This window comes from Quercus robur, chromosome 5 (genome assembly GCF_932294415.1).
Source record: "Quercus robur chromosome 5, dhQueRobu3.1, whole genome shotgun sequence".
Classification (NCBI taxonomy): domain Eukaryota; kingdom Viridiplantae; phylum Streptophyta; class Magnoliopsida; order Fagales; family Fagaceae; genus Quercus; species Quercus robur.
Window position 1 is genome coordinate 72,056,849 of NC_065538.1, and position 71,687 is coordinate 72,128,535.

The following is a 71,687-nucleotide window of genomic DNA, read 5'->3' on the forward strand; positions in this document are numbered from 1 at the left end:
AGCTGCACAATTAGCAGCATATTATAATTATATCTCAAAATAAAAAAATATAAAAAAAACTTTTAAAAAATCCAAGTACATTAACTCAACGGCCAATCCAATTTTAATAACTATGTTTTGGACTTAAAAGGACTCTATATAAAAAGTCACTTGATTACATTATAAAATTTATATTTTGATGAATACACACCAAAAAACAAATCTTATTAGAATTTTTTATTCTTTACTAAAAAGATAAGTATTGATTTGTTTTGTTTGAAAAATCATACACCATATAATACAAGTTGGACTAGTGGCTGCGCCAAATGGATATTTTGTTTAATTTCCAAGTGCTTATACCAAATTGTAGCTATTTTGTAGAGAGCGATGTTGTATATGCAAAAAAATTTCACAACATTTTTCATAACAGTTAAGTTGAAAAGTTTTTATTGGTTTTTATTTTGCGGACATGGTACAAAGGTCAGAGGCAGCTTGTTATATAGGCAGCCATGCACGTTAATAGATCTTCTTCTATGATGGTAGTAGCATTAGTGGGTGAATCGGTTTAATATGGGGTTTTTTTCTTTATTATAAGGATAAGCATAGTTATTTTTGTTTTTCCCAACATTTAGCCAAGGTAGGCTACTAACTTGTTCAATATAAGTAGTTAACAATTGGAAATAAGGCCATTTGATGTCTATAAGCAAAGATTGGATGGATGCTTGCTCCTTGGGCATGCTTTCAAAAGGACTATTTAAAAGAAATCTATATCTAATGAAACTCTTCCTAGTGTCCATTTAGGATAGCTTATTTAGTTTTTTGCTAAAAACTTTTTGATAAAAGTGTACTAAAGTATACTTGTAGCTTGAAAAAATTTGAAAAAGTGAGAAAATGCGGGAAAAAAAAAGAGGTTTCAAAAAGTTATACATAAAAGTTAAAAGCTAAAAGCTGATGCCAAACTCAACCCTAGTTTATATATTCTTTATTTTCCTTAAGGTGTGTTTGTTTTGAGAGATTCTAGGAAAGATGGAAAATTTATGAGAGAAAAGTGGAAAGATAGCATTTTAAGTGGTTATATGGTTAAGAGGGGGGGAAGGAAAATAAGTGGTGGGGGCCCAGGTGTTTTCTCCCCAGGCCTGCCAAAAAATTTTCTCCCCAAAATGAGGAGAAAACTAGAGGGAGAGAAAAGCTCAATTTGAGCCGAACAAAATGCCCACATGCATGATGCACATGGGCATTATTCACTTGTTCTTACCAGTTTTTTTTTTTTTTTGGTGCTGCATTAACATTCTTGCCTTTCTTTTCTTTTTGTTCTTCTTCTTCTGGGCTGGGTGTGTTCTTGCCATTTGCTTCTTTTTCTTCTTTTTTGCCTTCTTCTTCTTTTTCTTTTATTCTACTTTTTCTTTTTCTTTTTTTGTCTTTTCTTGTACTTTTAGTCATGGTTTTAAAAACTGAACCAGCCTGTCCAATTAGGAACCGAGTACCAATCTGATCCAATAAAAATGCCCAAAATTGATCAAAAACTGGGAAAAACCGAGAACCGGAGGCAAATCTAATTTTACCTCTGGTTCAGTTTTTTTGTGCTATTTTTTTTAAAAAAAATTTGAAATGTCCATACACAATTTTTTTTTATATAAAAAAATGTGTTACTTTTTTGTTTTATTTAATGGGGGACACAATTGTAAATTTATACCAACTTCATTTCCATCCTCTCATTTTTCTTCTCAACCAAACAAATAAGTTTTTTATCTCTCTACTTTTCCATCCTCTCAACCAAACACAAATAAGAGAAAACTAAAATCTCTTCTATCCTCCCACTTTTCTATTATCTCCCAATTTTCTATCTTCTCACTTTTCTACTCCTCCATCCAAATGGACCCTCAGTGGAGTCACATTTCCCATCCCTAAACCCCAAAGACAATAACATTGTTTCTACTACCTACCTACTTTTTTTTTATAAGGTGACTCTCTAATGGTTGATCTTTGAGAAGGTTCTCTCAAAATGGCTAAATCCTATGTCATTTCGTTCTTCTCTCCCTTCTCTTTGAACCCCACAATTTTTTTTGGGGGGGGGGGGGGGGGTTTAAGAATAAAAAGAATGTGAGAAGTTCGGTAAGTAGATTAGTTGATAGAGAGAAATCAAAGAGATTTCACAACAACCAACCAATAAACTTCTATAAGAACTTTGATTTAGCTACAGCCACTTTGGCCAATTCAAGAACAAGGGTATTGATCGAAGTTTCCCACCCTTCTCTTGGTACATGTAACCACATCCAATAAATCAAATATCACACATTAAAAAAAAAAAAAAAAAAAAAAAAAAAAGATTGAATGGAGTCTAGAGTTAGATAAGTTAGAACAAAAGAGCTAATGAAAAATGAGAGAGAGTGGCTGTTATAACTGAGAGAGAAGAGATGCATTGATGTCGACACATAAAACCCCTAGTTACTGGTTTTATATATGGGCACGAATGATCTCAGCCGTCCATCTTCATCTACTATGGTACTATTAATATCAAGGTTTTGAAACCCAGACTGGACCGTACGGTCCGACCGAAAAAACCTCGAACCGCTCATTTTTGCAGTTCTTTTAGCCTCAAGAACCACTCTATGGGAAAAAAGTAGGGACCCGTGCAAACCGCAGTCGGACCTCATGGTTCTGAGAACCGTGAATGGTTCTCGCGGTTCTCATAGGTCTCTTTAAAAAAAAATTAAAGCCTTAAACGGCAATTTTTGGTCGGAAAAAAAATATCTATTGGTAAAGAATTTGAATAAAACTAAAAAGAAATCAGAAAACGTCTAATCTAACCCAGAAAAAGTCTGATCTTTGTTTCAGTCTCTTTGCTTCACTCTCAAAAAAAGTCTCACATAATCCAAACACAAAACACAAAACAAAATCCAATTCTTACAATAAAGTTGAATCAGAACAAGCAAATATGAAAAAAAAAAAAAAAAAAAAAAAAAAGAAGAAGAAGAAGCTGATCTGACCCAGTCTGGTGGTGGGGAGGAGGACGAACGTCGGTGGGGCGGCGAATGAGGTAGTGCTACATGGTGAACGCCAATCTCCACCACCTTTGTCCTTTCGGCGACCTTGATCTCCATTGGCCTTCGATCTGTGCACCTCGATCTCCACCGATGCTTCAGATTCTCCTCTCTCTCTCTCTCTCTCTCTCTCTCTCTCTCTCTCTCTCTCTCTCTCTCTCTCTCTCTCTCTCTTATCTTTTCTCTGATGTGAATATGTGAATGTGATAACTGTGAAGTAAATTGGAGGTTGAGAGTTGAGTAATAAATTGGGTCCGTATGAAAATGTGTGGTGGTCTTTATCCCTTAGTTTTATTATTATTTATTTTATGTAATCGTATGGTTTTCTTTTTTCTTTTTTCTTTTTTTGATTCAAACGTGTGGTATTTAATATTAAGAAATGCTACCACAATGTTTTCACAATAAATTTTAAGTAATAGATTGTTATTAGCTAATATTGGTGAGTAAAAAAATAATTTCAATGATGGATTCAAATTAGAACTAGTACAACTTTCTACCACAATGTAATTGTATTGCTTTTTTATCTCTTCCTTTAATTTCATTTACTTTTGTTTCTAGTGCTTTTTTAGGTTTGTGAATATAAGCTAGACAGCTGGTCACGTGGGCATTGGAAAGTGGAAATTGGAAAGACAATCTGATGCTTTTAATTTTCTTTTTATAAAAAAATGGTTATTATTATTGGATAGATATTTCATTATTGGGTTATAGATGTATATATTAGACATAATTAAAATATGGATTTATAGTTTTAATTGGACTATTTTAGTTAATTTTTCTATTTTTTACTAATTTAATATTTTTATATATATTTAAAATAATTATTAAATTAATTATGACGTCATCACGGTTCGACCTCAATTCGACCTCAAAAACCTTGAACCTCTCCCTTTTACGATTCAATAAACGGTTCGGGTCTGAAAACTTTGATTAAGATGTCGACATTTTTTTATGCTAAAATGCAAAATTGACCATCTTTGTTTCACTAAAATTCATTTTAGTCCTTTAACTTTGTTTTCATTCATTTCAGTCCTCTAATTTTTAAATTTATTCAATTAAAGATTTTTCATCAACTTTTGTTATATTTTGTGGTTAATTTTCAAAATTTTAAAATTTTCTTCTAATTTTTTAAAATTTATTCAAAATTTTTAAATTAAAAGAAATTAAATTAACAATTAAAAAATATTTTCCATATTTGTTTTTTTTTTTTTTTTTTAATTTAACAAAAGTTGATCAAAAGGCTTTAATTGGATAAATATGAAATTTAGAGGATTGAAATGAACAAAAACGAAGTTAGAGAACTGAAATGAGGGTGATTTTTTTTTTTTTTTTACACAATGGAGGGTAGTGTTAGGACCACAAATTATACCACATCTCTAACGTGGCAAACTATGAATAGTTAACTATATCTTTTTTTTTAAGAGAGTTTCAACCTATGACGTATGCTCCTGATGATAGCTCTTTATCATCAGACGAAGACACCAATCAGTTTTTGGTGTAGGCGCGGATTAAACCCCAAATCTCACCAAGACACCAATCAATTTTTGGTGTAGGCGGGGATTGAACCCCAGATCTTTTATACAACCATCAGAGATTTTATCAGTTGAGTTAACTGGAACCCACGACTATTGAGATATCTAAAACTCTTTTAATATATTTTTAAGATAAATGGGCAATAAGGTGTTGTGACTATATATATTGTTTACATAGGAAGATGTGGAATGCCATTAAAAATATCATGAATTATGACATGAGGTACAATACTCTTGGGATATCTAAAACTCTTTTTAATACTATGTTTATTTTTTCTAGATAAATCGGCAATAAGGTGTTGTGACAAGGTTTTTTTTTTTTTGGTTAGATTTGAACTCTAAGTGTCTCAATCAATTTACTTTACCATCTGTTAATTTCTTTTTCCCAATTAGTTTAACAATTTGTCAAGATGATAAGTTGCAATTGGTATAACATTATTTTTATATGAACTTATTAGCAAGAAAGTCAATCTCGTACCGGAGGCTGTACCGGTTTAACCAGTGAAACAATATATTTCGATACCGGTCAATACCGGTATACCATTTCAGGTTTACCACTATTTTTTATATTTATAAATATATATATATATATATATATAATAAAAATAAAAGTATACCATAAAACATTACCTCAATTCAAAACAAATTATTCATAGTTTTAGACATTAGCATCAACTAAAAGAAAAAAGAAAAAAAACACAATATAAAAAACAGAAACTTAATTGTTCATTGCATACAAAAATAAGATTAGGAAATGAAATTAGGGGGCTGGGTAGGTTAGGTTAGAATTAGGAAATGAAATTACCATTCCACCCTTACAAAAAATAAAAAATTATAAAACTAAAAAAATAAAAAGGATTTTTTTTTTTTTTGGTTCTAGCCGGTACATCCGGTACTAGCTGAAACGCCTAAAATCGGCTAGTACTACCAGTATTTAAACTAGTACAAAACGTTGATGTTTTGGTACTGGTGCATGTACCGATACGGTACATACCAGCCAATACAATACGATATCCTCTTCCTTGCTCATTAGTGGCACCAACTTTTTATCATTAACCCTTACAACAAGTAAGGAAGGGGATTTAAATATTGGTTATTCTCGTAAAGAAGATTGGTCGGTCAATGCTACTAAATTACAAGGTTTTTGACACTTGAATCATTTTAATTGTACACTAATTACAACATTTACCACTCCAATAATTATGAAAATAAATTGTAGTCAAGAATTTTGTAACTTAATTGGCACATTCTAAATAAGATCTTGTGTTCATAACATATTACTCTTCTTAGGCCATTGAACCCCAACTTATATCCTTCATTTAGGTTGGATGTCTCAATTAGCCCAAAATTCATTGGCAGGTGTGATGGATCATCATGTAATAAGATCAATTAACCATTAACAAATGATTATAATACTCCATTCCTTCATAATAATAATAATCATCATCATCTTTTTCCTCAAATTCATTGGCAATTGTGTATTGGTCAAGTTGACAATTTTTTTTTTTCAATCCAACCCAAACTTGTTAAGTTAATAAATTTTCAACATATCCCAACTCATCACATCTTTAAAATTGAAACCAACCCACGTGAGTTGAGTTAGGTTGATGGGTTTTGCTTTCATGTATCATGTCTTATTAAAATATTGGACTTTTATTAATTATTTAAATACTCTAAAAAAAAAAAAAACTCATTACTTAAAATGACTTTTAAGTGGGTTTTGCTTACAAGTTTCATATCTTATAAAAAAAAAAAATTGGACTTTTATTAATTATTTGATTGCTTAAAACAAAAAAAAAAAAAACTAAACAAAACAAACCAACGTAATACAATTCCAATATATTGTAAATTCGTAAATTTATAAAATACCAAAATAAATCCAACTAATAATTAGAGTAAGGCTGATAAATTAAACTTATATATAATGAATTGGGTTGGGTCAAATGAGTTGAAAAAACTACCAACAAGAACCCAACCCAACACCAACTAAAATATAAATCCAATTCAACCCAACCCATCAACCCACACAAACCAACTCAAGAAGTTAGAGCTAATTGCTAAAAACAATACAGATTTTTGTGTGAGACACTATCATAGGTATGATTTTTACTATTAAAAAAAATTGCCTCTGGAACCAATTAAATGGAGACTTGGTATATGAATGACAATAATACATATATAAACTTCCACAATAATACAAATATATCTTTCTTTTCTTTTTTTCACAGGTTCTCTATCTTTCTTTCTTTTTCTTTTCTTTTTTTTTCCCAGGTTCTCTAAGCCATAAGGCTCTTGGCTTCCATTATACATCCAATTTAAAACCAAATTTATGGGGGAAACCATTCTGTTCATGACAATTTTTGGGGAAAATTTAGACTTTAGAGCAGAAATTTATGCAAGGAGTCCAAGGACATGAGATTGCGAACACCCTAATAATTTCATAATCATCTTCAAAGAGGAAAAACAGTAAATCTTTAATGATTAAGTTTCGAATTTAAACTCAGATGCCTGTAATAAAAGCCGCCTGTTACACTCATACAAAAACAGCCTAACTGCATGACAAAAATCAAGTGCAAGGCGATTCAGCCTTACACAACGGAACAGAAACTATGCCAGTTAAAAATGGCTTCTACACTCTTGTTCTCTCTTTCTTTTTCCTTCATTTCCCCCCATAATTAGCCGGGTAGGAGTGCTGCCTAGTTTTGGGTGGGTAGAAGACTTGGGCAAAACTCAAAAGTGATATTTTGGAGACCTGAGCCATACCAAAAACAGAAATTGCTGATGTTGGTTCTGCTACCTGTACTCACTGGGGTTTTCCTTGCTCTGGATGAGAGGAACACCATCTTCCCTCCAAATTATCCGCTCTTCACACACTGCTGTTGTCACCTCAACATAGAGCCGATGCTCCTAAAAGAAAATATTTTCAACAAAAGGATGTCACAAAGAAAATATTTTCACCAAAAGGATGTCACAGGGATTTTTGTTTTCCTCTTTCATTTTTGATAAGTAACTTTCATTTTTGATAACTGCTAGACAAGAATTCTATAGTTTAATCATTCAACGGCTATACTTCTCCACCTTTCAAAGATAGAGGTCTAGCAGCTAAGGTTCTTTGGATTTAGAGGTTATTGTATCATCTGGTACCAAAATAGACAAATTTAGAGGTTATTCAGAAAGTATATTCCTACTGGACCTTTGTGGTCCTGTTGCCCTACATTAACGTTGTTAACATATCACTAAATGTATGGCATGGTGATTCATGTGTAAATGTAGTGGGGAACATATGACTAAATGTAAGAGTTATTTTTTGAGCTGGTCAGAGAAATATGGGAGGAGGGTTAGTGGCTCCTTTGTGTCTTATGTGGTGCATTTGGCAAGAACGAAATGCAAGATGTTTTGAAGGACAATAACTCAGCATGGTGAAGCTGAAGTTTATGTACTGAAGACCCTAAATAAATGGACGACTTATTCCTTGTCTTTCTTGATCAAGGGATTCCTTGAGTTTATGGATTCCCTATGTACTAGATAATTATTTTTGTTTTTCTTGGCTTGTTTTCTTTTCTTTAGCTCCCTTTTCAGGTATACCTCCTGTGTAATTGATTTGAGTTTAATAAAAATAATAATAAATAATTGTTAACATATGACTCCCACAGTTCCCTTCTCAACTTTACTGCTAAGAATACCTATCTAGTGGTTCAGCCATTCAAAAGAATGCAACAGACCCCTGCCCCCATAAAGAAAAAACCAGTGAAGAGGGAAAAGAGTGATATAAAATACCATTACCTCCTGAAGAACTCTTGCTGCCAGCTCCTCTGCAGTGTCCTTAGCAAGCACAGGGACAACACTTTGAGCAAGGATTCGCCCTGTGTCATAGTGCTCATCCACAAAATGAATAGTAGGACCTGAGTATCTAATCAAGCACAAAGAAACAAAACATAAAATTAGGATTCTCTTCACATATACTATGGTAAAAAAAGAGTCAAAAATAAGAAATTTGGGCTTAAAATGAGCTGAATTACTGTGGTTAATCAGGAAACAGTATTGGTTCAGATACATAGACATCAAATGCTACAAGATACCTTGCTCCAGAAGCAATGACTGCCTTATGGACCTTCATACCATAATAGCCTTTGCCTCCAAAAGCTGGAAGGAGTGATGGATGGATGTTTAGTATGGATCTTGGATAAGCTCGGATCAACTCTACCGGTATAAGCTTCAGATACCCCGCTAGAAGTACAAAGTCAACCTCAAATTTCCTGATTGGGATAAAATATGAAATGTTAATAAATATTTGTACCATTTGAAATCATCAATGTTTTCTTTTGTTTCCTTTTCTTTTTTTTTTCCTTTTTGGAAAAGATATTGTATCACCTTTCAAAAAATTATGAATTAATAAAGTAACTGCAGAAAGAGCTTTTTAGAGATACTGCATATCATTCAAAAGTTCTTCCCAGGTTAAGAACACTGAAACTCTACATTACTGGTCCATTGATATATTTCCATGGCCTCTGAAATGCAAACAAATGACTTAACAAAAGTAGGCATCATCCAGATACAGGTAATGAAGAAGAAGGTAATTCACAGCCAACTTGTACAAATTGTTTTTACATGACAAGATTTCTTATACTTTTTTCTTTTCATTATTTTTGTACTTCCAAAACACCAGTCAAGGATCAAACAGATGCATTCTAAATTATTTGTGCAACACTAAATATCAACTGGAATCTGCATATAATGTGAGTGGATCAGATTAAGTACTTTGGAGTGATTACATTATTCTAATACCAGGCAGAATTTACAAATCTTCTAGGATGAGTCTACAGGAGATCTGCTTGCCCCAAGAAAGCATAATTTCATTTAGACTTTTAGTGTGAATTATTAATAAGCTTGGGACAATAGACATCAAACAAACCAAAGATAATCAAAAAAAGTAACTTAGACATCTAATGGAAAAGCCAACTGTAACAAACAAAAAATTTAAGCTGGCAGAAAATGAGAAAACCAATAGTAAGTAAGCATGCACAAACAACTGCACCTAGAGTACGCAATTTAGACAGAAAAAATCAAGTTACATGGCAACAACACAGAAAATGATGCCCAGATGAACAACTAGGAATTGAGAGCTCAACATAATTAGGGTGCATCTCAATTTTCAATGATTGGCAACAAGGGATGTCATCATTAGTGATTGGTCCAATATACTTCCTTCACACAATGAAAATCAGATGAGATGGCATTTTCCTCTATTGAATAGTTTTTCCACTAATACTAATATTTTGTGATTTAGAAATAATGCCAGAGTTGTTATGACAACAATTAAATCAAGTTGGATGTATGCATCAGAAACTCCTTACTTAGCAAAATTGAAAAACATTCTTACTAGTGGATCTACTAAAAATGGTTCAACATTCAAAAATTCCAAGATAAAAAATAATAATAATAATAAAAAGAGAGAATTGCAAATAAACGTGCCTTTTTTTTGGGAAGAAAAGCCTAACCTAAGCTCAGCTACAAGGTCATTTGGAGCTAATCCATCAGGTTCATCTTTTGTTTTGGGGAACAAAACAACTGGGATGCCATTGTCTCTTGCATATAGTGAACCTCCACAGCCTGCCACTCAGGAAAAGAACACATATCAATGGATATGAAAAAGACACAAGCAAATGTTTGTGCATGATGGTTTTCCAGTGCCTGAGCTATTTTCTGCTCTCATCAAACATAACAAGCACGATAAATTAGCAGGCAACGCACATCTTCCCTTTACAAGCAAAAGTTATAATGGTCCAAAATCCCTAGCCAGTGGAAATCAATTTGATGGAAGTACATCTAAAAGAACTTGCCCAAGTACCTATAGAGGCAATTAAACATCAACCATTCATAGCAAATCTCAGATTTCAATGTCAGAGATGCTTGCTTTCAAAAAGAAAAATAGAATCAAAAAAATTCACTCCTTGAGGAGCCAAGAGATCCATGTACAAGATAGAAAACTTTCTGAAAAAGCCACAAGCAACTGTTGCATTATAGCTCCCCAGTGCCTAAGCTACTTTCTGCTCTCATCAAACATAACAAGCACCATAAATTACCAGGCAATGCACATCTTCCCTCTAAAAGCATAAGTTTTAATGGTATAAAATCCATAACCAGTGCCAATCAAGTTGATGGAAGCATATTTAAAAGAACTTGCCCAAGTACCTGTTGAGGGAATTATACAAAAACCATGGGTAGGAAGTCTCAGATTTCAATGACATAGCTGCTTGCTTTCTAAAACAAAATTCACTCCTTGAGTAGCCAATAGATCCATGTTAAATGATAGAAAACTTTCTCATTTGGTTAACAAGTATGTAGGACAATCTAATCCGCAAGGCTCAGTTGCACATTTGATACTATCTGACAATGATACCACATTGAAAATTATAAGGTAGCACAAGAAATCATCTGCTAACCAAAGGCCTACCCCATGTCTACCATAATTAAAAAGGGGCTAAAACAAAATTAACAAACAGACCGTGCTCAAGAGAGAGTGAGAAAACTAAAGAATCTCAACTTAAGGACATTTTAAACTTAGATATATGCATAATGCATGAATAGCATAGAAATATATATATGATACTATGAGATTTCATTCTGATACTTTAGGATTTCAATTGAATGCATAAATCACAGAGATGAAGATAAGTGGTCAACTAATCATGAACAAGTTACTATTAACTCCTAAAACAAAACATGATTTACCAAGTAAATTGCAGACACAACAGTTAAATAAAATAAATAAATAAAAATAGGTACATAAAGATAGAGAGAAAACCTCGTTTATTTGTGACCAAAACAACGATATCTCCATGAACTGATCCTCCAAGAGAAGCTTTATGAATGGACCTGAAGTTCGACCCTCCACCTGAGACGAAAACCGCAAGCTTTTTCCTTCTGACCCCATATTCCAAATCGTTCCCATGAGAAGTACCATCCTTTACTTCTTCTACACCATTCTGCTTATTATACCACACCCTTTGTGGAGCTGAATGTTGGATTTTAAACGATACCCATTTGCGGGGTTGTGAAAAATATGCTGAAAAAGGAGTTGGTGCCTGAAAGAATGATTTTTTAGTGTTTGGAATTGATGGGGTTGTTGGGTTTGAGCAAAACCCAGAAACCAAGCTTTGAGCTTTCATTGAAAATACAAGAGAATCAGAGCTTAAAGTGGATTTAACCAATTGAAAATAAAGAAAACTGAGAAACAGAGCTGCATGTAAATTGAATTGAAGAGACTCAAAAGGCAAACTTTGGAACAAAAAGCGGCAAAGACAGTGAGATGCGAAGCAAAGTTGTGGTTTTTATTGGACTGGGCTCGTTGGTTTTTATTGGACTGGGCTCGTGTTTGCTTGAGATAGAAACAGTGGGGACGGGCTCCTCTCTTGTTTCGCCTCTCTCTCCATCACTTCACCTCTTTTCTCTCTTTCTTTATCTCTCTTTTTCAAACGGACCAAACCTGAGCATCAAACTATCAGAGGCATCAAAACAAAAAGAACAAAGGATGTGAGTGCTGTGCTTGGGATTTTATCATTCTTGGCAGGAGTGGTCAGATTGGGTTCCTCTCAATAGGGAGGTTGGGTATAAGGGTAAGGATGGTAATCTCACACCCACCTTACACAGCAGTATTTTCTTGGCTTCCCCTGAGAGAATAGAGATCTTTAACTCCTTTTTGGTCTCCTCAAGCACCGATTTTCTCTGGCCAGCAAGCTCTGATCTTTGTGCCGACTCAGCTCTATATGAAAAATTATCAAATAAAAAATTTGATTTGTTTCGTGGCTTTTTCTTTTTCCTTTGGTTGCACAGAACTCACATCCTTTGTCCCGCTTTTTTTTTTTTTTTTTTTTGATAAACTCTTCTGTCCCTTTTGTTTTGATGTTTATGATGCTCAGGTTTGGTCAGTTTAGAGAAAGAGGAAAAAGAGGAGAGAGAGAGAGAGAGAGAACAGGTGAAAGTAACAGGAGAGTGGAGAAAGAAGAGAGAGAATTTAATGGCTTTTTTTTTGGCCTTTGGATTGTTCTGTTTCCACGTTGCATTCATCCATATTAAAACGGGATAGAACTGGAGAATATCAAACGGGGAGGAGCCCGTCCCGAAACAGTATCCTAACTCATAAGAGGTGTAACATATATGGACTTAAACAACAGTTCAGTTTTTAAATAACACTACTCGCTAACCCGCACGGGATAATTAAACAAAATTTATACACATTCACTTTTATTGGTACAATCATTTGAAAATAATTCTAACTAATACACTTAAAAAGGTTAGTAATTTATAGTACTTACCCCCCATTATTAGTATACAGACACCAAGTGTGGTCGTCGTAGCCCTTTGAAAGAATCTTCCCCAATTGGACCTTATCAAAAAAAAAAAAAAAAAAAAAAAAAAAAAAAAAAAACACCCAATTAACAAAATTGATCCAAAAGGGTCTAAAAAGCACACAAAATCAATTCAGAAAACAAAAATATGAGACAAAGTAATTACTTTCCGCTGCCAATGAAATCGTCTTTTGTATTGCTTTTCCAAACTACAGCACTTATCTCTCTAAGGCCTTCAATTAACGAAAACACAAACTTCTTTTGGAATACCGGAGTATTATGACCATCTATACACACATACACAAAAAACAAAATCAGCATAACTCACTATAACTCTATAGAAGCCTAAAAAATATAAAGAGAAATTAAAGGGGTTGAATTTGATATTTACGTTTGGAGAGAGAGAGTTTGCAGAAACTATGGCTTTATATTTCTTAACTTGAGAGAGGGGTAAGGTTGCTAGGGTTTTATTTCTTAACTTGAGAGAGGGGTAAGGTTGTTAGGGTTTTGAGGTGTTATAATGTTTTTATTTTTATTTTTATTTTTTATTTTTTATTTTTTAAATATTGTGCTGACGTGGAAAATTGTGGTGCCAGCAGAGGCTTCGGTTTTATATATATATATATATATATATATATAGATTACATGTATTTTTACACTTTTTTTACTCATACATATTTTCAAAAAATACAAACAACATTACTAAAATAATATTACCAAATAGGCCCTAAACCTCTCTAAAACCAAAAATCCTCTCAAATTTTTTTTTTAATATTCACTTTTTAGTTTTTACACAGCATTCACAACCGCTACAATATTTACATTTTTTAAAAAATATACCTATATATATAGGTATATTTTTTACAATTTTATTTTTGTCCCATTCTTTCAAAAATTTTAGGCCCCTTCCCTATAATTTTACATTGATTTTATTGTAATAGTATTTGCATTAGTTGTAAAATAGCATAAGACCCCAAATTTGTCCAATTAACCCTAGAATATACTCACATCAGTTTATGTATTATTGTGCAAAAATACATTTGTACTATAGGAACTATTCAAATTTACACAATTACTTTAGAACAAATGTATTTTTGCAAATTTACACAATTATTTTAGTGCAAATGTATTTTTGTATAATGATACATTGACTAATGTGGGTGTATTTTAGGTTGATTGGGAAAATTTACATAATTATTGTTGCTATGCAAATGAATGTTTTAGAAATTATTTAGATTGAGGACAATGATTTTTGGTTGAGGAAAAGAGAGATGATTTGAGATAATAATAAAAAAAAATTGATAAGAAAATATTATTATGATGAAATGTAGTGTAAAATAAATAATAGTGAGTATATAAAACAAAAAAGTAAGTTATTATGCTAAAATAGATAGAAATTTTTGCATGAGCTAATGCAAATGCTCTAATGTAGTAAGAAACAATGAAGCTTTGTGTTTTTGTCTTTAATTCTAGATGATTGTATTATAATGTATTACGAAACAAAATTTTTTTGTATTTTTCTTTTTTGATAGTTTGCTAATACTAAATAGATGCTTATTTAAAATTTCATGATTTCTTTTCTTATTTATACTCTAGCCCTCTAGCTCGAAATCTTGGGTCCGTCCCTGCTACAAACACAACAAATTCCAAATCCTTTCTCTCTTAAACATCTCTAAACTCAAGCATAATGAAAATACAAACTCAAAAACATAGTCTTAAAAACTAATCAAATCATAACAACAAAAGGGAAAGAAAAATAGACAAAAGCCATCTGACCCATCTGGGCTACATTGGGGAGAAAGACAAGTGGCGGTGGAGGGAGCGGAAGGCGCAGCTTGGCATTGTGAACGCCGATTCTCCGCCGACAACGATGGAGCAAGATATCTCGCTTGTTCTTTCTCTCGTTGCCTCTTTGGCATTTGCTGTTCTCTCCCTCCCTTAAATTAGCCGAGTGTTTTGGGTTTAAATGTAGGTGTGGGTTTAAATTTTTATTTTTATTTATTTTAATTGTAATGGGTAATGATAATTTTTTTTTAATTAGCCAAGTGTTTTTTTTTTTTTTGAGTAAACAATAATACTTATTAGAACATACACGAAAATAATAACAAGTGTTTTAAACCGGGTTTATAATATATTACATGACCAGAGTACAACTACAAAAAGGTCTAACCTTTGTAGTTGTAGACTGGGGTTATAACACACCCAACGAGTTTAATTGTTTGGTGCAATGGGTTTAATTCAATTTTTTTTTTTTAAAGTAACGCGTATGTAATGATAATTTTGTTGATAAATTAATGAATAAATTACCTAAGAAAAAAAATGATAGAGAGATAATATTTAAATGGGATAGAGGGAGATTAAAAATAATAATAAATATTCATCCAAAAATAATAAAAAAGAAAGAATATTTAAATAGAATAGGAAAAAAATAGAGACTCTGTTGGAAAGTATATTTGAAAATAAAAATTTAGGGAGATTTGTGCTTTTTAATTTAAAATTATTTAACTAAAAGATATGGGTATTTTAGAAAGTTTAAGAATTTGTTTGGGAATATTTTAGTACATAGGAAAAATGATGAAATTCAAATAAAAAATCAAGTTATTAGTAGTATAGATATAAATATAGATAAAGAAATAGGCGTTTTTTTGGGTGGTGTAAATGGAATTGATGAAACCTGGTCCAAACCCCGCAAGGCCACAAGATTAGATGGGTGATATGCCAACAGGCCCAAAATATCATTTGCAGCAGCTTCATTTTTTTTTTTTTTTTTTTTTTTTTTTTTTTTTTTTTTGAGAATTAGCAATTGGCCACATTGATAATCACATGATTTTATTATTTTTGTAAAATCATTATACTGCATCAATTACAGGATCCATTATGCATGCAAATATAAAATATTTAAAATAGTCCTTACAAAACACGTGAGCTATGCTTATCATTGCACATTCTTTATCATGCACTAGGATATGAATATATAATAAAAGCAACAACCTCGTTCATGCATAGTATTTTTGACAAATTATCAAAAAGTTTAAGCACTTCATTTGGTATAATCTCATCTTTTAATGAAAGACAGCTACTTTAAGTTTTTGGGCTCTCTATGAATGCATCTACATTAAGCTTCAAAGAGCTCTCTGGGACTTTTAACTATATCAAGTGTTTTTAACTTATTTGCTTGTATATATATCTTTTTAAAAAGTCTCATTTCTGTTGGTTACAACTATACTCCAACCAACTGCTAGCAAAAATACTTTTAGCAAAAAATTACTTCCAAATATACTTCAAATCAAATGATACCTTCATATCAAAGATCTATTTAGTATGTGATTTAGGCGAGTGAACTTTTTTTAATGCATCAAATCAAGAATCACATTAAGAAAAATATAGAGAGTGGAGTGCTATTGGAGTTTTGGCCATTAACCAAAGAGCAATTTTCATGAAATGGATGCCATAAACTTGTAGTTCAATTGGTACTAGGATTTTTCAAAAGGAAGCTTTCAAAGTTTGAATCCCCTTTCTCTAACTATTGATTTAAAAATAAATAAATAAAAAAACTGACTCCACCGATATCAATCTAATGATCCAATCTCCGATTATAGATTAAAATTCACATAATACAATTGTTGGTTTATCATTCTTATGTTAATTTATAACAACTCGGTAACATTAGAGAGGTAATCCCTTCGTTTGCAACAAAATTAGAGAAAACAATAAAATCGTTTATTTAAAAAGTAAATAGATAAATGCTTGATCGATGGTAAAATCTTATTTACTTGTGGTCTTAAGGCTACTTCTTGTTTTTGGCTCGAAGCTATCTTGATTCTTGAGGATTTTGCCTGACTTCGTATTAAAAAGGTTAAGAGTTCGGTAATACCTCAACAAAGTGGACTTAATCAAAACTATGATGATATAGACTCAATTAGAAGTTGGCTAAAAGTTAACCGTGATCTAATAAAAAATGTAGCATATAGCATGTAAGGCTACTAAATAGTAAATAATCCATTTGAAATTTTAAAGCTAACGTGAGGACTTCATTACATAAAATAATTTTAAAGTTAACCGTGTTTAAATATCACTTATTTTGCTGAAAATTGAAAACATTGTAGCAAAATAATTTTTAAATGTGTGAATAATGTCATGAGACTCATTTTTAATAAAAATTTTATTGAAAAAAAGAAGTTTGTGGGTCCCGTGAACAGTGCACGGAACCCATTGGAAACACGTCATAGCCACAAAATGCGCATCTAAAAAGAAAAAAAGAAAAGAAAGAAAGAAGAAAACGAAAACGTAGACGCAAGACGCTGCATTTTCAGAAGTACCCAAACGAGTACTAAGTTTTACTAATAGTCCATTTGGATTGAGGGAGAGTAGAGAAGGTAAAGTAAAGTTTGCCAGAAATAAGTCTAATTTTTGGCCAATTATAGACTCAACTCCCTTTTGCTCCCCCTTCTCCTCCCTCAATTCAAACCAACCATAAATAACATTAATTTTTAGAAATTGTAGTATTGAAAGATACGTTGCTTGCATTAACGTAGCAACATAGGTACATTCAAAACTAAGTCTATACTAAAACTTGAAATTACAAGACTATGTAAGCAGAATTTGGATGAATGTGTGGTGAATCCATTTCATTTGAATGTCAATCTTATTTATACTTGAAGTTCAACTATTTGACATTTTGTCCAAATGTGTTCTCTCCATGTGTTGATGCTATTCCATTAACTTTTCAGATTAGGGATGGCAATGGGGCGGGGCGGGGCGGGGCCGAAGGATGGGGTCTTCGTCCTCACCCCGTATGGTTTTGTCTTGCCCCATCCCTGTCCCATCCCGCATGACAGGGAATACTTTCTCACCCCATCCCCGCCCCTTGAGGCCCCACGAAGCCCCGCCCCATCCCGTAAAACTCTACTTTTTGTTAATTTACCCTACTACTAGTACAATTTTTTTAATGAAACTTATTTTATTAATAAAAATATACTTGAAATTACAACTAAATTTATCTTATAAAATCAAATCAATTTTTAGAAATTTTTTTTTTTTTTTTTTGATACCAAAGAAAAACATCTTCATTAAACAGAAACGTAGATAGTACAAAAAAGACATCAGACCTGGACAAAGTTAGGATTTAGCTTACACCTATGAACAGGGAAACAAGTGGTGATAAAAGCTAAATCAGAAACATGGCCTACAACATATCTAGGAACAAAAAGGAAGTCTATGTGAAGTCCCTGATTCCAAAAATGATTCAAGTCTGCAATTAAAGTCCGCTAGTACCAACTTGGTTGTTTGTAGAGCTTGCAAACTTGTGAGAGGCCTTTACAGTTAGTCAAGACTAGAATTCTACTATAACCCATCTCCAGAGCTTTAATCATTGATTCTCCAATAGCATCTTGTATGGCAAGACAAAAGGGCTTCCTTCCACAGCTAGTGCCGCCTGTAAACACGTTGCTTCCATCCACCTTTGTTGCCTCATAAGCATAGCCACTCCTTTTGGTTTTCCTGTTGTTGGAAGCTGCTACTTTGATGAGAAGCTGCCAGTCTTGGTTAGTGAATTGCTTCTTCGATTGTTGGCTGCTACTGGATTTCTGATTTTTGCTGTTGTTAAAAGTTTGCTGGTACCTCTGTTATCAAGAAAAAATTGAATAATATATCCAAGTGTTTAACAAAACAATCATAAAAAGAAATAAATAAATAAAAATCTCATAGTATAACACATAACAAAATAAAGGCAAAAAATCACATTGGGTAGAATAAAATATGCTAATATTAATATGTTTGTTTAAATAGTAGGGTTTTAGGATATGAAAAATTTACAATTATAATCCTTAGTAACGCGGGGTGGGGCGGGGGCGAGGAGGGGCGGGGCGGGGTGGGTCTAAAAAGTCTAAACCCATCCCCGCCCCACCCCGTGGTGCGGGGCTAAAATCTTGCCCCATCGCCTTTGCGGGGTGGGGAAAACCCGTGTGGGGCAAAGCGGGGAGGGGCGGGTTAAGCGGGGCGGGGAAAAATTGACATCCCTATTTGAGATAGTTACTTGATTAGGCTTAACTCCCTTTCATTTAGATTTTTGATTTCTTATAAATAATTTGATTGCCATGTAATAAACACATGTTTTAAATGCGTTAAATTGGTTCTTTAAGTTATTGTGGCTATCGCACCGTGTAATAGCTTTTTAATGGTTTAAATCAAAAGTTAAAAAGTTACATTGTGATATTAACTATTTATTAAAGAAAGTTTAAAAAGTGAAAGAAGGCTGAGAATTAAAAGAATTTTTAAATTTTTTTAAAAGGTAAAGTGTTGTGTGAGGGATTGCATGATACAATAGGTTCAGATATTAGATACAAGTTATGTCCTTTTACACCATGTGTCATTTAATTTTATTTTATTTATAAATATTAAAATGTCTTATAAATGATAAAAGATACTAATTTACATGATGCAAATTCTGTAATAATTGAAAATAGGCATAGCAACATGTCATAGAGACATAGAGTCTAAATTTGTATTACTAGTTTTGCAAGTGAGAAAAAATAATAATAAAAGGTTTTTTTTTTTTAAATATCATTATTGGAATGGTATTTTTTTTTTTTAGAATTTTATTGGAAAGGTCCTTAAACTCTCAATTTAAACCATTATTCCTTTAACCATGATCAAATAGTACATTTTAGTAATATTTATCACTAAAATCTAATAGGTTAATCATATGCTATGTGACAGAAACCGTACATACATCACATGATTGAATTCGTTAAACTTCTACAACAAAAAATCTTAACTCATTTGAGTTGTCAATTAATTATCAAATCAAAGTGACACTTCCCAAAAAAAAAAAATTTGTTTGTTTTTTTTTTTTTTTGATAGGTTTTTGTTAACATACATATATATACTCTCTGCAGAAAAAAAGAAAAAAAAAAAAGAAAAAAGAAACGACAACTTTAGGAACTTACTTCTTCCAAATCCCAATCATTAGATTCTATAATTTCTTATCAAAAAAAAAAAAAGAGAGGGAAACTCCCGAAGTCTCAATCATTTGAGGATTAGAGGAATCACATCACCCCCAAAATAGCCAATCGGCAATACCCAATCTGGGAATAAAAGAGTTCACGTTTTGCACGGCTCTGATTGGCCACAACATTAGTCACACCGACACGGAAACACCCAATCGCAACCCATCTTTTATTATAAAAAAGGACATCTGTCTCTCTTTCCCTAGAGAGAAAAACAAAGCGCACACTGCGAAAACCAAAACCAAAAAAATTTTTTTTTTTTTTTTTTTTTAGAGAGAGAGAAAAAAAAAAATTATCGTTAAAATTTGTGTATAATTTTTAAAATTAATAGAGGGATCGGAGAGATCAGCGAGTGAGTGAGTGATGGAAGGAGTTGGGGCCCGACTCGGTAGGACCTCGACTCGGTACGGACCGGCTACTGTGTTCACTGGGCCGGTCCGGAAGTGGAAGAAGAAGTGGGTCCATGTAGCTCCTTCTACTAAGGACAACCACAACAACAGCCACAACAACCACAATCATTCTCATCAGATTCACAATCATGGTGGCGCCACCGTGACCGCCACCGCCAACGGTACGGGTAGTAACGGTAATAACGGTTCTCATCTCTTGCTTTACAAGTGGACCCCAATCACTCAAAGCCAGAACACCAATAACAACAACAACAACAATAACAACAACAATAGCAACAGCAACAATACCGTTAATGGGGGGGACAAGAGTGACGTGGCAGCTGCCCTGGAGGAACCACCTCGTCGTAAAATCAGATACATTCCGGTACACCCTTTTTGTCTCTTCTTTTTAATGATTTTTTTTTTAATGTTTTTATGTTTTTTTGAGGGTGTAGTGTGTTGGGATTTTTTGATTTTGGTGAAAATTTTGTAGGTTTTTTTTTTTTTTTTGTGATGTGATCTGGGTTTTTGGGATTTTGTGAGAATAATGGGTTTGAGATGTGATCTGGGTTTTTGGGTTTGTGTTAAATTGATGGGTGTTTATAGGCTGGAGAGGTTTTTTGGAGAACTGGGATTTTTGTCTTTTTGGGGGGTTTTGGAATGTAAAGTTGAAATCTTTTGATTTTGCAATTGGTGTTTGGTGGATGAATTGGGAAAGACATGTGGAGAATAAGCAAGATTGAGGGAAAGGAAACATTAAAAAGCTTAGAATTTTTCGAATTGTTAATTATTAAGTCGTTGTAAGGACTAAGGACGGTTTAGACTGTACTATATGTGAGTTGAAGATTCATGGAGTTGAAAATTTTGGTTTCCATTTGGAGATGTGGATAATGCCATGTGTATCAAGTGTACTTGGGGTGCATCTAGTTGTAAAGTTTTTGAAAAATACTTGTTTGTATATGACTGCACTTAAATGTATATAATTGTGTATAACATGTCATTTATTATACATACTTTCTTGTTTGATGTCGTTGTAAAAGATGTGTCTACTTTATGGGATGCCAACTTGGAGCTTTGTACTTTCAGCTTGATCTAAAAGGCTAAAAGTTAGTACAATTGTGATATTTGTAGAATGTATTGCTTTCTCATTCCTTTTTGTTAATTTTAGTACTTTACTTGAAATAAGAGAGAGAGAGAGAGAGAGAGAGAGAACAATTGAATCATAAAGATATTGCTTCTTATGTGCTTGAGTTGTTTGGTAACCTAACATTTGTAACAGTCATTCTTTTTTCGGGTGGGATGGGGGAGGGGGGCATTTAGTACCATTTAGAACTATGCTTATTAAAAAAAAAGTATCGTTTAGTACTATGCTGAAGTACAGAGACATATTTGGTCATTCTCTATATGGTATGTTTTCTAAGAATTCAAATTTTGGTCATGAAAGACTCAAAAGATGTAGTGATCCTAGATAAGTCTTGCATTTTATGTGCTGTGGCACTAATACTGTAACAACATGTATTTGTAGATTAGTTCACATGATTCTTTTTTATGCAAGGGACCCATTTTCGATATTGCATTGATCAGTTCATAGGATCAATGAGAATGATTTATGATTTATCAAAAAAAAAAAGATCTATGAGAATGATTTATGTTTTTTTTTTTTTTTTTTTTTTTTTCCATTTCATTTATATCTTTAAAGAGAAATAGATATGGTATTGTATGATTATTGAAATTACTGGGGTATGCAGAGGATTGCTTTCATGCTTATTAGGCATCATATAGATTACTATAATGATGTCTGTTTCACTTAAAAGACACAACTGATGACGTGCTTTTCTACTATAGCTTTGTCTTGCTAAGGTCTAGTCTAATAGTTATGAGTATATAAAAAAATGGTAGACTAGGAAAGTTTGTCATATTACTCTGGAGATACCAGAGGAGGTGGTGATGGTGTCAATTGGAAATTTGTTTGGTGCCTGGTAATGAGATGTGTAGGTCAGAGTTTCTCTTAAGAGTTAAGAGTCAATTTCAGGAGAGTCTTATAATGTTTCTGCTTGTTCTCTCTCTCTCTCAAAATTACTTGTTTTTTGAAACCTAGAAGCTAAAATAAGGTAACCATCTTGCTTAGCATTTCTTCTGTTTCTTGATGAGAAAATTTACTATTGGGGGGCCATGAGAATGTCCTCGCTCTGGATTTCCTTATATCTAATAAAGAATCAGTTTTAAATTGGCAATATATTCAGCTAATTGTGGTGGAATTGGTTTGGGAAATGATCATCTGGTGTGTGGAATTTAGCTCAGTTGTGTTTGATGTGGATTTTGTGGAGGGAGAAAAATTCTCTCACTCTTAAAAATGTGGAAGCATTGTAGATGCAGTTGAAGCTATCATTTCTTAGAATTCTCTGTGGGTGGTCCATGGTCAATGACAGTGGTAACCTAACAGAATTTACTAATTCCATTTCTTTTTGCACTTAATTTGTTTGATAGCAATTCTTTAAGCTATCTTATGCTTTGTAGCCTTCATGAGGTAGTTTTAATACAATAAAACTTATTTACTTGAAAAAACAATTGCGCTAATTGTGCATGTGTCTGTCTGTGTGTGGGAATTCAAACCATGCAATGTATGAAGTCTTGTTCTCAGGGGTATCTTCTGTACTTTAAAATTTATATTTTTTTTGTAATGTGTTTGACATAAGAGATTGGTCACACTTTTTGTTTGTGTTTTAAACATCAAACATGAGATATACTTTTTTAAAATTTTGCTAGACATAGTAACATCATAAAAGTTGGGTAGAAGGAATGTAAAGGCTTTTGAAAGGGCATAAATAAAGAAAAGATGTGAAAGGAACTTGCGTTTCATTTCAAGTAAATTATAGAGAGAGTTCCATTTATTTCCTATTGTCTTCCCCTTTTTCATGACCTTGGGCCTTGGCTTGGACTTGAATTTGGTTATGTGAAAGCTGATGTTCCTTGTGTCTTTACCTGCCTGTGCTGGAAACCTTTTTTTTTAATAACGTAAGGATCCTTTCTAAAGAAGAGCCCTTTGGACTCGCCTCTAGCTAGTAAAATCTACGGCCAATTAACCCCACCCGGCAAAACCAGTTGCTGGATAATACAAGGGTATTCACCCCTGACAGGCTAAGCATTTTATGCTCACTATGCTGGAAACTTACCAATCTAAGACAAGTAGTATGGCTGAAGTAGTTTTTAGAGAATTCTTGGAAATAGAGTTTAATCATGCCACATAAAGTAACAGCTGATAATTTTTATGCATCTCAAGTTCTCATCTATATCTGACATAAGAATTTGCAAACCGGATGGGAGGGTTGGGTTTCAAGCCATGCATGTTATTCACTCACATGATGTAGGTCAATAGTGGAGTTAGTCCCCAATAATTATAAATTTAAGTATTAAAGAAGTCACATTCAGTGAAAAAGAAAAAAGTATTAAAGAGATCATATGCAATGGACTAATTTACTGTTGGAGTTTTGATGAATTTGGACAATGAATTAATCAAACTTAACATGCAGATGCAATTCTTGTTAAAAAACAAAGGCAGACACAATGCAAATATTTTTAAGACTGTTTGTATACACCTTGTGTATATGGAGGTGCTCCTTTCGGTTAATAATAAAATTTTACTTATCAAAAAAAGATGAGACTAACTTAGATTTTGAGGATGTCAGATTAGCTAGTTTAAAAGACGAATCTTTAGTCACTAAATGCCTTTGAAGAGCATGGGCATTTCTCACTGACATCACCTGACATTAATGTATTCTTATTAACTGAATCAAGCATCATTAAATTCATTCCGGGTCCATTACCTGAATTTTGATTAGTGGAGGAAACTTTATTCTGATCTTGCTTATTGATTTGGATGAAAGTTTTGGGCAGATTAATTTTTCTGCATTGTAGCTTCCAAGTTTTTACTTTCTATACTCCCTTGTACTGTGAACCTTTTTGCCTTTCCTCTTTTCTTTTCTACTAATAATATCCCATATGGAAAGAAAAAACCTGTTAAAATGCCCTTTAGATATTGTTGCTAGAACAAAAAAATTGTAAGAAAAGAGAAATGTAATATGGTATGCCAGTTTTTATTCATAATGTTGGAAATAAGCATATATGCTGGTGGTTGGGGAGAGTATAGAATTGCAATTAAGCACTTCTTGTGTGTTTGCTAGTGAATGTTTTAAGCGTTTTAATGAATTCTTGTTGGAAAATGCCGACTCTTAACAGTATGTCCGAAATAGCCACCCATAATTGAAGATCCATTTTCTAGATTGATGCTCTTGGAATGAGTTTTAACGAAGACAACCATTTGAAGAATTATATGTTTCATTTGTTGTTATTGGCTTTGTGGATCAATGATCATTTTGGTTGTGTAGATTGCTGTTCTAGAGGAACAGAAGAATGAGGATGCAGAAAACGAGGCTGCAGAACAGGTTGATGATGATGATGATGATGATGATGATAAACAAATTGATATTGATCCTGATGCAACAGAGTCAACAGCAAAGGTTGAGGTTCTGGATGAGAAACCTGACATTAATGACGTGCCAATGGAGGAAAATCAGGTGAAATGGTTACTTATTTCATTCTTGTTTTATATATCATCATTTCTGATTTAGACTATTGGTAATATTATCTATTGTGGAGACAATTCTGTTCACACTGCACTCAAAGTAATCTGGACAGAAATGCTGTATGGACTGAGCGGACAAGGACACTGATGTAATTTTAAGGGGAAAAATAGGATACTTCTGTAATTAGTTAGATAAATGATGGTCATTACTTACCATAAAAAGAATTATGAATGGCAACCTTGCTATTTGTCCCATGTTAGAAATTCAAAAAAGCACAGTAAATTCTATCTAAAAGTTTATGAAGAATAGTTATTTGAAAAAAAATAAAAGGTCTGTCTAAAAGTTTATCTCTCTTTTGATTTCCAACTGCATCCCCAGAGATTGGTGTAGGAAAAATTTTAGTTTCAAAAGTTTGCTTTCCCTTACTGGCTTGAGATTAATCCCACATCACTACTAAACTCTGCTTTGTGTCTTGCTTAATGTTTGCATGTATACTTACCAAAAAGTTTTATTTGTGTCAGGACAATAATCAATTAGTACGCCAAGATCTGAATGAGAGAACTTTGGATTTGAGTTTAGGCTTGAAGGCACATGATGGTGACCATGATCCTGATTCAAAAACTGATTAGACCAGAGATGGCCAGTAGAAAAGAGAGAAGGCAAGTAGTGTTGAGACATGATTCCATCTTTGGGTTTTTGGATTCTGAGACATGAGAAACCTACTTGTTTGTAACAGATTTAGAGACTCAATTTTTTCTTGTTTTTTTATTATTGAGCCACTGGCTGTCTGAGGGCAAAGTGTATTCCAGTGGCATATGCATGTACTTCAGTCCTAATTTGGTGCTCCCTTTCTGAGCTGATTGCAGTTTCTACCGATTTGGCTTTAGGAGAAAATACATTAATTATTTTTTTAATCATTGGATAATAGATTTTTTATTTTGTTCCTCTCCAGCCTTGTCTGAGAACTTCTGAGTCTTGACATGCTGGAATTACAGTGAAATGGAAATTGAATGAATCATCTTCCTATAGTTATATTCGTATTGAAGACCTAGTATTACTTTACATTGTGCTACTTGTACTGACAGTATATATGTGCTTTACCAAGATTGTACCAGGTGAAGTGTTATGTGAAGCAGGTTAAGGTTAAATGATAACAATCTTGTCATAGTTAAAGCATATAAACAACATGATTGTGCAGCTGTTTTAAATCTCTTCTAAACATCAACTCACATGCCTGTTATGTAAATAATTATTTCCAACTTGCGGGCCGCTTTAACTTCTTGATTTAGAGCCTGAAACGAAAACCATTCTTGTATTACATTTGAAGAAGGCAGGATTTTTATGCAAGTTCGAAGAACTTCACAATTAATTGCGCCAGATCATCCCAATCTTTTAGGTATTTCATTGAATAACCAATCTGTTGAATAAAGAGATTTGGGTTGAGTGTTACACTGGTTTAAACCAGTTAGACGCCTAGACTTGACCAATTTGGGACACACTGCCTCTCACAATCCCCACCCCATAAAACGTGTCATGCTCTTTATACAGGGCACAGGGTGAAGATGTCATTGTCCAAAGTCTATATTCAAATAACATGAGACTTAAAGGCACATCATATAAAAATGCCATACACAAACACTTCCATGGGCTCTCCATAGACCTGAGAAATGCTAAGTTCATCCTAGTAATGTTATAGAGTACAGACACAACAATTTTCATAACAAATTTCACACCTACTGAGTTGGTAGGTTATTGTTGATTTTCATACAGGTCTATCATTAACACTATTTTATTATCTATCATTTACAACCTGTCACCTCATATAGGTGTGAAATCTGTTGTCAATTTGGTGTGCCTCTAGACTTATTCAGGTTCAAATACGATGTAGTAAAAATTTTGAAGCCTGAAAAGATATACAATTATGATTATGAAGAAATTATCAATCCATCAATTATCTACCATTTTAAGTCCTGGCTCTACAAAGCCAGTCCCAATTTGATGAGAGGAAGGTCGTATCTATTGGCAGCCAGATAAGAGTTCAAGCTATACATCTTCATGGATGTCCATATGACAAACTGAATAAATTGACTGCAGATAGTTACAATCAAGATATTTCAAATAAAATACAAGTAATTTACAGAAATATCAAAATAAAATCTTATTCATCAAATTGGGAAACTTGGATTTTCAAATGCTCACTTATTTCTAATATGTTTACTAGTACAACGACAATCAACAAAGTTACAAATTCCCACTCCATAGCATAATTTAACCATCTAATTTGAAAGAAGACAAGCATGATTTCCCATGTTGAAGAACTTGTATTAACTGCAAGGTGAGGCAATATGGGGGCCTTCACCCAAGGACACAAAAGGGAGGCTAAGAAATTTTCATCATCATTCTTTGGCAACAGCTGCCTCAGCGTCAGGGAAATAATCTTGCCTGGAAATGTCAAAAAAAGAGTCATCAAGATCCCGTGTTCAATGGCAACTAGAATCATAACATTTGCTAACTTACTTTATTTTGCGTGAAAGTTGGTAGAGCCCTGTCCCTGCCATTGCAACATTTACACTAAAAAGATTCCAGTTCTTCTGCAAGTCAAAATCAAAGATAACCAAGAATTAGAATTATCCACAAGTTTAAGATAAGATACCATAAAGGAAACTAGGAACGGCAAACAAACTCTTTTTTATCTCACTGTACATTTCTTTTCCCCCTCAAAATGTATGCTTCTTTGAGCACCCAAGCACGTGTACGCTATCATCATTGCTTTTTTCTCATTTTTGTTTTATGGGGGTGGTTGTTAAGGACCTTATACACACAAAAAGGTGTTCCAGATACATTATTTAATAAAAGGGGAAAAAAATAATAGAATCTAATTTGCTATTTATAATTGAGGTATTGCAAGTTTGCAACTATCATGGCAGAACATATCAAATATTTCATGGAATAATAAGTAAGGAATAATTAATTAATTAAAAGATCAGATAATTGCATAAACCCAGAGTTCAGTTTCTTATAGCGCTTTAAACTTCATTTTTTCTAGGAATGCACAGTGGAATTACAGCTAAAGATGACTTTAGTGAAGGCTGGAAAGCTAGGGAAAGAGTTGATTAAGATGAAATTCCCTATTTTCCTTTTGAGAGATGAGAAAACTAGAAATAAGGTAGGAAAAGAAATAAGGCACAGTCAATTTGTGAATCAACCCAACTCTTTTTCTTGCAGAAAGCTATTCACTCTATGATATGTTCAGTTTCTCTTCCCCCTTCCTCTCCACCAAAAAAAGAGGAGAAATTTAGGTTGAACTCCTGATATCGCTATTACAATCCAGCATATGACCCATCCAAGGTACACACTCAAACCTTAGCCTGATTAAAAACTCCTGACACATATATATTAATAAGAAAGCATCTATGTTTTATATATATATATATATATATATTGATGAAAATCTTTGTTATATTTAATTTGTGTAATAAGGCTATATACAACACTGTCACATATCACATCATCGTTATCTGAGTCTTCTAAAGTCAGGCAATCTTATATAAACTTACCGGGGTGATTACAGTGCTATAACGTGACCAAATAATTCCAGTGCAAGTAACAGCTGTTCAACAGATGGTAAGAATCAGAAAATATAAGACTTGTGTAACTCATGAATACACAGTAGAGTGTGCAAGCGTGTGTATGCTTCTATTGGAGAGGAACAAAGAGAATTACATATGCAAATGCATGCGTATTCATGTACATACCTAGTTGCTGAGGATATGAAAGTTTTTCAGGTGGTTTGGAGAAGTCAGCAACATTGGCTATGCTGATGCCCCATTTAAAAGTTGGTGCCCAAAAGTGAACTGCAATTACCAAGCAGTTAACTTATGCATACATTAACTATTAACAAATTATTAATATTGGCCATTTTGGCCATTGGTATATTGAAAACCCACATCACAATTAAAATAAAAAAAACTCAGGGGACAATTTAAACAATTCACCTGTCAAACTCACCTTACATAAAGCATGTACAGAAAACTAATAAAATACAGCTAAGACATTCATCTTTTGTAATCACAAAGTAGAAGATTTTAGGATAATAATATAAAGTAACCCTCAAATATTAAGAATGCTTAATCCCAAAAACTATTTCATTTTTCCAGTATAGCTAATGTCATTAACCCATGACCTCACCTTAATTCACCTTTTGATACCAAATCAGCTATTGTCTATGTCACACATGATCATTTCCCACCTTGTTGTCCATTTTACTACATCTAAATTTCCCAAAATACACATAGCTTCCTTTCCCTTTATCAATAAAAAAATTGCTAATATATTATTCCATTTCATCAATCAACTAAGAGCATGAGGTTATTTGGGTAGCTGCATTTTCTTAGAGTCTCATTTTTTGAGGCGAAATTACATGAAAAGGTCTAGAGTTTATATTGTGTTTTCGATTAGGTCTCAAGTTTTAAAGTCCCAAAACTTGTGAAATCATTTCAATTAAAAGTTTCCGTCCATCTCCGCTATTTAGGCAGTAACAGTGCAGAGAAAAGTTCATAGAACTCTACGTTTCACCTAAGCCTTATTCTTAAATCAATTCAACACCCATTAAACAAGGCGGGTAAAAAGAGATAGCCCCATTTAGCAAATGAATAAATCTTCTATGCCCGAAAATCGAAACTGGTTACATAGGTGAAACAGAAACACAAAGTTTTATTAAGCCTTAGGTTAAATTTACCATATCCTAACGGCTTCAACTTTTGGAACACTCGGTAATTTAACATGGTATCAGAGCAAGAGTTCCTAAGTTCGTTAATTGTCTTCTCCACACTATCTCTCATTTAAAATCTCATGCATTACGCCTATAATCGACAAAATTAACAAACTTTTGATCTAAATCTGAGACATAGTAAAACAAAATTCCACCACACCTTTATGAAAGGAAAATAAAAATAAAAATAAAAATCACATTGCATAAGCTTAATGGAAACCCACTTCGTTAATTAAAAAAAATAAAAAAAAAGCATTATTTAATAAAAAATCAGAGTTTTCACCAAAAAGTGAGTCTACTTTTCTGTGTTATAAACAGTTGAATCGGATCTAATCTCAGCAAAAATGGATGGTTAGCCAATAGAATCAAAAAAACGAAGCATCTAAATCACGCAAAAACGAAACAAAGATAGAAAATTAGAAAGTGAATTGAGATAAAGGGATTGAAAATTTGGGTGGACTCACTGGTTTTAGGCCCTGCTGGGTGGTTCCAAAGTGCTTGGAGCTTCGAAGATGCCATGGCCTTTGTTCTCTCTCTCTCTCTCTCCCTGAGACAAAAAAATGGGGAATCGTTCGCTGACGTTTAGGGGTTTGGTTTTCAGATTCTCAAGCACCTACCCAATCACACCATGCCACGTTGGCAACAATTGGTCAATCCTTCAAAGTCCTTCGTTTTTGGGTCAATTTCATTTCTAATTAAAGAGTAAAAATAATAATAATAATAATTTCTTTTTTTAAAAAAAAGAAACTAGTAACTGCTTATCCGGTAGAATTTGTTGATTAAAATAGTAATAACTTATCATTTAAAATTTTTTATGAAAAATATTGTATTGTAAACATAGAGTTTCTCCTATTCAAAATGTGGGGCCCGATAGTTTATAGGCCAGGCCCACTTGCTCGTGGGGAGCCCGCAAGCCCAAGCTGAAAAAAAAGTTATGGCCCAAGCTTAAAAGTATAAGGCTGAGGATGGCCCAGATATGCAGCCGAGGACGGTTTAGTCCTCGGCAAGCCTAAAGCTTCCTTGACAAGAGGGGTAAAAGAGAACTATAAGAACAGATCCGTAAGAAGATCTAAAATATCTCAGGGAAGTTGTCCTTAATACCCTTCACTGATAAGACTTTACACCTAACAGAACCTGATTTTTAGGCTTTATTAATCATCCCCAACAATTCTGGGATTAAATTGACAGGACAAATATCAGTCCTGGAAAAGTTGACCCTACACGTGGACGAGGGACAGCAAACGTAGGCTAATATAAAAGGAAAGGTAAACTAATTAGAAAAGGATCCCCATCTCACTTCTTGGGAAAAACTCCAGGGATGAGAATGTCCGGATAATATATGTACATCACCACGAAAAATCCACCGCCGGATAACCGGAGAAAAACATTAGTGCTCCTCGGACCTGATCCGAGGAGTCCAATCCCTCAAGTTATAAAGCTGTGGGGCTTAGATATCCAGGCTAAAGCCTTTTCTTATCTGAGTTCCTTAAAATCCGGTTTGGACCAATGCCCTGTGACCAAACGCTAGCCTTTCAAGCCCACTTTCTACAAATTTTATTGTGAGGGATCCTTCACGCGCGAGCCCAACGTCATTGTTGGGCCGTTTGAGAAACGTGTCCCTACAATTGGCGCCGTCTGTGGGAAGGCTTGCGCGTTGGCACGGGTGGCGCATGAGTCAACTCTCTAGCAAGCAGAGATTCGCAAGTTTTTCCCATCTCCGGCGACGTGCAGTTGTTGCTCTGATATAAGCTTCTGCTAGGGGCTACGCCCTGCACTGCTAACGGTGCGGGCGGCTCTAGGGGCTTCCGGCCTCAAGCCAACTCTCCCCTCCTTGGCCTAGGGGTTAACCTTCAAAAAATAAATAAGTATAGAGAAAAAATTACTTAAAAAGATATCTTACAAGTTTTGGACAGAACCAAGGCCTTGTATGGTCCTCGAACCCAAGCCTATGGGGAAACCAAGTACAAAAAAGATATCTTACAAGCTTTGGACAGAACCAAGGCCTTGCATGGTTCTCGGACCTGAGCCTATGGGGAAACCAAGTACAAAAAAGAAATCTTACAAGTTTTGGACAGAACCAAGGCCTTGCATGGTCCTCGGACCCGAGCCTATGGGGAAACCAAGTACAAAAAAGAAATCTTACAAGTTTTGGACAGAACCAAGGCCTTGTATGGTCCTCGAACCCAAGCTTATGGGGAAACCAAGTACAAAAAAGATATCTTACAAGCTTTGGATAGAACCAAGGCCTTGTATGGTCCTCGGACCCGAGCCTATGGGGAAACCAAGTACAAAAAAGATATCTTACAAGCTTTGGACAGAACCAAGGCCTTGCATGGTCCTCGGACCCCAGCCTATGGGGAAACCAAGTACAAAAAAGAAATCTTACAAGTTTTGGACAGAACCAAGGCCTTGCATGGTCCTCGGACCCGAGCCTATGGGGAAACCAAGTACAAAAAAGAAATCTTACAAGTTTTGGACAGAACCAAGGCCTTGCATGGTCCTCGGACCCGAGCCTATGGGGAAACCAAGTACAAAAAAGAAATCTTACAAGTTTTGGACAGAACCAAGGCCTTGCATGGTCCTCGGACCCGAGCCTATGGGGAAACCAAGTACAAAAAAGAAATCTTACAAGTTTTGGACAGAACCAAGGCCTTGCATGGTCCTCGGACCCGAGCCTATGGGGAAACCAAGTACAGAAAAGATATCTTACAAGTTTTGGACACAACCAAGGCCTTATATGGTCCTCGGACCCGAGCCTATGGGGAAACCAAGTACAGAAAAAGATATCTTACAAGTTTTGGACAGAACCAAGGCCTTGTATGGTCCTCGGACCCAAGCCTATGGGGAAACCAAGTACAAAAAAGACATCTTACAAGTTTTGGACAGAACCTAGGCCTTGCATGGTCCTCGGAATCAAGTCTATGGGGAAACCAAGTACGTAAAAGAAAAACCATAAGTTTAGGACAGAACCTAGGACTTGCATGGTCCTCGGACTCAAGCCTATGGGGAAACCAAGTATACAAAAACACAATCGAAGTTCCCTACTTCCCAGTCGACTGCTCGCATGGATCATTTAGAGATTATCAATCTTGGACGGTATTCACGCGCTTATCACAGAATATTCAACTGTTATCCCGGTTAGTTTCCTAAGTCTGACTTACTATGAATTATCGGTATAATGCCTGGTAGTATTGGTAGATTAAAGTTAGTTAGATTATGTTTCAAGGTATCTTGCTCTAAATATTCTCGAAGAAACACACACATGGAGCACACCCATTCACAAAGTAGTGTTGCCAAAAGATCAGTACTCAAAACATGTAAATAAATTTCTATTTTCACTAAAACAAAGAAATAGTACAGCGTACAATGAAAAACTGGAATCAGTTTGTGTCAAAGCTCACTGCATAACCAAAAAGAAAGGAAGATACAAGAGAATAAGATAAAGTCGAGGAAGTAGATCAGAGGAGAGGTTGGTTACAGCTCCAAGACATTGTTCTTCCTCAATGCTTTTACATGCCCACAACTCAAACAGCAAAAGAGACCCAACTTGAGCCTGATACCGCTGAAGGAAAGGTGCAGGGAGTTGGAAGTTGAGGGGCTTTCTCTAAATATTTGCCTGCCACAAGGCAAAGGCGCTGATGGCGGAGAATCTTTCTTCTGACACACCAAAATTCTGGCATGAACAGAACCTGCTTCGGATTTTGACTAAAAGAGGGAGAGACATCCTTTCCCCTCGATCGAAATGGAGTATTCTCTTGAACTTATGCTTCTTGTGCCCATACCTCACCACTTTGAGTCTCAGGAGGGCACGGCGCTTCCGTGGCGGAGAGAGTTCCTTCTTCCCAACCCTCGCCTCAAACATGTTGTGCTAAGGGAGGACAGCACTGAATATAGGAGTTGTGATTTGGGAGGAAACTGAAGGAGTTGTGTGTATATAAAGCAACTCTCTCTCCCTCCTATTTATTTGAAAAGACAAGGTGGTGTCAGTCAACTCACACAGCATCCCAAGGAACGCTACAGACAAAATGGCTCTGGCCCAACTTTTAACGTCAACTGCAACCACAAGATTAAAGGAGCCTCGTAAAGGTGCACCTCGAACACTGAGACATCAGAAAGTACCACGTGGCCAAAGACTGCATAAATACCTCTTAATTCGTGGGCCTAGTGAATTCGCGGCCCAGGCCCGTTCTGCATAAGGGCCCAGGGACTATGGCCCACGCCGAGGAATAGCCTCTGCCGAGGGCAACCTCCTGCTCTGCGCCTCGTGATATACCTGAAGAAAGGGAGAAATTGAACTCAAAAAAGTTTTGGACAGAACCAAGGCATTGCATGGTCCTCGGACTCAAGCCTATGGGGAAACCAAGTACTCTAAAAAGTTTCGGACAGAACCAAGGCATTGCATGGTCCTCGGACTCAAGCCTATGGGGAAACCAAGTACTAGAAAAAGTTTTCGGACAGAACCTGGGCCATGCATGGTTCTCGGACTCAAGCCTATGGGAACACCAGCTACTCGGACGGAAAGTCCTCGGCTCCAATACTGTAAAATGTTAAAGCCAATATGTTAAGATGGCAAAACGACCCCCTATTCAATAGCCTAAGGAAACTGTTCGTTTTGCGGATGACATGTCCTCGGATAGTCACTTCTTACACCGTATCGAATACTCAGTCCTCATCTTGGCTAATTTTGAGGTAAGTGTCGTCCCTCCCTGGTCGGCATTGCTATGTTAAGTAATTCTGTTAAAGTTATGGTGGCATCTTTTTATTAGCACGTATTTTGGCCTTAGTTGTCATTGATTCAAATGCTATACTATTGTGCCAAGCAGTGTTTACAAATTTATTAAAACATATAAATAGGACATGCGAAGTAGAATAACAATAACTTTTATTAATATGTAAAATTATTACAACGTACAAAGAAGGGCTTAAACAAGCCTATACAAAAAAATGAATTGCTAAAGCAACAGTAGCATCCGCAATACAGATCGGTAAACGGTCAGGTGTCTTTTAAACTCGCCTTCAAAGTCTCTCCAATCTCTGCCTCAGTGCTGCTCATATCAGGAGAAGAACCTTCTTTAGAAAAAGATGAAGGAGAAGGAAGAAGAATTGGAACACATGGAAGCACTTCAACAAGCCTTTGACATCAAGGAGCGCAAAGGAAAAAGAAGATGGAGGACATGAGCAGAAGATGGAGGAGATGAATGAAGAAGATGGAGGACATGAGTAGGAAGGAGGAGAAGAAGAGAGAGAGGCAAAGGGGGGCGCCAGTGAACAAAGAGAGGAAGAAGCAGGGGCACTTAGTCCCTGCCCCATTCCTGACTCCTAACACGCTGGCGCTATATTAGATATGCTCGTGAAAGAGCGGGCGGTAATGATGATGTGCTTCCTCGGCTCAACCACGCCGAAAGTGTGACGTGACGAGTCCCTGTTTCGGATTTTGGCTAAAAGGACGGTGGGACGAATCTTGAGTCTCCGCCATCTTTGCCCTGACCGGGCCATTTTAAGCTTCGCTAGAACATAGTGTTTCTGGGAAAGGAATGGCTTATTCATGGCTGACTACTATAGTGAACGTATTATTGGATAGAGTGTAACCAGAGGGAAGAAGTGAACTCTGGGAAGAGCCTGGGGGATTCAGATATGAAAGAATCACCTTTTGTCTTCTCTCTTTATATAAGGGACGAAGAAAAGGGTACATAACACGTTCAAATCCCCAGGGAAACCTACAGATAAGAATACGCCATTTCGTTCTCCCACACCATCAATAACCGTCAGATCTGGGAGGCCTCGTAAAGGGAGGATATTAAAGACGCGCCTTGAATACCCAAACGGCATAAGGGCAACGCGCGCAAATTAAGGGGAACAGCTCGTAGACCGGCACATTCCTTGGGCATGTGAAGAGTTACCCGCGTCCTTCAAGGGCTGAAATGAATGAGCCATAATAAAGGCTCGGCATTACCAAAACCCACATTTCCAACCAAGATGTTGGACAGCAGGGTTTTGAGGGGCTATTGTGGGACCCGATAGTTTATAGGCTAGGCCCACTTGCTCGTGGGGAGCCCGCAAGCCCAAGCTGAAAAAAAAGTTATGGCCCAAGCTTAAAAGTATAAGGCTGAGGATGGCCCAGATATGCAGCCGAGAACGGTTTAGTCCTCGGCAAGCCTAAAGCTCCCTTGACAAGAGGGGTAAAAGAGAACTATAAGAACAGATCCGTAAGAAGATCTAAAATATCTCAGGGAAGTTGTCCTTAATACCCTTCACTGATAAGACTTTACACCTAACAGAACCTGATTTTTAGGCTTTATTAATCATCCCCAACAATTCTGGGATTAGATTGACGGGACAAATATCAGTCCTGGAAAAGTTGATCCTACACGTGGACGAGGGACAGCAAACGTAGGCTAGTATAAAAGGAAAGGTAAACTAATTAGAAAAGGATCCCCATCTCACTTCCTGGGAAAAACTCCAGGGATGAGAATGCCCGGATAATATATGTACATCACCACGAAAAATCTACCGCCGGATAACCGGAGAAAAACATTAGTGCTTCTCGGACCTGATCCTAGGAGTCCAATCCCTCAAGTTATAAAGCTGTGGGGCTTGGATATCCAGGCTGAAGCCTTTTCTTATCTGAGTTCCTTAAAATCCGGTTTGGACCAACGCCCTATGACCAAACGCTAGCCTTTCAAGCCCACTCTCTACAAATTTTATTGTGAGGGATCCTTCACGCGCGAGCCCAACGTCATTGTTGGGCCGTTTGAGAAACGTGTCCCTACACAAAATATAATTATAATAAGTGTCTTTTACTAAGTAATAGTACTATTTATCATAATTATTATATTTAGAAAAAAAATTGAAAGATAAATAGAATAGTATTTTGTTGAATTTTTCTTTACATGGTATACTAGTTACTACATGGTGATATATTAGTTTTTGAAGAAGTTTGTATGGGGAGCCTATAAAGACAAGTGAATATCTATTATTAATATTAATAAGCATGTCATATAGACAGCATATGCTCTTCTTAATTTTTTTTTTTAAAGGCAGTCTCCATCTTATGTTTTCTCTTATTTTTCTATTAAAGACGATATTTTCTTCTTCTTCTTCTTCTTCTTTTTTAATGAATATTGAACAGTGGAGATAATGATGTTGCATGGACATGAATAATTAAAAATTTGTAGAGATGGTATATATATATATGTTTTCGAATAATAATTATGAATGAAAAAAGTGGTAGTTTATTATTATTTTTAAATTTTCATGTATGGAAATGCAAGTGCTTTCATTTTTAATATACATGGCAACTTTTACATGCTTTTCCATTTCTTAAATTTGACACATACAAAAAATGTTGTATCTAATTTTTAAACATGTTAGATTTGAACTAATTAAACATTAAATGAAATACAAAAAGTGCAATCCACAACTATAGATTTATCCAGGTTTGAGAGGGTATGGTGTTGAGTTATGTTTGATCTGAATTATGACTCGACCCGATATATAAATGTTACAGTTTTTAATGAGAGATTTATAAGGCTTAGTCCATAGAAAATTTTTGTCCCATTTTTAGCCCTTCATGAATCCTCTGTGTGAGATATAAATATCGTTGTCAAAACTATATACTAAACGAGTTAAAACAGTCTTGTCTACATCAACCCAACAAAACCTATATATTAATCTTCTTTTCGTGTTTACCTTTTTTTTTTTTTTTTTTTTTTTTTTAAATTGTGATAAAATTAAGGGGCTTTAGAACAATTATTACATGAGTTTGATTATAATTAACTCATATAATTGAATATTTTACTTCGACACAACACAAACACACAAATTGCTATTACTAAACATTTCAAATCAATAACTTCGTAAATATTTGAGTGGTGGGCTGAATAGATTTGCAGGACATACTGTATATTCGAAGGTTCTAAGTTTCAACTACCATTCTATCAGATAATGAGAATTCCAAAATTTATTGAGACATACAACTTTTTTATTTATATACAAAAATAAAAACTAGCCAATTAGCTTGTAAGTTGTAACTATTAAATTTAAAAAAAATAATTCAAACCTTATAAATAATAGGATAAATTGCATTAACATAGCTTTCGGTTTAGATTAATACCAATTAAGTCCAAAACTTTACAACACTGATTAATTTCAAAACTGACTAAGTTGGGTTTAGGCACCTAATTATACGGTTTTGAGAAATCTTAGATATTAGCAAAAATCTCATGATCTTTTAATGAAATTTACCCTAAATTATAATATCTAGTAAAACGAAAGGAACAGTTCTGTTCCGAAATTTTGAGCTGAAATGACTGTTTTTGTGTGAAAAAAGATATCGTGAGTTGAACTCAGGAGCTCTCGAGTCACCAACGACACCCGAAACTGCTTGGCCAGTGTCACCGGCGGCAGAAATCAGCCCCTATTTCTTCACCGGAGACCTCCCAAATTTCACTGTAAGTTACGTTTTTTTCATCTCTCTCGCTCTCTCTCTCTCTCTCTCTCTCTCTCTCTCATTTGTGTTCTGTCATTTTCAAAATCGAAAACCCAGAACAAAGATCCCAACTTTTCCTTGTTCTGTTCTCTGCTACATGTTCTTTATTCTTTCTCCTCATCAAAACCCAGGTACCAAAAACCTTTCTGTTCGGGATAAGTAGCTTCACTTGTTTTTTCAGAGACGCACACCATCTGTTTGATATAAAGCTTCAAAGAACAAGTATTTTCACAACAGGAAAAGTTCTCATTTTGTTTCATTATATGGGGTATTCTAGAAGTTGGGGTTTTCTTTTTAAATTCTAAGCATCACTGCCCTATACTTTTATGGCTATTTTTATTTGTTTAAAGCAATAGAAATTTCACACTTCCATTTTATTTCTTTTAGTCTAAAGTATTGTTTAGTGGCTTTAACAAGGAGTGGAATTGTATGTGTGTGTCTATGAATAGAGGGTCAAAAGACTATTCAACTAACCTTTCAATTAATAAGATCCAGAAATTTACTGCTCAATCCACTCACTAGCATTGGCCTACATTCTATACTATCCCACCTCTAAAGAAGCACATACTCTATGGATTCACAGAGCCAGAACACTTCGTTGCAACGGCTTCAAAATGTGGAGAAGGTAAATAATAATATTGCACAACAAATTTCCTTTTATTAGCATATCTAGGCAAAAATGATTCATTTTTCAGCGTTTTTGTTTTTGATGGACCGGTATCATAACAGGAAATCGTTAGGGTCTTGGAGCTAGCAGGAGGGGTAATGGATGAGATGGCCAACCCAACTGGACCAAGAAAGGAACTCATCAACAACCACTGCCTCGAGTTCATGCAATTGATCAAGGTCCGTCTCTTTTTCAACATGAACTTTATATCTTTAATTGTATATAATGTCAAATTTGTATGTTGGTCATTGGGATAGATCATATACTGGCTGGGAAACCTTTGTTGTAGTTCCACTTTTAGCTTATGAATCCTAGTTCTAATGATTTCAACAATAGTGGATTGTATTGAGTTGAAAGTTGGATAAAGTGTATGCACTAAATTCTGAATGTTATATAAAAGAAGTTTGCATACAGGGGAAAAGTGTTTCTTTGGTAATTTTGTATACTATGCTGGAAATTTGATTGGGTAATTTGTGTGCATGGTGAAAAATTGGGTGAATAATTGGCAAACGGTAAAAGATTTGGATTTTTGGTACTAGGGAATTCAGGGCAGGTTTGGGTTTTTGACTGGACTTCTGAATAGTCTGATAATATATGACCTACGTTTTATGCTCTTCAAAAAACCAGTTAATGTGGTTTGCAGAAGATGATATGAGAACCTATATTTTGGTTTTCTGTTGCTTTTGGGACAAATTCGAGTGTATCTGAACTGAAGGTCATGTATGCCACGAAAATGTTGATAGCTGAGAAATATTTTGTTCTAGCCATTGGTTGTTATGCTATGGAATAGGAACCTCTCACATTGTCTATGATTATAATGTCAGTGAAAATATCATAACCATGGTGTGAATTTTGTTTGGAGACAAGACATGCATTTGTAAGATGTGGTCTATATGCATAATGACATCTCTTTTTCCTGGCTTGTTAAGACTTTTCTAGGATCTTTATGTGAATAATTTCTATTATATATATGATGAGGACTTCTTAACATCCAACTGGAGAAGTCCACTTGCACTGCAATTTTAAATCCACATGCTTACATATCCTTAATCAAATGATGAAAATGGAATTTAGGTTTAGATTGATTGTTTTTCAATTTGTCATGTGATTGTTTGGTGGGCTGTGGATAATTCTGCAAGATAGAAAATGTTAAAAGCAAGTTCAACTGAAAACAATTTGTGGACATTGCAATGACCTTGAAGCGTAATTCCAAGAAAAAATGTACTTTGTGAAGAATGGAGTAATGTTAAGGGAAATTATTCCTAGAGATAATTTTGGATATTTGATTGAAGTATATAAAATTTCTTCTTCTTTTACTATAGGATGGTGGAATAGTTGTCAAAATAATGAATAAAATTTAAGTGTTTGTGAGTGTTGAATGTTTGAGTCTTTTTATGGACATGAGTGAAAATGATTAGAAAGTCGCTTCACATGGGTTAAGTTTGACGTTTTGGTTATGGATAGAATTTGGTTTGGAGGAAAGTTCCTCTAATCCATTATGTCATTATGTGGTGACTCAACTGAGTACTTTTAGTCAAATGACCAATTTAAAAATCATGTGATTTTTTTGGATGACTTATGTCATCTAAACAAAATAAACAAGTATGGTCGTTTGAATTGTCACATAGTAGATTGGAGGAGAATTTTGTCCTTTGGTTGTGATATGGTGCACTCTAAGCTACAGTTTTTGCTCATCACTTGAACTTTTGAAATGGATTTCTTAATCATCTTCAAATATTGAAGTTGTTGGTCAAAATATGTAATTTTCTTGTTTTCTTTTCAAGCAGGACATCCAAGTAACACTGCGTGATGAAATCAAAAGTGCTTGTGAATACCGTCCATTTGAGAAGTGTGATTACGGTTCGAGAATAACTAATGAGATCTGTTGCAAGAAACTGGATTATGTCATTTCACAGTTGGATGGAATGAAACAAACCATTGATGAATATCATAGTGCAGTTTGAAGGTGCATGATACAAGAGTAGTTGTAGGTATGTTGCAGTATGTGATTGTATGCCTCCTTTTTAGGCTTTCTTATCACACTTCCCAGTGTATAATGCTTCAACAGGAATGTTTCCAAATCCTAATTTTAATATTTAGTGGTTTAATGTTCATTTTACTGGATTGATAGAAGGAAAGAGGAAAATCTGGACTGCAGCTTGTTGGCTTAAATACAGTAAGAATATGCAGATGATTCCCTTAATTTTCATCAACTTTCTTTTAGGGGATTGGTGGAGGACATTAAATTTGTTCAAGTGATTGTTCTGTATTTATCAGGTTACTTTAGAAGTATATAGGATGGAAATTTTAATTTTAATTTTCTAGAGACATTTGGTTCAGTATAACGATTATCAGATCTAATATTGCTGTATTATGATGTTCAGTCACATCTATTTCCTTTCTATCTAAACTTTGGTCGGTTATTGTTGGTAGAAGGATACATTTTTATTTGAACATCATGTGAGAGAAAGAGCATGCGCCTCCATTACCAATATCATGTGAGAGCAAGAGCATGCGCCTCATACCAATATCAAGTGAGAGCATCTGCTGATGTTGTTAATATCTGATATCTTACTTGATGTTCATTTATGGCTACAATGAAAACTGAACCTACAAAGAGAGTGACAATGCAGGCGACCAATGTTCTGGACATGGCTGTCTTTGAAGCAAATGGGTTATGACCTTTTAGACAATGAGAATTGTGGATAAGAGGAAGAGGTGATCTGGATATAAGTTTCATCTATCTTAGGAAATTAAGATTGAGATTAAATCATTAATATTTGTAAGACAAAGAATGGAGTTTAAATTGTTAATTATGTTAATTTTAACTATAGCAGTTCCATGTGACATCCTTGTTTTGAAGGGTCCAAAAAGAAGTTTGTTTGAGTTGTGAACTGGGAACAATGGAATTGGAGTTTGCTATTAATTCAAATGTAAAAGTATGGTTTAAAACTTTCCTATAGGAAATGTCTTAAAGTCATTTTTTTATGAAACTTGCAGAATTTGCAGAAGGCAGATTAATTTCTTAAAATGTGTCTGCAAGCATGCATTAGGTTCAGACGTTCTTGAAGTGCATATTAATGCAATTTATTAACTTCTATGAAGTAGTTAAAATGATTTTATCACAGATGATATTCTGCTGAAATGAAATATACAACAGGCCTTTTTTCCGTCTCCTTCATTGAGCAAGAACTATCTAAAGAAACCAAACAAGACCCAGAAATCGAGCTCATGCACAAGGGCTCTGTGACCAATTGAATTTGCATTTATCTGAATCTCTCCACTTGTTGTAAATAATAATAATAATAATAATATTGTATCAAGCTCATGCCAAAGCCAACTTTTCAACTCAAAATTTACAAGAACACCAGGCAGCACCATTTTCCAGCCAAACTCAGTCTTCTGAAGTCAGGCTCCATGTCAAGCTTGAAGGTTTTTTTTTTAAAACTTTTTTCAGTGGTTCAATGAGTTGGGTAGCTTGGCCCTGCCATTTTTGTTTACTTGTTATTACAGCAACTGCAACATCCCTGTTACTGTGTCAGCAATACCAAAATTGGTACAAGCATTTAATACTTCGTTTTCAGCTCCATGAAGGTGAGCTTGATTTATTTGATGTGGAATACCATATGTCCATCATCATCAATATAATTTGATTCCAAGCTCCATTTGCTTCGTCTCCGATTGTTCCACCTTAACTTGTCACAACTTACTGTATAGGACTCCGACATGGGATACAGAAAGCTTGAAGCATTGCATGAGAATCGATAATGGTTTTGCATTTCTTGGTAGTACATACGCTCAGCACGTTCCACATGCATGTTTTCAATAGTGGAAAACAAGTTTAGCAATATGACAAGGTCGAAGATTAGCAAGAGAGTAAGAACTAGAAACCTTGAGGTTGAGGACATGGCCATGTCTATGAAATGAGTCTGGCACTTTTAGATCATAAGAAATGGGTGAAAAAAATAGGGGAAGCAAGAGTTTGATGTGTTGGTTTTAATCCATTTTAGGAAAAGTTTTGAGGTCAAGGATAGAATTGCAGTACTTGTAACCTAAAAAAATGTTCTATCAATTAATGGTAATTGACTTAGCTCATTCAACAGCCTGGTTCAGAGAGACCAAATAAAGAGCTAGTTTGAGCTGGTAAGTGGTAACTGAAATATGCGAAGTTCCTTACTTTAAGCCCACTCATTAAGCTTGGCAAGTATTTCATGTACAAATTTTAGCATAACTATGGTGGAGAAAATTATTTTATACTTTCTTAGTCATTTTTCCTTATTTTACATGGATGATAGATCTCACAAAAACCAAATTTGGTAATACTAAGTTCAAATCCGTGTTTGGATTTAGTCACATTTTTTGCTTGTCCACTTTTAGGCCCCCCAACAAAAAAAGAAAAAAGAACAAAAGACTTGATTGGATAGTGGCCTTATGTTTTGAACACTTGTATAAGATATATGTCCCCTATTTTTTCTACCTAGATGAAATGTCTAGATTTTGTTGAATGGATAAGGTTGAAAACAGAGCTACATGCATTCATTTGATTGAGAGGTAAGTGGTTGAGACTTGAAAGTTCTTTGGTTTAATTTAATTTAATCACCTTGTTTTTAAGTAGTCAATTAAATTATTATTATGTGCTAATAAAAGTATGTTTTCTCTTCATCATATGTGCTAATAAAAGTATGTTTCCAGCCAAAACACATCTTCTATAGTCCCACTCCCTGACTAGCTCAAAGCTTTTTTAGTGGTTTCATGGGTTGGGTGATTCATACTCAGGCCGTACCCCCCCAGTCTGAAGTTGATCCCATCAAACCCCTCACGAGACTGGAAATATGTAAGAACTTCAATCTGATTTAATTTTCTTTTAAGAACCTAAACATCAACTAATGGTACTCCCCGGGCCCACTAACAACGAGCTCTTAGGCTAGCTAATTAATATGATTTAATTTAGTGTGCATTTGAATGCGCTTTGCTGATTGCTTATTTATATATTGAGGGTTACGTAGAAAATATGGGAAACATTTTATGTCTTTGTTTTTGTTTGGAACTGCCACTGCCAAAATATGCTCAAGATGCTAAAAAGAAAAACCAACTTTATTTGCCAAAGCACTATTAAAATCAAAAGACTTTTGGCAGACCTCCTAAACTTAATACTACTGGAACCAACTTAAGCCATGCACAACATCTTGGCAGTAAACCTAGTAGCACTAAAATAGTGTAGGGACTTGGGAAAGAAAAATTTCACTTAATAATTATACTAAAACTTTGTTATTGGAGATATATATGTTGGAGGATGAATTAACTACTGTAGTTTGTTGTGGTGAAATTCTTTGACTAAGCAAAACCTGTTTTAGCTTTATATATATAGGAAAAGTATGATTGAGATATATTATTATAAAAAAGATGACTATGACTCTATAAGTGAGATATATTATTGTCAACAGAATAAAGTACAAGCTGAAAACACTCTAGTACAACACAACTACTGCTTATAATATAACTCTAATAACACTAGAGAAGAAAGGAGTCAAGTACATTTACATCCAACCAATCAAGCTACCAAACTCAATCCAACACCGGCGAGGGGACTACTCAACAACTCACTTTGTTAGGAAATTAAGATTGAGATTAAGAGAGATTCAGAGAAATGCATTTTTCAATTGGTCACTGAGCTCTTCTGCATGAGCTTGATTTTCTGAGTCTTGTTTGGTTTCTTTAGATGGTTTTTACTCAATGAAGGAGAGGGGAAAAAGGCCTGTTGTATATTTCATTTCAGCAGAATATCATCTATGATAACATGATTTAACTACTTCATAGAAGTTAATAAATATGCACTCCAAGAGCGTCTCAACTTGATGCGTGCTTGCAGACAAATTTGTCTGCTGCAAATTCTGCAAGTTTCATAAAAATATAACTTAGACATTTCCTATAGGAAAGTTTTAGACGATACTCATACATTTGCATTAATAGCAAACTTCAATCATTTTTTCCCCCTCACAGAAAAAAGAGCCTTAGAATTTAGATGGCCCTATTGTGCCAAAATTTACCAGTCCATGACCTTGCAGATTTCAATTCCATTGTTCCCAGTTCACAATTCAAACAAACTTCTTTTTGGGCCCTTCAAAACAAGGATGCCACATGGAACTGCTATAGTTAAACTTAACAGAATTAACAATTTAAACTCCATTTTTAGTTTTACAAATATTAATGATTCAACCTCAATCTTAATTTGAGTCAAGTACATCACATTCTAAACACTGCAGAAAAAAAAAAGAGTGGCACTCAAAGTTCAAACCTCTCCCTCTTAAAACCTTCTAGTCCCAACCAACAAACTTCCCCCAATTAGCATTTTATATTTATATCAATTGATATAAGTACCAAAGAAGATATGTTTTAGTTAGTGACAATTTGTTTGATTTACTTAATTGGGGCGAATATAAGAAATAGACAGACTTTTGATGAGTTTGGTTTTGAATTTAGCAATTATTTTGCAATATTTTTTCACAATGTTGATATAACAACTGTTTTTCACAATTGTTGATATGCAATGATATATTGATATTAGGTGAAAGTGATTTTACACTTACATCAATCACAATTTGTCAATTTGAAAATTTGTGAAGCTAACATTATTTCTTAGTAATTCTGGTTTGAGCCATGCGAGATGAGATTGCTTCAAATTTGATCTGATGGAGTCATGTATTTAATGAGAGTACATTACCAATTGCTCAAAAAAATTGATTATAAAATAAAAAGCATATCAAATCCAAATCTATTCCTTGAATTATTTACAATATGATAAACATAGATGCTAGAAAAAAGAGATTTTAGCTATAAGAGAGCTCTACAAAACTTATACAAACCAAAAAGTCCAACTAAAGAAAATTGCCATTATTAAAGCAAACATAACCTTGCAGCAGTTTACTAGAATGAAAAGCATGAAACAAACACCTAAAAAAATAAAAACATGAACAACCATTTCAATTAGGACAACAACTACCAACAGAAGATGCAATGCTCATGGTATCATCATCATCATCATCATTAGCCCTTAAGTTTCCTGCAATGGAACCATTGTCTTCCCCATCTGTATCAATTATACAACTCTCATCACAACTTGGAGTGGCATTGGGCCTCTGAACTTTCTTGAGAGGAGAAAAATCAAGACATGGGGTTCTTTTAGCACCTGGACGAGACCAAATCTTTCTCAAGAATTCAGCATTACCCTGTTTATGAGTCCTGTCCTGATCAAAAAATTGGTTTTGAAGGACACCCCACTTTTCATTTCTCCAATCCTGTGGCACCCTTAAATTAGACCTATGGATAGTGAATTCCTTAAAGTCTCCACCAAGTTGCCTAACCTTGAAGTTGTCATCACCTAGAGACTCCAACAATGTTGTTGCTATCCAATCATTGTCGACACAATACTCAGCAAGATCACCAATTTCCATATCACCCACAAACTCCATAAGTGGTGGACAAGGTCTAACAATGCAAATTGGAACCATCTTCTCCACCTTTCCACTACTGTATTTGACAGTAAACCAATGCCCTTTTTCATCTTCTACCTTTGTTATTTCAGCAAGACACCATGCTCCTACTGGCTTAGCCACCCTACTGTTCAATACCTCAACTTTGCTCCCTACATAGTATTTCATCGTGGCTGTAACTTTCTTTGATAAATTCATGGGTGTAAACTCAACAATGCAATCACACGCAAGAATATAAGAGAGTTTGATGCTGTTTTTCTGTTCTTATAAAGCTCTCCAAAAAACCAATCGTCAAGAAAATTTCGCAACAACATATCTGCAGGGCATTGGAGGATTAAAGATTCTCTAGAGTTTGTATTTAACTCAATTACACAGTTCTTAATATCTCAACCATTTATCGTAAGAATTAATCAGTATGTATTAAAATGTAAAGGGAGTGGCATAATATAAAACCATTTGTTTAAACTTGAATGGTTGAGATTTTAAGCATAGAGTAGAATTAGATTAGAACTCTGTGTAGCTTAAACATCCTATTCTGGATGAAGCGATGGTGATCAACTTTTTTCGCTCTCTTTTACGGTTTTACCATAAATTTAACGAAAAAAACCAATACGTGTATATATATGTTACGTGGTGGATTCAAATGGGTCAATTCAAATTATTCAATCCTGGATTTTCTCCTCCTTGTTAGCTAATTTTACTCATATCTCTCTCTCTCTCTCTCTCTCTATACGTGTTTTTTTTTTTTTTTTTTTTTTTTAAAGCTCTATCTTGATATATGTTGTGTTGTTTTGTTCTCTAAGTAATTTGTGTCCTTCCAAGTAGGGATGGCAATGGGTTGGGGCGGGGCCGAAGGATGGAGTTTTCATCCCCATCCCGCATGGTTTTGTCTTGCCCCATCCCTGTCCCGCCCCATATGACGGGGAATACTTTCTCACCCCATTCCCACCCCTTGGGGCCCCACGAAGCCCCGCCCCACCCCGTAAAACTCTACTTTTGTTAATTTGCCTTACAACTAGTACAATTTTTTTAATGAAACCTATTTCATTAATAAAAATATACTTGAAATTACAACTAAATTTATTCCATCAAATCAAATCAATTTTTAGAAAAAATTGAATAATATATCAAAGTGTTTAACAAGACAATCATTAATAAATAAATAAATAAATAAAAATCTCATAATATAACACAATAAAATAAAGCCAGAGAATCATATTGAGTAGAATAAAATATGCTAATATTAATATGTTTGTTTAAATAGTAGGGTTTTAGGGTATGAAAATTTTACAATTATAACCTTTAGTAACGCGGGGTGGGGCGGGGCGGGGACGGGGAGGGGCGGGGTGGGTCTAAAAAGCCTAAACCCATCCCCGCCCCGCCCTGTGGTGCGGGGTTAAAATCTTGCCCCATCCCCACCCCACCGCCTTTGCGGGGCGGAGAAAACCCACGCGGGGCGAAGCGGGGAGGGACGGGTTAAGCTGGGCGGGGAAAAATTGCCATCCTTACTTCCAAGTTTTAAGATTCAGTTTGTCTCACTCTCAGGAGGGTAAATCTACTTTCTTATATATATATATATATATATATAATATGTATCAATCATACTAATATACTATAATACTATGGGTTCAATTAAAAAAAATCATACTAATATATAACTTTTTTTACTAACGTGTTATTTTTAACAAATTATTATTTTTGGACAACTACTAGGTTGTTATTAGTAAAATATTTCTTTCATATAAACATTAAACATGTGACATTCACCATCTTTATTATGCATCAATTACATTATGCATAATAAATCAATTACATTGCTTGTGTTGCATGGTGTGCGTGTGTTTATAACCAGCTTCGCGACTCTAACTGCCGCTAGCAGTTTTGGAGGTGGCGTGTTGGTTTGAATGTGTGTGTTATAATAATAATAATAATAATAAAACCATTATGCTACTTTCAACAAGTCTTTTTTTTTTGTTCCTCAAAAAAGAAAAAAGAAAAAAGAAAAAAAAATCTTTTGTTTTGTGAATTAATATAGGAAACCACATTCCACATACACCATCTTTATTAAAAAAGTCTCTCCAAGGTCCATTGTTATTGTACCTCTCAAACCTAAAGTCTCTTCGGTCAAGGGGAATCACTTTTGCCTTTCCCTTCCCCTGTTGTTGATCATCCTCAACCCGTTTGTGTTTATCAATCCGATCCATGAGCTGACGCACACTTTGCACTGGTTTCTTCGTCAAGGTCTTCCTTAATTTGTGCTCAGCAAGAAGGCCAACCTTAAAGGTCCTTATGGCTACATCCTCAAAATCTCCATCTATCTTGTTGTACATCTCCCAGTACCTATCCGATCGAGTATGTCTTTAGAGTCTTACCCTCTCGCATGGCCGTAGACAGCAAAGAGTCTAGGGGACGAGGAAGCCTACTACAAGTGACAAATTGGATCCCAATGGCCCTGGTAAGCTCTTGGAAAGAGCTAATTGATCCTTCCTCCAATCTGTCAAACCACCTCATCGCAATTGGCCCCAAACTAGATGGGAATATCTTGCATATCAAGGCCTCATTCCTCGAGTGGACAACGATTCTCTGGTAAAAATGACTGACTTGCTCCACCGAGTCCATCCTACCATTATACATGGTAAACGTTGGCTGCGTGTGTTGGGGTTTATGCCCTAAAATCCAATTTATTGGCATGACATAAATAATTAAATTGTTTAGTTATATGAGACTATTTATTAATGAACTAATGGGACATTATCTTAGTCCATGAGATGCATAGTATGTGATTTATGTGAAAAGTCATAGAAGATATAAATCACAAGTTCTTTGTAAACTCAGAATTTTAGTTCATAGTCGGTGATGAAATTGGACGTTTCATCTGTGAAGACTATAACATATCAACTATGATGATTTGTCTTGATCATGAAAGTGGAGACTTTTAGTTGGTATGTTGATATGTTTTAAGAGTTAAGACATATTGAACTGGACCGCTGTGAGATTTGTTATTCTCCTAACGACTGTTAAATGAATAATAAATCTCACGATTTCTATTTACATCAACTTTAAATCTTGAGAGAATAATGGACCTGATCATGAGATGTAGGTTGCTTTGATATATCAGGAGTGAGATCTATAAGTAATGGTCAAAACCTCAGTATGTTGGGTAGTCGCATTTAATGTTGATGGAACATATATTCTCAAGATGGAATTCATAGTATTTTAACGGAGATATAAAATATTCCCTTGAGATAAGTTTAATGGGTTTGGTTATTCAGAGTGTTGGGCCCAACCACTTTAGTAAGGAGTTACTAAAGTATATATTTATGAAATTGGATTTCATAAATATATGATGAATAACATAAAGGATTAAACCGGATACTCAAGGATTAAGATGTAGTAATCTTCAAAGTGGCAGTCTATTTCATGACTTTGTATTACTACAAATATTTTAATGAAAGGGTTGCATGTATAATAAAGTCTTGGGATATAATTTATTAATAAGGCCTAGAGTGCAATTATATTCATATAGTGGTATTGAATATAATAAATGGTAACTTTGGACTTGTCAAGCCCAAGGCCCATTGGAGCTAGAGTCTTATTTGTTCCCTTTTGGTCTCATTCCAAGCCACACACTAGAGCCCAATTGGAATGGCCCAAAATGCTAGCCCAATTAGATAATCAGTTATATATATAAGGAGAGAAACATACAAAATTTCATAGGATCTTGATGAGACTTTCATAAGGTCATTCATTAAGATCATATAAAAAGAATAAAATGGTTTGTATGTGAGTGTTGGACACTCTTTATTCTCTTCTTGGAAACTGATTGAGAGACCACACATGTTGGGCATTAAGTGGAATTGGAGTGAAGATTAAAAGTCTTCCCAAGAACTTCTGATCTTTGATTTTGAATTTCACCACACTAAGGTACGCATTCTTGTTCTCAAATTCTAAAACTTACATAGTACATGTTATCAATTGTGAATGAAGTAGATCCATTAATTTTTTTTTTCCGCTGCGTATGTTTTGTATGTGATACAAATATGTATTTTTCCAACAAATGTATCAGAGCGGTCTTCAATTTCAAATATGTATAACATGTTTTGTGAGTTTTGGAATTAGAGAAAGTAATTTCATGTTGTTAGAAGATTATACACTTAATTTTCTGCATGATCCTTGAAATTATTGTTTGATAAAAACTGATATTGATGTTATGATGTTGTTTAAATTTGAATTTAAGTATGTTAAATTGATCTTTAAGGCTATAGCATCAATGGAATTCAGTTTTGATATCAATCTTTGTCTGTCATGTTCATATGATGCATGTTTGTTCATGAAAAACCGTTGAAAACTGCTTTAGAAAAATTCTAGAAATTCAAGTTTCATGAGTTTCGATCGATCAAAAATTAGCTTCGATCGATCGAGTGAAACAGTAACCAATCTATCTTGATCTGATTGACATTCGATTGCTAGTTGATCGATCTAATGCTCTTTTTCGATCAATCGAGAAGCGATCGAGTATCAATCGAGCTAGGTAGATTTTTTGGTACGAATTTTTTAATTTTTTCGACCGATCGAGAAATACATTCGATCAATCGAAATCTGTAAAATCTGAATTTTTGTAAGTGTTTTCACAATAAAGAAAGAGTGTAAGGTTGAATTTATTCAACCATCTAATTGGCTTTATTCCGTGCCAAATTTGCTTGTAATTCAGCATTTAGTAACCCTGTATTTAGGTGGGTTTGTTGTAAGGGTAGTGAGTGAGATAGAGTGAAGATTGCTCAAGAGTGTGCAAGAAAACAGAGACTCGCGGCTGGGACTCGCGGGTGACTCGCGGCTGCAAGCCGCCAGAAGCAGCACACGTGCCAAGCATGCTGGAAGATGAACAGTCATGCTAGCTGGAGCACTACAGGACAAAACAGGACAACTGGCCATACGGTTAACTCGCGACTGGATCTCGCGACTTAGTCAAGCCGCGAGGTCAAGCCGCGAGCCACCCCTGTTTTGTAAAACCTGACATTTCACATTCCTCTCCCACTCCAGTATAAATACCCCTTTTACCCACGATTGAAAGAGAGCTTCCAGAGAGAATTTTGAGAGAGAAACCCTAAAGAAAAACAAGATTGTTTCACCCACAATCTATACCTTAGAGTCTCTTCAAATTCCTCTACTCTCTTCCTCTCCATTGTCAAATCCTTGAGAGGCATTATACCAAACCTGGTTCTCACCATCATCATCACTGTGAGACAATTGTTTGGATTTCTGGGAAGCAGTTAGGAAGGAACCAATCTTCATTGGTTGATGCTATGGTCTAGTAGCGGAATCCGGGAAGCTAGAAAAGAAAAAGGTTCGGCGCAACCTCGTTGGAGCAAGAAGCTTGGAGGGCTTAAGTGCACTGGGTAGATTAGGCTTGGAGGGTCTATTGCTGTCCTTGTATCCCAACTGTATTTTCTAGTGGATTGTTTACCGCTTGGAGGGCGGCGGAGAGGTTTTTCGCCGAGGACTTCGGTTTCCTCTTCGATAACACATCGCGTGTTGTCTTTGTGTTTGCATCTTCCTTCCTCTCTATCTTTGCCTTTTTATTATCTGCTGTGGTTTTATTTTGTTATGGCTTAGATAGTCTTTAACCAATTTCGTATTATAGCATGTGTTAAGTTTCCGCACACTAGTTGTTTGACATATTGCTTGTATTGGTTAAGTTGTAATTTGGGGGTCTAAACGTTCAAAGGTGTTTTGTACACGTTTTTGAACATTCAATTGGTATCAGAGCGGGTACACTGCTATTAGTTTCATTACCATTGTGTGATCCTTGACTCCCTTTTGAGATGGATAGGTCTCAATCCCTAAATGCACCTCCATATTTTGATGGTAGTAATTATGCTTTTTGGAAGGTTTGCATGAGAGCTTTTCTGTGTTCTATTGATGAATCCGTTTGGGATGCTGTTGAGATTGGTTGGACCAAACTTGAGGCAGCCAAATCCACATGGGATAAGGCAGCACTTGCTGCATCTAATGCTAACAGTAAAGCACTCAATGCTATTTTCTGTGGTGTGTCTCCAGATGAATTTCACAGGATTTCTCATATTACCGTTGCCAAAGAAGCATGGGAGATTTTGGAAACCACCTATGAAGGCACGAAGAAAGTGAAAGATACCAAGTTGCAAATGCTGACCACTCGGTTTGAGGAGCTCAAAATGAGTGAGGATGAGTCTTTTGACTCTTTCTATGGGAAGCTAAATGAGGTGGTGGTCAGTAAGTTCAACTTGGGGGAGAAAACGGAGGACTCAAAGATTGTAAGGAAGATCCTTCGATCATTGCCGGAAAGTTTTCGTGCTAAAGTGACAACAATTGAAGAGAGCAAGGATCTTGATGACATCAAAGTACAGGAGCTGGTTGGTTCTCTGCAGACTTATGAGATGTCACTGCCCAATCAACGGAAGAGTAAATCCCTTGCTCTAAAGACCATTAATGAGAAGGTGGAAGATCAAGACTCATCGGGAGAAGATGTGGTTGACAAAGATGTTGCTTACCTTGTCAAAAATTTCAGAAAGTTCTTGAAATTCAAAAATAATGGCAAATTTGATGATAAAAGAAAATTCCAAAGTTCTGGAAGGGAGAAAAGGGAATTCAAAAAGAAAGATGGAAAAGAATCCCAACCCACACAAGGTGTCACTTGTTTCGAATGTAACGGGCATGGAAACTTTAAGAAGGAATGTCCGAATTATCTGAAATCGAAAGGTAAAGTGTATGCCACGACCTTGAGTGACTCGGATTCGTCTGACTCAGAATCTAAAGAGAGCTGTGATGGAGAGGGGAACTATTCGGCTTTTATGACTATTGCTCATGTTGAGTCTTCAGATGAGTTGAATCTGCTTGTACGAGACCTTGGAGAACATAGTGATGATGAATCACTAGGAATTGTTGAAGAATCAGATGCTGAAGAAGATGAAAGCACAGCCAATCTTCAAGAGAATTATAACTCACTCTTGGAGAAGTCGGGTGAGTACATAAGGGTGGCCAAGGCTGTTGTGAGAAAAATGAAGAAGGCTGAGGAGGACTACAAAAGTCTCCTAATCCGATATAGGGAGGCCAAATGTGAGATAGAAACACTGAATGGTGAGTTGTCCGAAACTTACACAAAAGTGAGATTTCTTGAGAATGAGGTTGTGTAAGCGAATGCTAAAATAGAGAGGGTCACCACCAAGAAGCTAGATGATGTTATATCATCTCAAAAGAGCTTTTCAGACAAATTCAGATTGGGATATACCGGAGGAAGTAGTTCATTTGGAAATGTCACTAAAGAAGTGAAGTTTGTAAAGGCCAAAGATCCAGTTGTAGCTGACCTTACTGGTGAGAAGCTCGAGGTGGAGGAGAAGAAGAATGTGGTGAACCAACGGATGCTGAATCCCCGTAATCAGTCTGTGGGCAGGTCTGAATCTCGTGCCAAGTCATGTCCACGACCACAAAGAGGTCCTAGAGGAACTTATGTGTGCCATTATTGCGGACTTCAAGGGCATACTCGACCAAATTGCCAAAAGCTGAGAGCAAAGAACAGTGCAACTCCTCAAAGGTCAGGAGGACCCAGAAATGATAGGAGAATTTGGGCAGGTGATCAATCTAGAGATCAAAATGGAGATCCCGGAATGATGAACGTGATGAAGATGATTGGTGCATTCACCAACTGCTTGGAAAGCTTCTCACGAAGGTTTGAAAGCCCTAACTCCCGTACCCAATCCTATAAGGAAATCACCCCAAACGCAAGTGACGTGTGGGTGAAAAAGGGTACTCATGCATAAGCATTACAACATGTCCATGCATTAATACTTCCTATGCTTTGTGACAATGTTTGTTTGGTTTGCTTGCTGTTTTTGATGTTGGTTGTTTGCTTGTCTACTTGTGAATATTTTTAATTTTGTTTTATCAATCTTTTTGTTTCTTGTGTCAAAAATCCAAAAATCACATAAAAATTAGAAAATCAAAAAGCTTGATTGACTTTGTTGAGTTTTGTCTCAAAACTTGTTTTGTCTTGTACCCTTGTGCTAATGGCTTTGTGCATTTTCGAGCATTACTTGTTTTCATGCACTTATATCACTGTGGGAAAAATCTTGAAATCTATGTGATTGTTGTAAATAGATCTTCAAACTTGTCATGAATGATTAGTGAATGGTTATGTTGATCTTGAGACATGCATAGACTTGTGTCTATATATCTTCCCACTCTTTATTTTTGTTTTGCTAAAAAGAGCTCACCAAATGTAAATCTCCAAATGAAAAGAGATACTGAGTTGCAAAAGCCTGTCGCACATTCTAGTATTCGACTAGGAAAAAGGGTAAGCGACCTTATATTAAAATGAATGTTTTTTTTCAAAAAGCCAAAGGCTTGTTCATTAAAGTGAAATGTCAAATATCACTCTCACAATGAGAGGTGATTGCCTCAAAAGATCAAAAAGATCAAATGTTATGATTAAAAGTGGAGTAAAATGTAAAGCTCCAAGTCATGTTATCAAGTTTTGTGGGAGGTCATATATACATATTTCTATAATTGAGATAGGTCACATGATCTAGTGCTAATTGTGTATGCCTTGGTTGAATCGATCATTGAAGCTTCACATTAGACGAAGGACTATCTCATTGTTGATATCCACACACAACACACAAGTTTATGTTCAATAAATGCCATATTCATTTGTGTGATTGTATTTGATGAAATGTGTTTTCACATGCTCAATCTCTGTTAATTCAAGCACAAAAAGATTTTTGAGTGTTTTAGGTGTTTTTGGAAAGTATTTTGTTTGAAAAATCTGAAAATTTCAAAATCCTGTTTTGCCCTGTTTTGGCGGCTCAGTCGCAGGTATGTCAAGTCGCGAGCCTCATTTGCATTTTCGCTGGTCATTTTTGGCGACTTGTTCGCGAGTGGAAGGTCCAGTCGCGAGGGTTACTCAGAGATTTTTGCGGCTCAGCTCGCGACTCACTCGCGGGTAGACCTTCCAGTCGCGAAAAACACTTAGAAAAATTTTCCAATTTGTTGTCCTTGAGTGTTTTGGCGGCTTGAGCTGGCGACTGTGTGGCGACTTAATCAAGTCGTGAAAAACGCGTGTTTGGCAGAAACAGGAGCAGTTTTTAAACCTCTTTTCAGTTTTCCCTCGAACTTTTGTAACTGTTCATCTTCTCTCTAAACTGTCTTCCTTCCAAACACTTCGTAAATCCATTTTCAAACCTCATTGGTGCTTCATTTCTTATCCAAATCATCAAGAAAAGGTATGGGTTTTGCTTTCTCAATCTCATTTTCCTTTTTCCTGCATATTTTTGTTACCGTTTGGTCTGATATTGTGTTCGAAATACTTCTCTCTTTGTGTAATGGGTATGGCGTGTCTTGTTTGATATTGTTCTCACCTGTTCTCATGCTGAGCGGTCACAATGTGTTTTTCATTGTTCTGATATTTGCCTATTATTGAGTCTAAAAATCTTTTCTTAAATGGGTTTGGTGTCTATATGACTTACTCATTTCACTTGCTTAAGTATTGATGTTGGTGTTCGGTATTGGTTACTGAGTTTTTATGATAACATAATGTATGTCTCTCAACCATGTGCTCTAGTGTGGATGATTGGTTTCTTCATGTTGAAATATTTTCCCCTTGTTCATATCTCTGGTGGAGTGATTTATGTTATCTGCTCTAAATGTTCGAATGCTGTATCTGTTTGCATATCATGGTCATGATAACCTGTCTCATTGACAATTTTGTCAGTTGTGTTGTCTATCTATGTCTTGGTGCACTATCACCATTTTGCTGCACCTGTTATTTTGTGCTTCTTTGTATTGTTGGAAGTTTGGTTGGGTCTACACTATCTTCAGTTTGTGTTTATATATTGAAATTTTGTTTACACTGAATCTTGTTGACAATTATCTTGTGTGGTATTGTTGTTTGGTTCTTTGCTGTGGGCCTGTTCTCTTGCAGATGTTTCGTCGATCTTCTAGGGGTAAAGACATTGTTGCTGACGAACCAGCAACACCAGTTGCTAAAAGGACTCGACTATCATCTCAGGCATCTCAAGATCCCAATGAGGATAGGTTCAGACTTCCGATTAACTCACACGTCTACTCAAACGTGTTTGACAAGTCAACCACTATAGTGGAACGGGTGGTAGAGTTCAACACCTTAGGGACCACTTTCATCCCTCGAATCTTTGAGAAACGAGATTGGGCAAACTTGTTCGGGAACTTAGATGATCCAATGGATGAGCTGGTCAAAGAATGCTTCTCCAATGCAACTGATCTTGGACCTGAACTCATTTTCTGGGTCAGAGGAACAGAGTTTAGTGTTACCCCAGACTCCATCGCAGATCTTCTCGGCATCACCAGACCTTAGAATGTGAATATAACTCCTTACGATGAACGAAATCCAGAAGTTGGAGAAATTTTACAAATCCTAGGATACGATCATGAAGTATCCAGTGCAGGAACATCCATCCGCACCGCAAAGTTTGCACCTGAGTTGACCACACTGAAGTTGATCATGTTCACCAATCTCTACCCACTGTCCAACACTACATTCATCAATCTTGGGAGAGCTCTATTTCTTTGTGACCTTATTACAGGAGCCCCCATTGATATATGTGCTCACATCTACTACACCTTGAGGAAGACCGCGTGTCGATCTGCAGCTCGAGGAGTTATTCCCATTTTGCAGTCTCATCATGAAGCTCATTCTTCGTGAAGGCATTATTCCTCCTGCAGATGGAAAAATGTTGACTCGTCAACGTCCCATTTCCTTGTTCACTCTTCAAGCTAGCAGAAGTCACTCCTCTAAATCACCAAGGAGTGCTCACATCTCTCCGGTTACTCCATCTGCCCCTGACTCAGAGACACCTGCACATATCACATCTACATCACGTGCTGTTCCTGAAGCTTCACTGGCTAGTATTCCGCAAGCACAGACTGCTCCTCATACTGATAGAGTCGGCAGTGTACTTGAGCATATTCAGAAATGCGTTGATGAGCTTGTGGCACTTCTCTACTCCACAAACAACCATGTCCAAATGCGTCTCGAGACTATGGAGAATCAGCTAGATGATATTCAACGAAAGTTGGACGAGAGCCTTTAGCTATTCGTGACAAAAAGGGGGAGAGCATTCAGTAAAGGGGAGTAAAGTTCAAAGGGAAGTGTGCATAGTGATAGGGGGAGTACACACATACTTTTGTCATACTTTTGTTTTTAGTCTTATCCTCTAAACTTATGGTTTTATGGTTTTGATACACTGTGTTTTGGTGTATAGTTGTTTCTAACTCATTACTTATACTCTTGGTTTAAACTTTAATATATTTTGATGATGTTATTCAGGATGTTTTTGTGTTTGTACCCATGTGCTTTTGTAAGCTTTTAGGGTTAATGTTTTATGCATAGTTTGTAGGCTTTATGGTATGTACCTTGCTTAATGCAGCCATTATACTATGTTGAAATCAGTACTTTAATCTAAATGTTCTGCATTTTGGTTTATGTACTGTCACTCTTGTGCCCTTGTAGGATTGTTCCTAGGTGCATATGCCTTGTGTGTTATGCATTGGTTGAGTGTTGAGCATACAAGTGTCTTGCCTTGTGCTTGTTAACTTGTATGTCCTTGTGTTCATTCCAAGTGTGAATGAGCACTGTGATCACTACCTTGTGGTGTTCACTTGGCTGATCAAGCCATGGTTTGTTTCTTAACTCCATCTTTGCTTGATCACATATTGCCTGTTTCATATGCATTTATAATTTTCTGCTTACAATGATCATGGTTTATTGTTGTGTTTCAGGAGTATTATGTTCATATGATTCAAGTGCTTCACAGCTTCTAGAGTTAGGTGTGAGTGAGTTTTGTTCAACTGTTCCCAACTCACATGTTAAATCTAGAGTCTGTTTTAGGGTTTTGTCACGAAATAGCCAAAGGGGGAGATTGTAAGGTTGAATTTATTTAACCATCTAATTGGCTTTATTCCGTGCCAAATTTGCTTGTAATTCAGCATTTAGTAACCCTGTATTTAGGTGGGTTTGTTGTAAGGGTAGTGAGTGAGATAGAGTGAAGATTGCTTAAGAGTGTGCAAGAAAACAGAGACTCGCGGCTGGGACTCGCGGGTGACTCGCGGCTGCAAGCCGCCAGAAGCAGCACACGTGCCAAGCATGCTGGAAGATGAACAGTCATGCTAGTTGGAGCATTACAGGACAAAACAGGACAACTGGCCATACGGTTAACTCGCGACTGGATCTCGCGACTTAGTCAAGCTGCGAGCCACCCCTGTTTTGTAAAACCTGACGTTTCACATTCCTCTCCCACTCCAGTATAAATACCCCTTTTACCCACGATTGAAAGAGAGCTTGCAGAGAGAATTTTGAGAGAGAAACCCTAAAGAAAAACAAGATTGTTTCACCCACAATCTATACCTTAGAGTCTCTTCAAATTCCTCTACTCTCTTCCTCTCCATTGTCAAATCCTTGAGAGGCATTATACCAAACCTGGTTCTCATCATCATCATCACTGTGAGACAGTTGTTTGGATTTCTAGGAAGCAGTTAGGAAGGAACCAATCTTCATTGGTTAATGCTATGGTCTAGTAGCGGAATCCGGGAAGCTAGAAAAGAAAAAGGTTCGGCGCAACCTCGTTGGAGCAAGAAGCTTGGAGGGCTTAGGTGCACTGGGTAGATTAGGCTTGGAGGGTCTATTGCTGTCCTTGTATCCCAACTGTATTTTCTAGTGGATTGTTTACCGCTTGGAGGGCGGCGGAGAGGTTTTTCGCCGAGGACTTCGGTTTCCTCTTCGATAACACATCGCATGTTGTCTTTGTGTTTGCATCTTCCTTCCTCTCTATCTTTGCCTTTTTATTATCTGCTGTGGTTTTATTTTGTTATGGCTTAGATAGTCTTTAACCAATTTCGTATTATAGCATGTGTTAAGTTTCCGCACACTAGTTGTTTGACATATTGCTTGTATTGGTTAAGTTGTAATTTGGGGGTCTAAACGTTCAAAGGTGTTTTGTACACGTTTTTGAACATTCAAAGAGCAATGCAATGTGTGATTAAATTACACATGGTTCTAACTAAAAGACCTAATGAGATCAAAGGTATTAGTTAAATTGAACTCTTAGTCCTAAATAGTTTGGGACTTGTCTTTTAAGAAACATTCTAATGAGATTGGAATTGTTGTATGATTAAAAGTCTTTAACTTAATTTATTTTATTAGAAGTTTTAATGAGATTAAAGCTTAATTAAAAGGTATATAGTTTCTAATGAGATCAAAATACTTTATCAAATAAGATAAGGATAGAGTTCTATATAACTAATTTTTGATTCATTAGTGTTTAGGGAATCCTAAATAGTTTAGGACTTCCGTTTTAGTTAGTGATTCTAATGAGATTAGAGTCTTCAACAAGTGCAAGGTTATTAGTTGTGATGGGATCACAATTATTTAAAGAAAAACCTAAATAATGAGTGGGAGTGCTGAAATAACCCTTTTGTTAAGTTTATTGTAATGTGGATAGATACCTTGTCTTGACTTCGAGTCTTGCATTCCATGCGGAGGGTATTTACTTCACGGATTACAAGGTTAAACTTCTTTATGATCGCGTGAATGTTCGTTACGTTTTTGTGACGTGACTTAGTTACATCACATTGAATATAAACAATTTAACACATTTGATGAACCTAAATAATGAGTGGGAGTGCTGAAATAACCCTTTTGTTAAGTTTATTGTAATGTGGATAGATACCTTGTCTCGACTTCGAGTCTTGCATTCCATGCGGAGGGTATTTACTTCACAGATTACAATGTTAAACTTATTTATGATTGCGTGAATGTTCGTTACGTTTTTGTGACGTGACTTAGTTACATCACATTGAATATAAACAATTTAACACATTTGATGTGTGGGGTTCAAATTGTGATTAGATCACAATAATTTCAAGACAATCTACTTGTTTTAAAATTTCTAGTGGGAGAGAGATTCAAGGGTTGATTCTCACAGCCTCCATTGCTGGTTTATAGTAGTGTGATTAGGCACCTCGCCTTGGCGTATATTCTTTGCTCCTTTCGGAGGGTGTTTAATTCATGGTACTACAGGTTAAACTTCTTAATGATGGATGAAGTGTGTTTTTACATTGAGAACGACCATGCTTCCGTGGAGTTACTTGGTGACTCACATTGATTCTAGGCAATGGTGTACACTAGACTAAGTGTAATGTTAACCTCCTTTCGGAGCTATGTCATTATTACTTAGAGGCTAAAGGAAAAGCGGCAAATTATTTTTGTTTGGTAAGAGTTACCATGAGAGCATTAATAATGAGAATAGTTCTCACCTAATCATAGTGATTGGTATAACCTCACTTCCGAGGAATATTAATTGCGGGATTAGGTTGTCGTTGCACCTAGTATAGTATGTTTTTCGGGTTCCATACTATATGGTTATGGATACAAAATATAATGTCCTGGTATTTAAGTTCATTGTCTCAAAATAAAGTTGTCATAAATTTTGTTCTCTAGCTACTATTTTATTGAATCACATTAACTAAGAAATAATTTTGGACATGGTGCTTAAAGGAGTTGAAGTACATATTTATGTTTTGATTTAGCATTGTCATAATTTCCTATGCATGATGCATTGATGGAAGATAGCTTATGATATGCTCATAGTTTCCATTGTAATGCTAAAATGTTTCATTGGCTTCTATCTCAATTGTGCTACAGCATGAGATGTAAGAGTTAGTACTAGACTTAGACTTTATATTAAGTCTAAATGAGATATTTGGTATAAAATATCGTGCTACTAGATGATATTAGATATAAATCATATTGAGTGCCAAGAAAAGCTTAAGGAGTTCCAATTCTATACCATTTTATGAAAATGTTTTAATTTTAAAATAAATTGGAGTTCTTGGATGTAGAGATTAATCGTTAATCTCATATGGATATGATCCACAAGTCCTTGTTAGAATCATTGATCAATTCAGATTGTTTTGAAAATATTTTTTTTTTATGTTATCTGAATTGATGAGTGAGTGCTACGCAATGGAAGACATCCTAAAACCTAAGGTTAGGATCAATATGATTTAATTTGAATTCTTATCCTAAACCGAAAGGTAAGATTGGTAAGAAGAGGAATTATAATACCAAACAGTTGGGCAAGCAAGTTGCCCTAGTAGTTGCCAAAAGGAAATTAGACTCAAAAGTATGACCAAAAGAAAGTGTTTCTGGTTTGGGTTAAACTAAGCTTTGTCCATGATTGTTTTCTAGATGGAGATTTACATGTTTTACTTTTTAAAGAGAAAGTTTCCATCCTTTGGTATTGTATGTTTTGGCACTTATGTGTAGATCTTATTAATTTAAATGGTATTCAAGATTGGTGAAAGATGGGCTTTTAGAACCATTATTTTGTTATATTCCCAATCCATGAATACTATTTAGAGGATAATATGATCTAGAATTCCTTTATTGTAAAGGAATATAGTATTAATGACTTCTTTAAGTCAATGCATACATGAAGGAGGAATAAGACTCTTTTAGAAATAGTAAAGTACATGATAAGTATTTCCATTTGTTTGTTTCTTTTGGAGATATACTCTAATAATTACTATACATTTTCTAAAATTGATTTGAAAAGTTTGTTCCTATGACATTTATCAAATTGTGGATTGGGTGAAAACCTAGTACATGATACTTCCATTTTTGGAGATGTCTAGCACTTGTGCTAGAAAGGAAGTCTGACAAATTGAAATCAAAAGGTAAAAAAATGTGTGTTTATGATGAGTATCCAAAAGGATTTGCAGAATATTTTTTTGGTCGTTATAAAGAAGACAAGATGTTTGTAAAGTACAAATACAAAGTATTAAATACATTTAGAAAATGTCAGAATTTTTTGTAAGACAACTATAAAATACATTTAGAAATGAGATGGTTGTATTAGATACACCACAAGGTATTATTCTATATATACTTAGCTAGTACACCGGTACAATATCGTAGTGGGAGGATTGTAAATTCATACTTTTGGGATAAACTTTTGAAGTCATTCCACAAGGATATGAATTTGATCCTCGGTCCTACATAGAGGCAATAGATAAAATGAATATGAATTATTGGATCAAGGTTATGTGAATAGAATTAGATTCTATTTAAAGTCTAGAACTTGTAGAGGCGCCTATTGGCATTGAGCCTATTGTTCTTAAATAGGTCTACAAGGAAATGAGATTGATAGATTTGAAGGTGCAAACCTTCAAAGTCAAGACTAGTGGCAAAAAGATTTATTTAGAAAGAAATGGTTAGACTATGAAAAGATTTTTTCACTAATAGTCAAGTTTGACTCTCTCTAGATTCTCTTATCCATTATATTTCATTTGGTTGAAATATGGTAATGGATATCAAGAAAGCTTCTTTTAGTAGCAATCTTGAGGAAGACATCTATATGATGTACCTAGATTTGTACATAGCAAAGAACCAATAGTGATTAGTATGTAAGTTGCTTAAATTTCATTTATTGACTAAAGCAAGCATATGAATCATAAAATATCATTTTTGATCAAGCAATCAAATTGTTTGATTTTGATCAAGTATTAAAAGGCCTTAGGTGTGTAAAGCTATATAGAATAATAAATCTCTTAATGTATGTTGATGACATTTTATCATTTAGAATGATGTAGAGTTATTGTCATCAATAAAGTTTTGTTGTCTAAGTCCAATTTGATATAAAGTACTTGCGAAAGATTAGTCACATCCTAAGATTTAAACTTTGTTAAAATTCAGGAATTAGGATGTAGGGTCTATGTCAAACTGCTTAAATAGATTAGATTCTAGCCAAGTATAGCATGTAATACTTCAAGAAAGGATTCTTTCCTTTTAAGTTTGAAGTTTCTTTATAAAGGATTATGGTCCTTAGATATATAAAAGGAAGAGCATATTAAGACGGTTCCTAATATCATGTCTATAGGGAAGTCTTTATGCTATGCTATATACTAGGCTAAATATCTATTTTGCGGTGGACATGGTAAGCAAATATCAATTGAATCAAAGATCACTTAATTTAGTGGGAGTAAAGCATATACTCATATATCTTAGGAGAATGAGGGATTATGTGCTTATCCATAAAAGTGAAGTTTTGATAGATACTGGATGTACAAATACTGACTTGTAGTTTGATTGTGATTCATGAAGTTGGACTTCAAGATATGTGTTTGTCCTTAGTGACAAAGATACACATTAAGTATTATTTCATTAGAGAGATACGAGTACTTGAGAAGTAGTAGTGGAAAAGATAATTTATGCAATAAATCTGGCTGAAACTTGTTTCCAAACCTTGCCTTAGAGTGACTATGAATTACTTTAAAGGGAGATAAGTGTCGGATATATGGTAAATTGTCTTTGAGGGCAAGTGGGAGATTGTTGGGGTTTATGCCCTAAAATCCAATTTATTAGCACGACATAAATAATTAAATTGTTTAATTATATGAGACTATTTATTAATGAACTAATGAGACATTATCTTAGTCCATGAGATGCATAATATGTGATTTATGTGAAAAGTCACAAAAGATATAAATCACAAGTTCTTTGTAAACTCATAATTTTAGTTCGTAGTCGGTGATGAAATTGGGCGTTTCATTTGCGAAGATTATAACATATCAACTACGATGATTTATCTTGATCATGGAAGTGGAGACTTCTAGTTGGTATGTTGATATTGTAAGGTTGAATTTATTCAACCATCTAATTGGCTTTATTCCGTGCCAAATTTGCTTGTAATTCAGCATTTAGTAACCCTGTATTTAGGTGGGATTGTTGTAAGGGTAGTGAGTGAGATAGTGTGAAGATTGCTCAAGAGTGTGCAAGAAAACAGAGAGTCGCGGCTGGGACTCGCGGCTGGACTCGCGGCTTCAACCCGCCAGAATCTGCACACGTGCCAAGCATGCTGGAAGATGAACAGTCATGCTAGCTGGAGCACTACAGGACAAAACAGGACAACTGGCCATACGGTTAACTCGCGACTGGAACTCGCGACTTAGTCAAGCCGCGAGGTCAAGCCGCGAGCCACCCCTGTTTTGGAAAAACCTGACGTTTCGCATTCCACTCCTCTTTAGTATAAATACCCTTTTAACCCACGATTGAAAGAGAGCTTCCAGAGAGAATTTTGAGAGAGAAACCCTAAAGAAAAACCAGATTGTTTTACCCACAATCTCTACCTTAGAGTCTCATCAAAATCCCTCACTCTCTTCCTCTCCATTGTCAAATCCTTGAGAGGCCTTTATACCAAACCTGGTTCTCACCATTATCATCTCTGTGAGACAGACGTTTGGAGTTCTGGGAAGCAGTTAGGAAGGAGCCAATATTCATTGGTTGATGCTACGGTGTAGTAGCGGAATCCGGAAAGCTAGAAAAGAAAAAGGTTCGGCGCAACCTCGTTGGAGTAAGAAGCTTGGAGGGCTTAGGTGCATTGGGTAGATTAGGCTTGGAGGGTCTATTGCTGTCCTTGTATCCCAACTGTATTTTCTAGTGGATTGATTACCGCTTGGAGGGCGGCGGAGAGGTTTTTCGCCGAGGTCTTCGGTTTCCTCTTCGATAACATATCTGGTGTTATCGCTGTGTTTGCATCTTCCTTCCTCTCTATCTCTGCCTTTACATTATCTGCTGTGGTTTATTTTGTTGTGGCTTAGATAGTTGTTTAATCAATACCATGTTATAGCATATGTTAAGTTTCCGCACACTATTGTTTAACATATTGCGTGTGTTGATTAAATTGGTTTTTGGGGGTCTAAACGTTCAAAAGTGTTTTTGTACACGTTTTTGAACTTTCAATTGGTATCAGAGCGGGTACACATCTGTTTGGTTTTATTACCATTGTGTGATCCTTGACTCCCTTTCTTTTTGAGATGGATAGGTCTCAATCCCTTAATGCACCTCCATATTTTGATGGAAGTAACTATGCATTTTGGAAGGTTCGTATGAGAGCCTTTTTATGCTCTATTGATGAATCCGTGTGGGATGCTGTTGAGATAGGTTGGACCAAACCTGAAGCAGCCAAATCCACATGGGATAAGGCAGCACTTACTGCATCTAATGCTAACAGTAAAGCACTAAATGCTATTTTCTGTGGTGTGTCTCCAGATGAATTTCACAGGATTTCTCACATTATTATTGCCAAAGATGCATGGGAGATTCTGGAAACAACTTATGAAGGCACGAAGAAGGTGAAAGATACCAAGTTACAAATGCTGACCACTCGGTTTGAGGAGCTCAAGATGAGTGAGGATGAGTCTTTCGACTCGTTCTATGGGAAGTTAAATGAAGTGGTTGTCAGCAAGTTTAACTTGGGGGAGAAGATGGAGGATTCTAAGATTGTAAGGAAGATCCTTCGATCATTGCCGGAAAGCTTCCGTGCCAAAGTGACAGCCATTGAAGAGAGCAAGGATCTTGACGACATCAAGGTGCAGGAGCTGGTTGGTTCTTTACAGACCTATGAAATGTCACTGCCAAATCAACGGAAGGGTAAATCCATTGCTCTAAAGACCGTTAATGAGAAGGTGGAAGATCAAGGCTCGTCAGGAGAAGATATGGTTGACAAGGATGTAGCCTATCTTGTTAAAAATTTCAAGAAGTTTTTGAAATTCAAAAACAATGGAAAATTTGATGATAAGAGAAATTTCCAAAATTCTGGAAGGGAGAAGAGGGATTTCAAGAGGAAAGATGGAAAAGAATCCCAATCCACACAAGGTGTTACTTGTTTTGAATGCAACGGGCATGGACACTTCAAGAGGGAATGTCCTAACTATTTGAAATCAAAAGGCAAGGTGTACGCCACGACCTTGAGTGATTCAGACTCGTCTGACTCAGAATCTGAAGAGAGCTGTGATGGAGAAGGAAACTACTCAGCTTTCATGACTATTGCTCATGTTGAGTCTTCGGATGAATTAAATTTGCTTGTTCAAGACCTTGGAGAACATAGTGAGGATGACTCACTAGGAATTGTTGAAGAATCGGAAGCTGAAGAAGAAGAATGCACTGCAACTCTTCAAGAAAATTACAACTCACTTTTGGAGAAATCTGGTGAATACACAAGGGTAGCCAAGGCTGCTGTGAGAAAGATGAAGAAGGCTGAGGAGGACTACAAAAGTCTCCTAATCCGGTATAGGGAGGCCAAATGCGAGATTGAAACTCTCAATGGTGAGCTGTCCGAAGCCTACACTAAAGTGAGATTCCTTGAGAATGAGGTTGTTCAAGCTAATGCAAAAATAGAGAGGGTCACCACCAAGAAGCTTGATGATGTTATATCATCTCAAAAGAGCTTCTCAGACAAATCCGGACTGGGATATACCGGAGGAAGTAGCTCAACTGGAAATGTCACTAAAGAAGTGAAGTTTGTGAAGTCCAAAGATCCAGTTGTAGCTGACTCTACTAGTGTGAACCTCGAGGTGGAGGAGAAGAAGAATGTGGTGGACCAACGGATGCTGAATCATCATAATCAGTATGTGGGCAGGTCTGAGTCTCGTGCCAAGTCACATCCTCGACCACAAAGAGGTCCTAGAGGAATGTATGTGTGCCATTACTGTGGACTTCAAGGGCACACTCGACCAAATTGCCAAAAGCTGAGAGCAAAGAACAGTGCTACTCCTCAAAGGTCAGGAGGACCAAGAGTTGATAGGAGAACGTGGGCAGGGGATCAATCTAGAGAGCAAAACGGAGATCCCGGAATGATGAACGTGATGAAGATGATTGGTGCATTCACCAACTGCTTGGAAAGCTTCTCACGAAGGTTTGAAAGTCCTAACTCCCGTACCCAATCCTCTAAGGAAATCACCCCAAACGCAAGTGTCGTGTGGGTGAAAAGGGGTACTCATGCATAAGCATTACAACATGTCCATGCATTAATACTTCCTATGCTTTGTGACTATGTTTGTTTGGTATGCTTGTTGTTTTTGATTTTGGTTGTTTGTTTGTGAATATCTCTTAATTGTGTTTTATCATTCTTTTTGTTTCTTGAGTCAAAAATCCAGAAATCACATAAAGAATTTGAAAATCTAAACATTTGATTGACTTTGTTGAGTTTTTGTCTTAAAACTCGTTTTGCCTTGTACCTTTGTGCTAATGGCCTTGTGCATTGTCAAGCATTGCTTGTTTTCATGCACTCATATCACTTTGGGAAAAATCTTGAAATCTATGTGATTGTTGTAAATAGATCTTCAAACTTGTCATGAATGATTAGTGAATGGTTATGTTGATCTTGAAACATGCATAGACTTGTGTCTATATCTCTTCCCACTTTTTATTTTTTTTTGCTAAAAAGAGCTCACTAAATGTAAATCTCCAAATGAAAAGAGATATTGAGCTGCAAAAGCCTGTCGCACATTCTAGTATTTGACTAGGAAAAAGGGTAAGCGACTTTATATTAAAAGTGAAACTTCTTTCAAAAAGGCCAAAGGCCTATTCTTCAAAGAAAAATGTTATTTATCCCTCTCACAATGAGAGATGATTGCCTCAAAAGATCAAATGTTATGGCTGAAAGTGGAGTCAAATGAAAGACTCCTAGTTATGTTATCAAGTTGTGTGGGAAGTCATATATTCATATTTCTATAATTGAGATTGGTCACATGATCTAGTGCTAACTGTGTATGCCTTGGTTGAATTGATCATTGAAGCTTCACATTAGACAAAGGACTATTTCATTGTTGATATCCACACACAACACACAAGTTTATGTTTGATAAATGCCATATTCATTTGTGTGATTGTACTTGATAAAATGTGTTTTCACATACTCAATCTTTGTTAATTCAAGCACAAAAAGATTTTTGAGTGTTTTAGGTGTTTTTGGAAAGTGTTTTGCTGAAAAATCTGAAAATTTCAAAAATACAGTTTTGTCCTGTTTTGGCGGCTCAGTCGCGGGTGTGTCAAGCCGCGAGAATCAGTCGCATCTTCGCTGGTCAGTTTTGGCGACTTGTTCGCGAGTGGAAGGTCCAGTCGCGAGATTCACTCAGAGATTTTCGCGGCTCAGCTCGCGACTCACTCGCGGGTAGACCTTCCAGTCGCGAAAAACACTTAGAAAAATTTTTCAAAATTTTCATCTTGAGTTGTTTGGCGGCTTGAGCTGGCGACTGTGTGGCGACTTGAACCAGTCGCGAAAATCGCGTGTTTTGCAGAAACAGGAGCAGTTTTTAAACTTTTTCAGTTTTTCCCTCGAATTTTTGTGACTGTTCATCTTCTCTCTAAACACTCTCCCTCCCAAACACTCCGTGCTCCCTTTTCCAATCTCTTGTGTTGCATCCTTACAGCCCAAAATCGTCGAGTTCCAGGTATGGGTTTTCTGATTTTCACTCTTTTCTACTTGATTTTGTGCTTTTACACTTGATTTTTCGCATTTGATTGTGTTTTTGAAATGGGTTTGTGGTTCGGTCTCTGCTCTTTGTTCTTGCTTAGCTTGTGGATTCTGTTGTTATAGGTTGTGTTAATGATAGTCATTGTCATATTGATCTTATGCTTAGCTAAGTATTCCTTTCATTTCAATCTGAACTTTGAGCTGTTGAGATGTTACTATTGGTTCTGTTGAGGTTGTGAGTTTTTCCTTTGCAAGATGTGCATGTCTTAGTTTGATAATCTGTGGGAAGACTCTGTTAGGTTCAATATATTGTTTGTTTGTCATATCATTTTTTTAATTTGCCTCAATGTCCTTCATCTGCCTTCAGGATGGCTTCACCATGTTGTTCATGTGTTTCCTATCCTAGGCTTGGTTTATCCATATGTTTGAACTAAATTGCTTGCTGTTTAAGTGTTTGAAGTTCACTTGTTTGATTGATATCTCTCTCTGTTAACTACATGGTACTGACTAGTTATGCGCATATATTGTTATATGTTGTTGTGGCCTTTTCTGGTTGTTCACAGATGGCTCCTTCACCTCCGAAGAAGAAATCTACTGCGAAGAAGGCTGACAAAAGACTTAAGATGGATCCTAGATTGTTTAGGTCAGTTCATCATTTTGAGAGATACAAGGATAACTTCTTGAATGCAGGAATCATTCAAGAGAGATTTGTGGATTTGGATGATTTAAGGCAAACTTTTATTCCCAGTTGTTTTGAAGGAAGAGGATGGGACAAACTTTTAAGTGATTTCCCTTTGGTGTGTGAACCTCTGATTAGAGAATTTTATTCAAATGCTGTGATAAAGGAGAATGAGTTAAATTGCTGGGTTAGAGGGAAAGAATTCATCTTGGATGCACATGTCATAGATGATGTACTAGGGCTTGAGGGTTTGGATGATGAGGAGTTTGTCAATTTCAAGGATAGGAGTGTCTCTATTGAAACAGTTCAACAGAGAATAGGTGGGCAGAGAGAAGGGAAGTGTTTGAATACCACTGCCTTTCCAGTGGACATGAGGGTTCTAACCATAATCATGATGTTTAACCTTTATCCTATTAGGAAGTTGACCACAATCAATTGTGCTAGAGCAATTTTTCTGATGGATCTCAAAGAGAAGAACTTCATAGATATAAGTTCCCACATCTTTGACATCATTGTGGATGAGACAAGAACAACATCTAGACCAAAACTGATCTTTCCCAGCCTCCTAATGAGGATATTTCGAAGGAAGGGTGTTCAAATTCCTCAAGACATCAGTCACATGTCCACACCCTCTGCAATCAACAAACTTACCTGCAAAAGGATCAGTGTTAGGCTTCCAGGAGAAGAAGATGAAGGTGATGAAGGAGAGGAAGTCCCAATGGAGACTGATGCAGAGGCAGCAGGGCATGCATCCACCTCAACACCAAGGAGGAGTGGCAAGAGGTCCAGAGCTTCAACTTCTGCAGATGCACCTCCAGATGCTTTCCAGATCATTCTGGAAAGGCTTGATGGGATCAGGGCAGTCCAGACTGAGCATTCTGACAGAATGAGAGCCATGCAAGACCAGATTGATGTCTTGGCTGCTACACTTGACAGCTTCACAACTCAGCATGACCAGTGACCCTTTGGCCATTCCATGTCAAAAAGGGGGAGAAAGTCAATTGATAATTGAAGCAGAAAAGCAGCTCTTGAAGCAGAAAAGCAGCTCTTGAGGGGGAGTAATTTGTTGAGGGGGAGTAATTAGTGTTTTTATGGTTATTTTGGTTTTGATACACTGTGTTTTGGTGTATAACTGTTTCTAACTTTCTTCATATACTCTTGGATAAACTTTTATATATGTTTGATGTTGTTATTCAGGTATTTGTTAGTTTGTACCCATATGCTTTTGTAAGCTTTGAGGGTTTATGTTTTATGCATAGTTTGTAGGCCTTGTGGTATGTACCATGCTTAAGTGCAGCCTTTATGCTATGTGAAATCAGTATTTTAAATCTAAATGTTCTGCATTGTGGTTTATGTACTGTCACTCTTGTGCCCTTGTAGGATTGTTCCTAGATGCATATGCCATGTGAGCTATGCATTGGTTGAGTGTTGAGCATACAAGTGTCTTGCCTTGTGCTTGTTAACTTGTATGTCTTTGTGTTCATTCCAAGTGTGAATGAACATTGTGATCACTACTTTGTGGTGTTCACTTGGTTGATCAAGCCATGGTTTGTTCATTAACTCCATCTTATGCTTGATCTCTTTTTGCCTGTTTCATATGCATTAATAATTTTCTGCTTACAATGATCATGGTGTATTGTTGTGTTTCAGGAGTTTATGTTCATATGATTCAAGTGCTTCACAGCTTCTAGAATTAGGTGTGAGTGAGTTTTGATCAACTGTTCCCAACTCACATGTTAAGTCTAGAGTCTGTTTTAGGGTTTTGTCACGGAATAGCCAAAGGGGGAGATTGTAAGGTTGAATTTATTCAACCATCTAATTGGCTTTATTCCGTGCCAAATTTGCTTGTAATTCAGCATTTAGTAACCCTGTATTTAGGTGGGATTGTTGTAAGGGTAGTGAGTGAGATAGTGTGAAGATTGCTCAAGAGTGTGCAAGAAAACAGAGAGTCGCGGCTGGGACTCGCGGCTGGACTCGCGGCTTCAACCCGCCAGAATCTGCACACGTGCCAAGCATGCTGGAAGATGAACAGTCATGCTAGCTGGAGCACTACAGGACAAAACAGGACAACTGGCCATACGGTTAACTCGCGACTGGAACTCGCGACTTAGTCAAGCCGCGAGGTCAAGCCGCGAGCCACCCCTGTTTTGGAAAAACCTGACGTTTCGCATTCCACTCCTCTTTAGTATAAATACCCTTTTAACCCACGATTGAAAGAGAGCTTCCAGAGAGAATTTTGAGAGAGAAACCCTAAAGAAAAACCAGATTGTTTTACCCACAATCTCTACCTTAGAGTCTCATCAAAATCCCTCACTCTCTTCCTCTCCATTGTCAAATCCTTGAGAGGCCTTTATACCAAACCTGATTCTCACCATTATCATCTCTGTGAGACAGACG

The 71,687-nt window shown here is 35.9% G+C and overlaps 4 protein-coding genes, 1 long non-coding RNA gene and 1 other non-coding gene across 8 annotated transcripts; 2 read left to right on the forward strand and 4 right to left on the reverse strand.

Moving 5' to 3' along the window:
- Nucleotides 1-2,075: 2,075 nt before the first annotated feature.
- On the reverse strand, nt 2,076-2,182 carry LOC126732034 (small nucleolar RNA snoR109). Its single transcript, XR_007659220.1, has one exon. It is a non-coding gene; the product is annotated as a small nucleolar RNA snoR109 (small nucleolar RNA).
- Nucleotides 2,183-6,998: 4,816 nt separating this feature from the next.
- LOC126726969 (phosphoribosylglycinamide formyltransferase, chloroplastic-like) lies at nt 6,999-12,554 on the reverse strand. 2 transcript variants are annotated; one of them, XM_050432406.1, is made up of 5 exons: nt 11,355-12,554; nt 10,048-10,159; nt 8,629-8,805; nt 8,327-8,459; nt 6,999-7,456 (listed from the first exon to the last, which is right to left on the reverse strand). In XM_050432406.1, the coding sequence occupies exons 1-5, from the start codon at nt 11,716-11,718 to the stop codon at nt 7,343-7,345; spliced, it is 900 nt and encodes a 299-aa protein (XP_050288363.1). In that variant the 5' UTR covers nt 11,719-12,554; the 3' UTR covers nt 6,999-7,342. The 2 variants fall into 2 exon arrangements, with proteins under 2 accessions (XP_050288363.1, XP_050288364.1); XM_050432407.1 differs by having other exon boundaries at nt 8,333-8,459; nt 11,355-12,551.
- Nucleotides 12,555-20,150: 7,596 nt separating this feature from the next.
- LOC126726970 (uncharacterized) lies at nt 20,151-25,908 on the forward strand. The gene is made up of 3 exons (XM_050432408.1): nt 20,151-20,678; nt 24,679-24,867; nt 25,398-25,908. Exons 1-3 carry the CDS (start codon nt 20,268-20,270, stop codon nt 25,503-25,505), a joined length of 708 nt encoding a protein of 235 aa, XP_050288365.1. The 5' UTR covers nt 20,151-20,267; the 3' UTR covers nt 25,506-25,908.
- Nucleotides 25,909-27,009: 1,101 nt separating this feature from the next.
- On the reverse strand, nt 27,010-30,277 carry LOC126726971 (mitochondrial pyruvate carrier 4). The gene is made up of 5 exons (XM_050432409.1): nt 30,112-30,277; nt 28,632-28,730; nt 28,434-28,486; nt 27,394-27,467; nt 27,010-27,318 (listed from the first exon to the last, which is right to left on the reverse strand). Exons 1-5 carry the CDS (start codon nt 30,164-30,166, stop codon nt 27,273-27,275), a joined length of 327 nt encoding a protein of 108 aa, XP_050288366.1. The 5' UTR covers nt 30,167-30,277; the 3' UTR covers nt 27,010-27,272.
- A 7,506-nt stretch (nt 30,278-37,783) lies between these two features.
- LOC126726972 (mediator of RNA polymerase II transcription subunit 11) lies at nt 37,784-41,185 on the forward strand. Of its 2 annotated transcripts, none has more exons than XM_050432412.1 (4): nt 37,784-38,097; nt 38,625-38,760; nt 38,865-38,981; nt 40,590-41,185. In XM_050432412.1, the coding sequence occupies exons 2-4, from the start codon at nt 38,707-38,709 to the stop codon at nt 40,764-40,766; spliced, it is 348 nt and encodes a 115-aa protein (XP_050288369.1). In that variant the 5' UTR covers nt 37,784-38,097; nt 38,625-38,706; the 3' UTR covers nt 40,767-41,185. The 2 variants fall into 2 exon arrangements, with proteins under 2 accessions (XP_050288369.1, XP_050288368.1); XM_050432411.1 differs by having other exon boundaries at nt 37,785-38,097; nt 38,631-38,760.
- A 4,750-nt stretch (nt 41,186-45,935) lies between these two features.
- LOC126729172 (uncharacterized) lies at nt 45,936-46,175 on the reverse strand. Its single transcript, XR_007656530.1, has 2 exons — nt 46,081-46,175; nt 45,936-46,028 (listed from the first exon to the last, which is right to left on the reverse strand). It is a non-coding gene; the product is annotated as an uncharacterized LOC126729172 (long non-coding RNA).
- Nucleotides 46,176-71,687: the final 25,512 nt, after the last annotated feature.

Coding starts and splice junctions, on each gene's coding strand:
- LOC126726969 (XM_050432406.1), bottom strand. CDS start 11,718: ATGAAAGCTCAAAGCTTGGTTTCTGGGTTTTGCTCAAACCCAACAACC. Junction 10,160..11,354: donor TTTGGTCACAAATAAACGAG/GTTTTCTCTCTA, acceptor CCTGAGTGGCAG/GCTGTGGAGGTTCACTATAT. Junction 8,460..8,628: donor GTCATTGCTTCTGGAGCAAG/GTATCTTGTAGC, acceptor GTGCTTGATTAG/ATACTCAGGTCCTACTATTC.
- LOC126726970 (XM_050432408.1), top strand. CDS start 20,268: ATGGAAGGAGTTGGGGCCCGACTCGGTAGGACCTCGACTCGGTACGGA. Junction 20,679..24,678: donor GTAAAATCAGATACATTCCG/GTACACCCTTTT, acceptor TTGGTTGTGTAG/ATTGCTGTTCTAGAGGAACA. Junction 24,868..25,397: donor TGCCAATGGAGGAAAATCAG/GTGAAATGGTTA, acceptor TATTTGTGTCAG/GACAATAATCAATTAGTACG.
- LOC126726971 (XM_050432409.1), bottom strand. CDS start 30,166: ATGGCATCTTCGAAGCTCCAAGCACTTTGGAACCACCCAGCAGGGCCT. Junction 28,731..30,111: donor CCCAGCAGGGCCTAAAACCA/GTGAGTCCACCC, acceptor TGGTAATTGCAG/TTCACTTTTGGGCACCAACT. Junction 27,468..28,433: donor ATAGCACTGTAATCACCCCG/GTAAGTTTATAT, acceptor TTTGACTTGCAG/AAGAACTGGAATCTTTTTAG.
- LOC126726972 (XM_050432412.1), top strand. CDS start 38,707: ATGGATTCACAGAGCCAGAACACTTCGTTGCAACGGCTTCAAAATGTG. Junction 38,761..38,864: donor GGCTTCAAAATGTGGAGAAG/GTAAATAATAAT, acceptor GTATCATAACAG/GAAATCGTTAGGGTCTTGGA. Junction 38,982..40,589: donor AGTTCATGCAATTGATCAAG/GTCCGTCTCTTT, acceptor CTTTTCAAGCAG/GACATCCAAGTAACACTGCG.